The 72,089-nt window shown below is 41.2% G+C and overlaps 4 protein-coding genes across 7 annotated transcripts in view; 1 reads left to right on the forward strand and 3 right to left on the reverse strand.

The window, feature by feature from the left end:
* Positions 1–1,055: 1,055 nt before the first annotated feature.
* On the reverse strand, positions 1,056–14,640 carry LOC145448195 (uncharacterized). Of its 2 annotated transcripts, none has more exons than XM_080326544.1 (9): positions 14,447–14,640; positions 13,553–13,647; positions 6,483–6,609; positions 6,219–6,421; positions 4,909–5,087; positions 4,667–4,823; positions 3,687–3,829; positions 3,453–3,627; positions 1,056–3,392 (listed from the first exon to the last, which is right to left on the reverse strand). In XM_080326544.1, exons 2-9 carry the CDS (start codon positions 13,638–13,640, stop codon positions 2,236–2,238), a joined length of 2,229 nt encoding a protein of 742 aa, XP_080182670.1. In that variant the 5' UTR covers positions 13,641–13,647; positions 14,447–14,640; the 3' UTR covers positions 1,056–2,235. The 2 variants fall into 2 exon arrangements, with proteins under 2 accessions (XP_080182670.1, XP_080182669.1); XM_080326543.1 differs by lacking the exon at positions 14,447–14,640 and adding an exon at positions 13,712–14,431.
* Positions 14,641–23,316: 8,676 nt separating this feature from the next.
* On the forward strand, positions 23,317–35,917 carry LOC145448625 (uncharacterized). 2 transcript variants are annotated; one of them, XM_080327067.1, is made up of 7 exons: positions 23,633–23,909; positions 24,237–24,460; positions 24,529–24,668; positions 24,751–24,807; positions 27,054–27,213; positions 32,338–32,687; positions 35,271–35,917. In XM_080327067.1, exons 1-7 carry the CDS (start codon positions 23,651–23,653, stop codon positions 35,515–35,517), a joined length of 1,437 nt encoding a protein of 478 aa, XP_080183193.1. In that variant the 5' UTR covers positions 23,633–23,650; the 3' UTR covers positions 35,518–35,917. The 2 variants fall into 2 exon arrangements, with proteins under 2 accessions (XP_080183194.1, XP_080183193.1); XM_080327068.1 differs by lacking the exon at positions 24,751–24,807 and having other exon boundaries at positions 23,317–23,909.
* Positions 35,918–39,262: 3,345 nt separating this feature from the next.
* On the reverse strand, positions 39,263–50,763 carry LOC145448582 (guanine nucleotide-binding protein G(i) subunit alpha-like). Of its 2 annotated transcripts, none has more exons than XM_080326998.1 (10): positions 50,624–50,763; positions 50,437–50,555; positions 49,339–49,381; positions 48,647–48,788; positions 48,384–48,541; positions 46,923–47,051; positions 44,951–45,080; positions 44,734–44,887; positions 43,281–43,484; positions 39,263–40,875 (listed from the first exon to the last, which is right to left on the reverse strand). In XM_080326998.1, the coding sequence occupies exons 2-9, from the start codon at positions 50,552–50,554 to the stop codon at positions 43,294–43,296; spliced, it is 1,065 nt and encodes a 354-aa protein (XP_080183124.1). In that variant the 5' UTR covers position 50,555; positions 50,624–50,763; the 3' UTR covers positions 39,263–40,875; positions 43,281–43,293. The 2 variants fall into 2 exon arrangements, with proteins under 2 accessions (XP_080183124.1, XP_080183125.1); XM_080326999.1 differs by lacking the exon at positions 46,923–47,051 and adding an exon at positions 47,386–47,514.
* A 15,187-nt stretch (positions 50,764–65,950) lies between these two features.
* The window catches only part of LOC145448581 (inositol hexakisphosphate kinase 1-like), a 9,533-nt gene continuing 3,394 nt past the window's right edge, over positions 65,951–72,089 (reverse strand). The window contains exons 4-7 of the mRNA XM_080326997.1: positions 71,564–71,727; positions 68,889–69,064; positions 67,082–67,396; positions 65,951–66,266 (exon numbers count right to left, since the gene is read on the reverse strand). Coding sequence (XP_080183123.1) covers positions 66,030–66,266; positions 67,082–67,396; positions 68,889–69,064; positions 71,564–71,727 — 892 coding nt within the window. The 3' untranslated portion in view covers positions 65,951–66,029. The remainder of the gene's footprint in view (positions 66,267–67,081; positions 67,397–68,888; positions 69,065–71,563; positions 71,728–72,089) is intronic.

Consider the following 72,089-nt stretch of genomic DNA (forward strand, 5'->3'; position numbering starts at 1 on the left):
ATCTCTGACCAGTACCGAGACTTGTTGCAATAATAGAAAAAAATTCAAGTTTCCAACCAATGCTTCATCAAACTTGATCACGCATTTGTAGAGATGTTATCCCAATCTTACCTCCAATCTTGGCCAAATTTACTGGGCCAGAAACTTTCGCACCCTAATGTTCATCAAATGCAATCTTACAGCTTCCGAGCAAGTGAAAATGTAAATGCGAACCAAAATATTGTAATTGTAAGTTATCAGGAGGTTCTTTCCTTTTGCATTTATATTAATTTTACGCACCTTATCGGTATCATCCTTATCGCTGACGCCTTACCAATTACATTACATTATCCTGATTCAGCTCTGAGTAGCCTAATCGTTTGATTACATTTCATTGACTGTCCTCTAGCCTATTCGCTGTTAGTCGCTCAAACCTTTGGTTCTTAACAGTCGCTTGAAACATTTTTCTGTGCTTGTAGTTTTCAGTACTCATGATTAGGAATAGTTCGAATACGTTCGAGTTTTTTTAATTAAAGAGTATTCTTCATATCAGGAATGAAACATGAATAGCTTGAGATTGTTGCTGATTACGTCGCTACGGTTGTCAAAGAACACCTCTTTACTGAATCAATTAATTCTTTAAAAGTAATTGTAATTGAAATTATAATTGTAATTATTTACATGTTTAACAGTAATTGTAATTGGATATTTTTAGCATTGAGTAATTGTAATTGTAATGTAATTGAAACATGCAAGGAAGTAATTGTAATTGTAATTGGATATTTTTAGCATTGAGTAATTGTAATTGTAATGTAATTGAAACATGCAAGGAAGTAATTGTAATTGTAATTGGATTAAAATATTGTAATTGATCCAACTCTGATGTCTATAAACCTTAGAATACTTACAGACGTAGACAGAGAGAAGGTGCGCTTGCCTTCCTTAGTTACTTCATGCCACAGCCGTGACGTATATGCTGCATACATCAAATTCCGATTCTAATTTCCGAAAATTCACTTTGCTGATTGACTAACATCGCTACTGTTGGACTGTCACTCGAAATCATACAGGGTTCATGTTGTGAATTGATAGGATTTTATCATGCATTCTTCGATTAACAAATCGCAAATCAACACCACACATTCAAAAGTAATAAGAAGTATAAAAAGAGGAAAATGGTCGTGTCAGAGCTTTATTATGCCCCGAGCTGGAAACAACAGCTTCAACAACCAATTCAGTGATAATACACAAAATAGTCCAGTGTTAGAGCGCTATACGATGGCATGGTTCGAACAGCTGAATGTAATGATTGATGAAAAACACGCACAGCAATTCAAAGTTCAACCTATACTTCATCTTCTAGGCTAAACTGGGTTGGTTGGTCGTAATATTTTCTCATCGTTTTGGCAACTAGGCTATATAATCGAGCTGTATCGAGGTACGTCTGCTTGAGTGCGGAAGTTTTTGTTGTTGTTCAATCAATCAATGGACAGATTATATTTTCATCTGTCCAAGACACACACATAATGTACAATGCGATATACAAGACACACAATGCGATATAATGAACAGATAGGGGGATGCCGAACGACCAGCCAGTTGGGGTTTCTTGAACTGGCATCCACCTCGATCTAGTGCTGACACGCTGCGCAGTGCTGACACGGTCTCTGCGCACGGAAAATCCAAGTTGCTCACAAAAAGCCGAAGTGATAACCTTTTTTTTAGTTGTTACGGGCTGTTGTCCAATGGCGCAGTGAGTTGGTGAGTGTGCGCAGACTCGTCAAAAATTAGAGGGAACATTGGTCACAAGTCTTCTTTGGTGTTATATTCTTTCTTCGTCTGCCCTTTTTATGACCTATTATTTCATGCTCTTTAATTTCTTTATCGGGTATATTTTCTGGGCTTTTTGTCGTCGTAAGAACAGCGACAGGGGGGACGAGGAGCCCAGAATAACCTCCGACGGCGGGAATCGGACCCGTGCCGTCTGCTTGGATGCCGCCGACGCTCACCATTACGCAATATCTCCCCCCGTTTTAACATAAAATAACAGAAAACAAAAGGATCAGAAATATATACACTCAAATGAAACGTTAGAAGAAAAGTTACAAAAACATGACCTGAGAATCGCGCAGTATGACTTGTTGGAATGGTGCGTAAACAATTAATGGCTAATTGGCTATATAGCCTACTCAACATAGCTTTCATATCTCAGTCACTTGATGCAAACACGATACCCTAGACAAATTCGGATGGCATTCACATATTGTAATGCAAACTTCCCTCAGTCACATAAGACGATTCGCTCACTTGGAAGTACTCATCATCAAGCGAGTCTGTTGTAGAATACAGTTGTTGATTGACGTTAACGGTGAGTAATTTCCTCGGGCCTTCGTGATTGGCATGACTATGATTTGCGTTTACCGGATACGAATGTTCTCTTGCAAACACGTCAGGATATGACGTATAGTCGGGAGAAACGGGGGGTGAAATAGAGGAACCGTCCGATAAAGAAAGGTTTTCGACGTGATATCCTGAATCGTCTGAAACGTACCGTATTCTGCTTGGCAAGTTTAGAGGTCGCGATTCCTGCGTAGTGTCGTTGGTATGGGTAGTCTCTGGGATAAATCCGTCGGACTGAGGAGTTCTGTGGTCGCAGCAGGAACCGCGTCGCTTCACGTATGGGGCCACGTTTCTGTCCTTCTCGAATGAAGTAGCAATGTTGGAAGATTGGTTGTTACTGCTCGGTACGGCTTCGGTGCTAAGCAGCTTCTTGTTGACGCGATAAAACTTGTGGTCAAGAAAGTCGAAAATAGCGGGGTTTGGATTGTAAGTCGGATTTTCGATGCACACGACTTTCTCGCCTTCGGGGTTAATCGCGTCAATTTCAGCATGCGCATCGTTTGCCGAATCCTGAAGACTTTCCTGGTTATCCGTACTTTTGTTGACGGCAGTTTTGAAATTATATGTCTCATCTGCCTTTGACTTGATATGGTTGCACTTGGTTGTATTACAATATTCGTTAAACTCAGACTTTCGAATGTTGTCAGTTGAACAACTGCGTCGCAACCGATCCACGTTGGCAAACTCCGGACGAAAACCTGAGAGATCAGTCATGCTGTTGGATTGCAAGCGGGCCCTCGCCAGTTGCTCTATCGAAAGCGGAGGTGTATTCGAAACTTCCCTATTAGCCGCATAAGGGATTGTTTCGCCAGAAGGTAGGATGTATGCTACCTCCATCTCGGAACCACAATCGGAAATAACGCAGTTTGCAACAGCGTGCTTTGCCGCCTCCAATTCGTCATTCGGCCTGCAAAACGTGGGCCTATCTTCAACATTTATGATGTACGGTATAGATTCCGCGTGAGAAATATTGGAATGTTCGCCATATTTGTGATAGTTATCCATAGCGAAACCTGATGAAATATGCATATTAGTGATACATCATTGCTGTAAATATTCAGCAGTATATTTACTTGTCTGTGATTCCGATTTAGAGAGGCAAATATCTAGAGCACAATCTTGATGTTTTGCGGTCGGAGACTCGTTGATTTCCAAAATAGAATTGAAGCTGATCATAAACGCAGATTCCGAGACATCCAGTATTTGCGCGCCTGCATTCTCAAACGACCCGTCGTTCATTAATTCGTTCTGTGAACCGAGATTAATAGAAAAGCGTATTCAATCGTAATTATATTGATTGCTCTTACCAAATCTGTTGGAAATTTGATCTCCGAGCCCCAGAATTTTGCTTGAATCTGCCTAAATTTAAGCACGAGCGCAATCACCGTCAAGATCAAAATTAATGCGATTCCTGCCCCCAACGCCACGAACGTCGGTGAAAGTTTTCGACCTGCACATGATCGGGTTATTAGAACATCGTTCGAAATAAAAGTGAAATAAACATAATGTTGTATTCTAGATCAATTCCTATAGTTGACAGTTGCATCACAGTTAATAACTTCACTATACTATTACCACCTAGGTTAAGGATGGCGAGATACCGTAGTGGTATAATTATAGGGTTGCATTTAAAACAAATGGATGTTCAAAACACATAATTTAAAACATTTTCGCGTCGTCGAGAGGGGCCGTTCACACTTTCATTTGTGTGCCTTGGAGTCGACTTTTATCAAAATACACCAACCAAGGCTGTGTCAACAAAAGGAGTTCGTGCACAATCTATAAATAGTACATTCAACGTTCTCTTATTCCAAATTTCATGCTGGTGACGTCATATTTTGTGATACGATTGTTAATAGACAATGTTCTTTACGATTCTCTACTAGTTGCTGACCATTACGCCTGACAAGTGCCAGCCGAAAATATTAGGATTCATTTCAATATGAACATACTATTCAATAATATTAGAGAGGAAATTCATTCTTGAATCTGAACAAATTTTCGCGCTTCGCGCGACCATGACCAGTCCCAGTGACTATTCATAAAATCAACACTCGCTATCTCGGTGCGTATAGTTAAGCCGATATGACAAAGTCGATTAGTGCGGAGTTCGCCGGAAATGGGCATGGACACATTGGACAGTTAAACATGGGTATTTGGCGTCCAGTTAGTTCATTACGACTTGAATAGCAAAAAAAAGGCTGTCCACCTCTGCACTGGACCATAACTTCATCATTTCTAATGTATGGGCTACAATATTTCAGAAGGAACATGTATGTCAACGTACTTGGTGTGTACTCAAAACATCTTGTACCCCATACTTTATGGAGATGCTTATAGACCTTGTGAACGATGGCCATCCGCGCACACACGGAAGTAACATGTTGCGGCTCGTAAAGCAAGTGCAGCCAAATGGTTTCCATTTCAAAACCGACAAAGTTGTCCTGAAAACGATATCTCCCATGTTGACACGACATACACTAAAGTAAATAAATGCAAAAAACCGACAACCGCGTTCTTAATACAAACCATTTTCGTTACGTTCTGGTCGTCGCTCGTCCAATAGTGGATTTCGTACTGCAATTTCCCGTCGTAGAAGCAATCCAGAGACAAGTTGGTGTGTTTAACCATGAGCGGCTTGTTGCGGATTTTAATCTGTGTCTCGTGATACACACCGACAATCTCAAAGTCCGGCTCGGAAAATCGGTCTGAAATATTTCAGTCTTCATAAGAGCTTATTGGAGGTACCGCAATTCAATTTCAATTCAATTGTATATGTTCATTATAACTATACGGCATTTCAGAAGTAGTTTACGTCGTGCGCCGTTGCCCGTGTGAGACAGGCGACAATACTTCGTCTCAGTCTACATAAGATGGCCGATCAGGCCATTTTGGTGTTGTAGGCTACTTTTCGGCTAATCCGAAACGCCGCTAAGCATTAGTATTCATGATTTCACTAAAAATACATTGTTAAGAGATTTATACGGTGATGGTCAGTAACGAGGTACTTATACTTCTTCGGAGTACTCATATAGGTCATGCGTAATTGTACTATACTTACTCGAGGGAGTAGGTTTTTAGACTCTATACTTTCACTACTAATAGGCCTATACTTGTACCTTTTTTAGGTGGAGCTTACATTTTCCACGTCAACCTGAAGTAGTATTACGGCGTAACTTCTACTTCTACTTCAACGCTGACGATTTGGATCACCACGTACGCACATATGCAAACGAAGCTCGCCAACATATAATCACAAAAGAATCTTTTTTTTCTCTTCACCTCTTGTAGTTTTGTATTTTTATTTTCATTTTTTATGCGCCATTGATTTGAATGTGTATACTCCTACAGGCGGCGACTGTGGCCCCTCGTCGTCATCCTCGTCCGTACCGGATTTTCACAGGTGTGACAAATAAATGATTGATTGAGCTCGTTTTTATTGTAAAAATTTTGCGCAAGTTTGTGTTTGTTTTTGGGCCGGCGTTTGTCGACTACTATATGGTCATTTACACTAGGCCGTTATTCTTCTTATTATCCGTAACTGCCGACTTGTAGCACGGCCCACCTCTAGGCTTTTGTAAGACACCGCTGACGCGGATGAGGTGGCGAGGAGGAACCTAGGTAAACCTCCCACACGTAGACACCGGAATTCGGAAGTCGACCTCGGTCGGACTCGAACCCGCACCCATTGGTGTTGCAGCCGCGGATTTTACCACTGCGCTATCTCGCCACCCTTTGGCGCAAGTTAATGACGCATCAAAAATGTTTCAATCATACCAAATTTGCTCTTTAGTCTTAAAAACGAAGACACATATGCAGAATATACATAAATAACATACCGTCTCTAGGAAGCTCGAACTGGCTTTCGACCCATGGACTACAGTTGTTACTGTCTTTCTCGTGTGCAAGACAAGCTCTTACTCTCCCGTCGTACTCGTTGTTATAGCGATGGCACGTTCCGTCCAGTCTGATTATCGGTGATATTATATCACATCGTTTCTCCGTGGTGTGATTGCATACGTCTAGCCAATAGTCGTCCCAGCTGAAGAAATTTTGTACTGATATTATAACGGTGCAATGAAAACAAAGTTTACAATTTGTACTTTTCTTTCAGTTGAACGTCGAACACTACGGTGCGGTTCAGCGAACTTGGTAGGCTGGGATACGTCCAATTCATGAAATGATTGTAGTTGATACTGTACATATGGGCTGATGAAGGGGGTGGGATATCTGAAAAAAAACATTTGTATGCCTGATAAACATGTGACTAACACCAGGTATCTGCGGTTTTGAGCCAGGATTGAGCGCACAATTGTTACTTTACTATATATGTTCGTCCCAATCACGATGGCTTTTGGCAATGTTCCAGTAACAAAGTTAGCTCCAGCAAAGCAGTTTATAATTTCAGTACCTCCATGTATTGAATATGCATTTCAGATTACATGCTACATATTTTGGTCACCGGGCATGGTGATTATATGCATTTAAATCAAATCGTGTTTCATAACACACATGTTTAATACATTTTTTAATACAAGTTTTAAACAAAATCCTTTTTAAAAATACACATCGACTGTTTTTTTACAACACCGTCTGGTGATATCTTAATGCAGCAAGATTGCGACGTCGATCCTCGCATTATAAATAGCAGTAGTATCCGATATGAAACCCCGACGCAGTTGGTATATCAGCACTTTCCTCGCGCAGGCTCTATCAGTAGACATGCATGCAATCACTGCACGGGTAAAATTTTCTCTTAACGATCAAATGACGTCATGGAATGATGGCGATGTAGTGAACGCATATTTACAGACGAGCTAACGCTGGCCCATATGCGACTAGTCATACTTCAATTTCGACCGTTTATTCGTTCATTTCATTGATAATCTTATCAGTTTCAAACACCACAAGTTGCGATAACATGAAAACATAGGAAGGGATCGAAACGAATAAGTCTGTCAATCGGACTGGTATTCATGTCAGTATAACTCTTACTAACCAGATGTATCGAATAGTCATACTGGTACAGGGCTGGCCAACCGTTTCGGCCAAAGGACCACGCCACATGCAATTGACGAAACATAGCGCGGGCAACTAGCCGCGCGAAGCACTAAATTTTTTCAAAGTTTATAGGTCAATAATAATGTTACTTTAGTATATTGCGGGTCCGTTGTAAATCGCTGGGCTCAGTTTGCGAAGACAGGACTATATGGAGTATGGACATTGGACGTATCGATATCGAAAGCTTCGGCCATCGTGCGTCAATCATTTTGTGCCTAGCGTTGATCGTCGACGGTCTTCCTGCGAGCGCGAACGCAAGGTCTCATGTTGGACGACACTTTCTATCGTAATTGCGAATATAGTTAGACTCAATCTGGTATATTAGGCGTTTCAATCTGGGCAATCCATTTTGCTAATGTAATTCAATTCTAAAATATCCTCGCGGGCCACTCAAAACCTTCTCGCGGGCCACGGGTTAGGCGCCCCTGTACTGGTACATGAAATTAAACCCAGCGCTTCCTGATGCAGTGGAAACGTTATTGTTATGACTAGGGCAATATAAAACGAAAGATTTCGCATTAAAAATGAAAATTTTAACAAAAACATGAGTTTGACAAAATTTTGTCATTGAGTATTTAAATTAGGTATTGTTGCACATAATGTTAGAAATTTGGTACTTTTTTACATTTCTGGTTGAAACTGTCTGTCCTCACGAAGTAACATGGCGTGAGTAGAGAAAAAACGTTCAATAACAGCAGTTGTTTGTTGGCATCATTGAGGTTCAGTGTATACCGCTGGAGTGCCAGTAACACACCTGTTGTTTTATACCGACAATGTTGTCTACGTCGAACCTATGTCCACCACGCAGTAAAGTTTTAGATTCTGATTTGAGATATCGCCGTGAGCTTGTAGAAACATCGGACTTACTAAAAATTTCACTCGCCTTTGAGTGTGTTGAACATCACGCCATGTCGACCTATTTCTTTCATTTATGATTCACAATGAGTATACAATGTGCTATCTACAAAAGTAGGCTACAATGTGCAAAATGTCAAATGATAAGTACGCGGACAGCGCAACCTCTACGACAACAACGAAATTCAGTTTGCAATAAAAATTTGACTTTGTATACAATTTTGACAAATTTTTGACAAAATTATTCCGTTACGCAAGATAACTTGTTTATGGATAACATTGAAATTAAAACACGAAATTTAATCTATATCTTCCTAATGTACCTCAGTCTGTCGTGTATGGACGTCTCTTAGTGATTTTATCACCGGGAAACATTTCTTGAATACAAGTAGAGTATCACTTCCGACTTCCTATCATTATATGTCGTGCATATGTATACAAATGAACCATATATTGTCATTGTAGTTGTTATCATTCATATATGTGTATGTATAAGGGTCATGGCTAAAAAGTAACAATATAAAACACGTTTAGAATTAAGGGACTGTTTTAAACATGTGTGTTTCAGTTACATTTTCATTTTAAACGCAACCCGTATGGTGCGGTACATAATCTGAACAGGAAACACCCAAACAATGCAAACATTAATGCTTGGATCCAAGAGCTGCGTGTTGATTTTGACCTCGCATTAACTAACGTAATATGATGCATAAAATACACGGTCATGATATCAGAACCGGACGTACAAAATAGCACATGATCAATTCCATTGTGTTAATCGATGAGGACAAAATCCAACAATAGGTAAACTTGTTATATGTTGACATTTAAGCAAAGTTGTCCAGGAGATCCCGTGCCAGTGAGATTGATTACGACATGGTTGTAGGAAAGACTGACTTTACAATCGATGCATGCTATTATATTCACAAATCATATTCAGAGCTTTCGAAGTGACAGATCTCCGAAGGCCAATGGCCAATGGCCATGTGTCGCAGCGCGCATTTAGGGTTGAAGATGTGACTAAAATGAATAAGTAGCCTCATGTTGCTTAGCCTCATAGGTTATCTTATGTCCGTTTGCACACCGCGGTGCGCACTCCACAATCATATTGGGTATCCCACTACACGAAACTCAAAGCCGTGTGCAGGAAGTAACCATACTTGCGATGTGTGTCAGCGATATAATCATCGTATGAAGTGAATTCACGACAATGACTAAAGAAACTTTAATCACCACAATACCTCGTATACTATACTATATATCAGTGGTCGGGAACCTATGACTCGCGAGCATTATATGGCTCTTTTGGGTATAAAATATGGCTCTTTGCCGAACATTTATTTTTGTAATGAATTGATCAATATTGCAGCGACTTGTTGGTAAATTTTCATCACGGCCGGAATAATTATTCTCATGACAGTATAAACATGTCTTTGAGAGGTAAAGACAATGCCGTCTTCATGTTTAGGGGCTCAGCCCCCCTCTTTTCAAAATCATGAAATTCAAGTTGCTGTCGCGCCGGCGGTCAATATCACTCGTGAATTCTATGTACTCGACTCGAAATCTTGAATTGTGCGACACGTTGATTAATCAAAGAGCATGGCAGACATCATGACGCCGATTTCAAAACGCTGTTTTCAAATACACAACACATTGTCTTCCTGATCTACGGCGCGAAATAAACTGCCGTGGACGTGACATTCACAATTACAAAATCGAATTACAAACAACGCCATATATATCTAGTATCCACGTTCCTGATTAGTAAGTAGCTCTAAGTACCGGCGATAAAATGTATGCGTGCAGCGCAACGTTGTGTTACCGCCGGAAGCCTTGACAATCGAGAAGTCGAGAAGTATTTCAATTTTCTGAATCAGTGTGACAGTTACATTCGATTAATATCAGTTATAATAAATTCTAAGGTACTTACGATGAATTGCGTTATCAATGGTGAGGCTTGGCCCGTCTGTGCCTTACCTCTCGTTTCGAGCTTTATTTTCGTACAATACATACCCGTTTTACAGAGAAAATATGACGCACACGTGGAATCCCATGTAGTGAGTTCGAATTACTGCTACCGTGACGTGATGAATTTTCAATTGTGACGTAACAGTTGATTGACAGGTATGGCTCTTTGGGACTTGAGATGGAAAAATAATGGTCAATATGGCTCTTCGGACAAAAAAGGTTCCCGGCCACTGCTATTGCTATATATAGTCCAAGCCATGCATGAAAGAAAGGTCTATCAATTAGAATGGTCGTTTGACTACACGAATATACTACATCCATTATTTCTGATATTTCAATAGCTATTTTGTCGGTGTTAACTCGAGCCTTACATGAGGAACAATTTCCCTTTTATACTTAGCGGCCAATCCATAACACGAGCACTCCGATGAAAGCTGTATTTCTTTTGATTTGTTATGTAATACGCGCGATGAGAGATGGTAAATTGAACAATTGTGAAGGAAATATCTCAATAATTACCAACTGCAAATCATTCTTCGTGCCGAAGACACCATTTTCGGTGTCTCCGAAATTGAATATGGATACGCAAGCAAGCATTGTCTCCGGATGCGCACATTCTGTGAGGCGGCATCCGGGGCTGTCACTCTCGCGGGCAATTTTATTTGCGCCATTCGAAACCTGTTTGCAGTTTATAGCTCTGACGATATTGTATTCATCGGGACAATAGTCAGTCATCTTCAAGAGTTGAAAAGCTTTTCCCACTTCCTTCCCCAGCCTACATATATAGTCAGTCAAATATTCGCGCACAACACATCCAAGGCTATTCAATCAACTCCGACATGTAATAGAATTAAGTTTGAAGTGCAACAACTGTTATTCATAATTCCAGATCGTATACTACATATTGTCAGGTAACGTGTACCCTTGCCCAACTACCCGTTTCGCTACAATTCGAATTAGTGATTTGGAACGAAATCATGTCCATTGAATACCGGAATCATGTGGGCTGAAGTAAATCAGCAGTCCCAACCATATTACGGATAATTGGGTCTTCTGATTGTACCAAGCGATTTTGATTGATGGCTCCAAAACCGTTTTAAATATATTTTACACAAATACCCCTTGGGCGCATACAAGCATATACAAGTATACACAATACATTTATGTGGGTACTGCATACACTCATTCGTGACATTGGTACTTTCAGTTACTCCTGATAATAAGGTAGAAGAATGAGGTCCGATTCGATTTTGGTCATTCCTAATCACTACCACAATCTGTAGCAATACCAAGCAAACAACTGCAACCAAACCTTTGAATGATGTTCGGAATTTATGCAGGAAAATGCAACGAGTGAGCATGCAGGCGAATTTTGCAAACATTCGCCGATACTCAAGAAGGCCACACTACCGGGTACAAGATATATCAAGAACGGCCGCAGCTGGCCATCGCAGCATACGGTATCAATATCAAGCGATCTTTACCAAGCACCTGGTCACAATGAACGGAAGAAATCGGAAAACAATACATGTATTAACATCTTCCCGATACACAAGAAAATTAGACGAATTACAGCCGTGGTTTCAAGAAAACGTCCGTCTGCATGCAGCAATCTAATATGGTGTTCCGCTATCTCGTCTCGTCCTTTACATCGTATGCGGATGCCGGTATAAGGGATGTGACTCGGGAGCCTATTCCAGGGAATTCAAAGCGGGAATAAATACAACATATTGCCGCCATCCTAATTCACCACGATGGTCTTATTTCGAGAATTCCAAGTACAGACAACCATATCGCCGACCAAAGGCCATCCGGTGACAATAAAACGCTGCTTTGGTCTTCAGTCCAGGCCGAGGAGTTTGAAGAAAAATGGGGCGACACGGTTTTGATCGAATTTTGGCGTATGACGTATGAATATGCTCATTAACGCAGCGAATCATAGGCAAAATATTTTTACACATAGTTGCAACCGCGCGGTAACTTGCCAACACAAGGAAACGTCGCTAGCACCGACACAATATCAAAAATGAATCCCGGGTCAAGGACTATATAGCCTACTATATACTATATGCTACATACTCCATGTCTAGACTATTTACGTGTGCCAGTGCCGTGTATGTGCCGTATGCTCTGCGCTGCATGCTATAAGCTACATGTTGCAGAAATGGATTAAATAATTTCGGCTTCTATTTCACGTCCCACGTCATTAATCAGTCATCAATTTCAACCATTGTGGTCTGGCACTTCTACAGCATTTTCGGTTGCTCGCCGTAGCTATTATAGAATATTATATATACATTCGCTATTTTCGCATTTTACATAATGTGGCATTAAGCCTGACAATGTGGTCTTATGGTTCCTGATCGATATACCTACGCGAGAAGTTATGTAAGTCTGTACAAGCGAAATCTATCAATATTTCAACAAACTTTCAAGTATTTGCGGGCCAAACCTGAAATAGAAACAAATGATAAACATTTTTAATCGCCGGTATTGCCCACATAATTTCGAAGGGAATCTCGTAAAATACCATATGCGCGACAAGGACATGTTCCGACAACCTATAATAGACTGTACTCTTCCAGCGACTTGAGCATCCGCTTGATTACTATTTTATGAGGTCACCTCATCATCTGGGACACGCTAAGACCACCACGCATCTCAAGCAACACGCGATTTAGCGGATTTTATGCTTTGTTACGCGATAGAATTGTTGACGGCCTGTCGTCATCGTAGCCGTATTCGTCAGCTTTTATGGATCACGAAAAATGTATTGTTTTCGACTACGCAACTGCTGATGAGCAAGCATTTCGCAATACATCAAAAGTTGAATATAAAGTCGGTACGGTTCACTGTTGAGGAAGTCTAGAAGCAATGCGAATAACATCGGTACATGGTCTGTAACATGGCTGGGCGACGTGGGCGTAGTCGAATAATTGTGGCTAGCCCTAGCCTGCATATCCGTGGAGGATGCTGAAAGTTGTTGTTTCAGTATTCATGGTATTGCGACTACATTGGTCATTTCGAACCAGGTAGACTACTCTTTTTCATGGCTGCTGCCGACTTTTAGCCCGGCCTAGTGGAAGTCGTACGATGCATTGTTTTTATTGCTTCGTTGCTTAACGACGTCATTTGGTCAACCACACATTCGAAATACAATCGGTAAATGTCCGGATGCTGAGTGAAGGCCAAAAACTATAATGTCCACTGCGCGGAACAGTCGAATACAACTCTATAATAGTATCACATAAAATGCACTCATCAACATAGAAGCGAAATATAGTCTTACCCGGATCGGCGAGGTTTACGCTTGGAACAATCAGCGCTTGACCTTGACAAATGAGCAGCAAGCAGCATACAGTCAATTGCATCCTCATGTTGCCTCTGCAAGAACGGGACGTTCGGTTCAAACTGACTCAGTTACCTGTACAGTGTACAATATCTATACCCTGGCTGAATAGCAAGCATAGTAACTGGGTGAATGATGTGCGATTCTTCGTTACCCTGACATTATACTTCGCGCAATATACGGTAACTGATATGAGACCACTATAGTGTGTTATTCAAGCATAGTTTCCTGTTCGTAGTTCTTGTCGTCTCGTGGCAGGAAACTCTGTCAGTTCGCAAATAGCCAATCACCGATTTTAGCTGTAAGCGAAAAAAATGCACAAAATACGGTGCCTTGGAAGGTTTTTATCATAAGCGTCGGTAACACGATATCGCCGAATGCAGAAGAGTAATTACACAACTTGCCGCCGAAATGCGCACAATATGGCAACGTGCTTGTGAATAAAGGCGATATTCCCAATGCATTATAACTAATAAGGGCAATCTACTCTCTTGTTTGCCTAGCTAACTTGAGTTACTTGCCATAGCAATAAACTAGATTTCTTTTAATTCTGCTGCAAGTTTTATAATGGTGAATATTAATTCCAGGAATCAACGCCTTTTTCTTACCCCTCACTTTTCCAGCCCTATCGAAAGATTATTCATACGTGCGATGATTTCAGTAAATTGCAAGCGTCACTCTGGAAATTCGGTGATAAATCGGGATACAGGACGTAGGCGTTCGACGAAAAAAGAGACTATATAAAAATCGAATTGGCTGTTGCGAATAGAAATTTACCAGAAAACCGCCTTCCTCCAGTAGATAATCCTTTTCTTAGGAACGTGAAATTATCACCTGTAGGATGTGCCACAATCGGGGTGACGGCGCAGGATATCCTTTGACAAGTTCCGATGGTGTAAAACTATAGAGACGGATGCGATCCGCGAGCAATCCCTGTCACACACACAGTAAAGTAGAAGCGCCGTCCGCCCGCAAACGAATAGCCAAGCAATACGGTATCGCAGTCAGAACGGTCATACTTTGTTGTGTGCATGATGTAAATTGGTACGAATAAAGAGAGAGCATTTGGTCAATTATAATCTGCCATTGCCTGATCACACTGAATGCGTAAATTATATCCTGAACGAAATAGGCCTTCTTATTTAGCCTAATTAGACACAGATGATAGTTATTCTCCGAATTCAAGCTAACCTCGGATAGTATGGCGCACGCGGTCTATCGTGTTCTACGAAGTGCCCCTGCTTTAAGGGTTGCTGTATTTAAGACGGTCAGTAACGTATTCTGTACGCCCGTATACTGGATGAATGGCTTCCTCTCAAAATCTTATACATGTTCCGTGCTTGGCATTAACTTTCAGTGGCATCATGATATATTTTCATGCGATAGACAAATGAACGTCCGACTGGCAAGATAGTCGTGGGTTCGGTCGGTTGACTGACACATTCTTACCGCAAATATCCACGAAGCCCATATCATTTCCACATTTCTGTATTCCTCCTAACCTGTGACCTATGTTCGCCCCTGCAGATTTGTCTTGACGAGATCAATATTGCCTCATGACACTCCAATTATTATCACGTGTGTATCTAATGTTCCCAACAAAAGGCCAAAAATAGTTTCTACTGTTTATGGACAGTTTTAATCGCGTTCAAAGGTTCTCGATCGAATTGCAACGAGTATAGAAATCCATATACATTCGCGATATGAGACTTGAGAAGCGACGCTTTGCAGTGGTTCTCAACCTTTTTGCCTTCGCGGATCCCCCACCAAGGCCCCCCTTTGGACCCCCTCCACACACACACACACACACACACACACTAACACACAAACACACACACACACACACACACACATTTTTACTTCAAATTTAGCTCAATTTTCGTGCAAGCGTCATCTGTCGTGTGTAAATATTATCTTTAGGCTGTTGATAAACAGTGACAAAATGACTCATATTTATTAGATATATTATTTATGTAGAAATTAGGAAGAGTTTTATTATTTCAATGCGAATTATGTAGCTGCATTTCTTGATATACGCAGCCGTGTTTTGAAAATCCGTGCCGTCGATATGAAGGACTGCCGAAAATGCCTTTCCACAAAGATATAGGTGTTGGCGAATGTCATAATAACCCGTAACGCGTCTGAAGACACCTTTGAGTAAATGATCGCAATATACATGGCAACGAAATTGAGCAAAATATCTTTAATAATAATATAACATTCTGTCTAGTCAATTCTATCTAGCAGCTCATCTTGAAGATTTTATGGAATAGCGGTTTATCACAGGAGAAATGGATTTTTTGAAATATTTTTTTCCAAAATGCCAACAATACATCTTTAAACAGCACTATGTTAGCATCAGTAGGCAATTGGCAATTTGACAATGAAAATGAGTTTGCACAGTAGAATATTTCATATCAGCGCTTCTGAAGTTTTAACAGTTATGAAGCGAAACTGCGTCGTGATTTCTCCGATTAAAAAAATACAAATCAGGTTATCGACCATTTGCCAAATTTGGAGGCTAAGCGGGCCCCTGGAAATGCTTCGCGGACCCCTAGAGGTCCGTTGACCCTGTTGCAAACCACTGCTTTAGGGTAGGCCCTATAGATCTGTTAACAAATGACACTTGACACACCTATCCAGTCCGGTGTTGGGACGAATCGAGCCAACTTTTTCAATCACTTGACTTGACTCGAGCCACTTTGCAAATATGAATTGACTTGACTCAGACTCGTCGTTTCATAAACCTGAATTGACTCGTGACTCGAAACGTAATTTTCGACTCAATTACATTAGCCATATCCTGAAGCTTTATAAGTGTGGTATTCTAGAAGGGGGTTCTATAAAATGAACCGTACCAGGAGTGCAAATCTTTGTGCCTTAGATTTAAAAGGCTAATTATAAATTTCACACACATGACCTTTCAGGGAAACACCTAATTTACTCATAACCCCGCGCCTCTCTATACGCAATATATGCAGTCTGCATCAACAGCAAGAAACTATCAGAGAGATATTTCATGGTCTGTCCGATATCCGGTATCAGATATACGATCAAGCATCGGCGTCAACTAATGGTACGATGCAATAGTGAGGTTTAAAGTCAAAGTACAATCAGGATACTTGTCATTGCTGAAGACTGTGATGTTCAGGCACAAATCAAACTCATTCCGGGTTCAAGAATTCATCATTTCTCTCATGAGGCTTCGCGGCCCGTTAGATTTTTTCACGACCTCCAGTTTGAGAACCACTGTATTAAAGCTCATGCTGTCGTATACTAATCTAGCACTGTATGTCTGAGGGATGATTCAGTGATGCAGAGGATGCTTCATTACCAAGGTAATACACAATATATAATCTTACGGTTGATCACCAAGAGTACATACAGTTCATACCAAGAGTAATATATATTTAACGACAGATATAATTCCAATACTTTCTTCTTACCATTGGCGCCTCTTAACCTCGGTTTTCCGTATATATCAGCATCGAAAAACATATTTACCAATGGCTACGAATATTCATGGAACGACATTTCTGTCAAGTATAGTGATTAATCCTCATAATGGCAACAAAGCACTACGAAATAGTCATTGTTCAAATATACGAAACTATTTTAGATGACGTGTATCAGACATCATTTTCCTTGTGACCAAAATTGTTACATGGAGGCTGCTCGAATATTCGACTCCACATCGTACTCCGTTTATCTAAATCCAAAACAGCTTTCCTACGAATATAATAAAATGACAAAGTTCCAGATCATAGATACAACAAAATAGGAGTATAGAACCCAACTGAAGTCACGATAGTTGGAGAGATATAGGTTATGACGCGAAACAAGAGACGTAGGTTACAGCAACATAGAACGGAATGAGCGTACTTACGTAAGGGGTCGGCAACCCCCGGCAAGCGTGCCATAGCACGCGAGATGATTCTTCATGGCACGTCAAATGATCTGACGCACACAAGATATTATAAATAGGGCTGGGCAAAATCGAGTACCTGAGTGATTCGATTCTGAATCACATAAAATGCTTCGAGTCGAGTATCACCCATTATGACGTCACAACAGAATGTACTATGTCAAAGTTCAAATATGTACCTTTTATGCCACCGAGAAGAACATAATGCCTGTTACCCGTCACATTAATGATACTTCGGTATGTTTTCGACCATACCGACTTCATTGCACTTCTTGACATGTTGTGGAACGATCATGACTTCGGATATGTGTTATTTCCAGTAACGTGCGTAGCTTTGTACTATGTCTATCATGCTACGACACGGCCAATCAAGGTTTCAAGGCTTCCTCAGTGGAAAATATTATCAAAATTGTAACTCTCGCTGGTTCATTAACTTTCAGTTGCGAGGAGCGTGCAATTTCAGTACTCGAAAAAATCGTCTTTTACTACTCGACTCGAATCATTAAAATTAATACTCGATTCAGATTCGAGTACTCGAATCATTGTGCCCAGCCCTAATTACCATGTTTTTGCAAAAAGTGAAACAGAAGTTTTTTTAAGTGTACAAAGCACGTAGGCTCGATAGGTTATTTCGTAACTCAACACAAAATCGAGTCTTTTGAGGCAGATTTTATTTATCTTGGAAAATTTTCCGCGCTCGCACGATTTACTGAACTTGATTTCTTGGGGAACTCCCCAAGAGAAAATATTTATATATGGAAACAACTTTTCAATCATGCATAATGTGCAGAAATGGGTCCACCCGCATTAGCAATTATGAAGGAACGGCAACCTAATATGGTATGAAACCGCCGGACACTTTAGTGCAGGGGCGGGCAACATACGGCCCGCGGGCTGGATCTGGCCCGCGGACAGTGTTTCGTCTTACATGATAATGTGGCCCGCGTCCCGAGTCTGCCGACATTCCCCACTATTTGCTTACTTGGTCAAATTATAGTGACTGTATGTTATTATATACGTGTATGCAGGGCCGTAACAGCACTTCGTCAGGCCCCCCCCAAAACTTTGGTCTTGGGCCCCCCATAGGGTTATAGACCGAACGTCTGGGGGGCTTCGCCCCCCAGACCCCCCTCCGGCGATACGCTGTTTACCTCTATTAATCATATTCATTGGGAGTTTATTTGGTGAGTCGGCTTTGGTCGCCTAAGCGCGCCATGCGCGCAAAACTTCTAGAATTCATGATTTCATCGGTCAATATGATTGGGAATTGCATACATTGTTATCAATTTTTATCTTCTCTCTGGTCACGTAATCAGATTTGCCGGTAGAGCTGAGTGAGGTGTGTTTGAAAAGGTAGGACCTCTCAATAATAATTAAACATCTTCGGGCGTATACCCGTTGGCAGGAACAAAACAGCACCTCGTCAGGCCCCCAAAAACGTGGGTCTTGGGCTCCCATAGGGTGATAAAACGACCCCCCCCCATCACGTTGTTCGCGTTTGTCACGAAATTACCCGTACTGTACTGGGAGCTAGCGCGAAGCGCGAAAATTTTCGATAATTTATGGTAAAATCGGTCAATCAGATCGGCGACTGCATATATAATATGCTATCAATTTATTGTCCTCTCTACTCACGTAATCAGATTTGCCGGTAGTGCTGAGTGAGGTGTGTTTGAAAAGGTAGGACCACTCAATAATAATTAAACATCTTCGGGCGTCTAGTGCGGAGCGGATCGACAAATTCTCTGGTCCGGCTCCGATCCGGTTGTGCAATTCTCTGGTCCGGCTCCGATCCGGCTCCGGCCGCATCAGGAAAAGTACTGATCCGGCTCCAATCCGGTTCCAGCCAAAAATGAAATAGTTCGGCCAGAAATCCGGCCCTACTCGGTACGGAGGTTCCGTGAATTGATAAATATGCCTCGTTTATATTCACACTGGCTTGGTGGTTATTTACGTGTGATTGGTTGGTAGTTATATAGTTATAAAAGTTATGCTTATCCATAAAGATTCTGGCCGGATCAAAAAAGTAGTGATCCGGCTCCGATCCGGCTCCGGCCGTAACAGAAAAAGTACTGATCCGGCTCCGATCCGGTAAGGTTAAAATTGTAAAAATCCGGCCGGATATCCAATCCGGCTCCGGTCCATGCTCCACACTAGCGTAGCTTATACCCGTTGACAGGAACGAATCAGCACCCCGTCAGGTCCCCAAAATCGTGGGTCTTGGGCTCCCATAGGGTGATAAAACGACCCCCCCCATCACGTTGTTCGCGTTTGTCACGAAATTACCCGTACTGTATTGTGAGCCAGCGCGAAGCGCAAAAATTTTCGATAATGTATGATAAAATCGGTCAATCAGATCGGCGACTGCATATATAATATGCTATCAATTTATTGTCCTCTCTACTCACGTAATTAGATTTACCGGTAGAGCTGAGTGAAGTTTCTTGAAAACGGGAGGGCCCGTAAATAATGATTAAACATCTTCGGGCGGGCGGAACCGTTGATATGACTTCGTTACATGATGTTATTTCGTGACTTCCAGTCTGCTATATCAAAAAATGTAGAACCGCCCAAACGTAGGCTTCTAAACTAAGAGAAGCACACGATTTCAAATTGGTATTTCTTCACTGGCATAAAATTTTTCCCAGCGGGATGGTATTTGTCTTGTGAGGTTCAGATTGCAAAGACATGAACATTCGGCGCCAGTCATTTAGGTGCCTATGGACAATTAAACCTATATGTATTTTGTATATATAGCGAAGTCTTTGATCTGCTTAAGGGCATAGACCTTTTCGGCCAAGCTTTTCTCGCTGACAATCGTTCTGGCACACTTCTTGGAGTCGCATGTTATATGGCCTAAAACTTGATTGTATATCTTGGTGGGTCGTGGCGCGGTAATGGCCCAATACCCAATAATAAAGATAAATGGCTACTTGAATATGCGCGCAGCGCGGAAAAATTTTGAAAAAATAGCATAAATTTTCAAAAAATACTCTATGATTTATGCTAATTCACGAAATAATTTTGGGCCCCTCATCGAGCTCGGGCCCCCCCCAATTGGGGGGTTTGGGGTGCGGCAGTTACGGTGCTGCGTGTATGCGCAGCGTGCGAGAGTAGAGCTTATGTGTAACTTTGTCCGAAACGAGAAGACTTGCATTATCGGCATTTACGATGTACTCAACCCTAATGTCGTTTGTGGTAATCATGGTGTTTGTCGACTACAATGGTCATTTACACCAGACTGATATTTCTTATTTTTGATACCGTAACCGCCGACTTGTGGCACGGCACACTTCTATGCTTTTGCAAGACACCGCTCATGATATAGGGGTCGCCAACTCAAAACGGGTCGCGGGCCACTTTTCAAATTTCATAGAGGACGCCGGGCGCATGAATTCAATACCGGGATTAATTAGTCCGCACAGTTGAACAACGACACTATCTCGTCACCTACTCAACCCTAATGAATTGATATCTTGGTAAATCTGGGGTACCGGGCTTATGGAACGCCTTGAAATCTTAATTAGGGATTGCACCGCGTGTGATTGATCAGAGAGAAGCAGACATGGTGGTGCCTGTATGCTATCCTCATTATCGGCGAGAAATGGCTTTGAAGTAGGGTTACCATACGTCCTCCGAAGCACCGAAGTAAAGCTCCGGCGGGTATTTCGGGAGCTGAGCCGGAAAGATGACCTTTTTTCTAGTCAACCACCTGTAAACGTGAAGGAAAACACTGCATTTTGGGCGCTGAGCGAGAAATTTGACCTTTTCTTTTGAATTCTGGGTTTGAAAATTTCGAAAAAGTGTCCTTCTTTCCCGATTCCAAAATATGGTACCGTAATCCTATTTGAAGTAGGGTTACCATACGTCCTCTTTTTTGACTTTTTTGAAAGTGTCCTCGGACGACGCCCTTTGTCCTCTTTTTTGAGAATGTAGGTCATAATTATAGCAGAATGCGACTGATATGCCGTAAATCAGCGGGTATTTCGGGAGCTGGGCGGAAAGTTGATTCTTTAGTCAACCACCTGACAATATTTTGAGGAAAAAACGGTATTTTGGACGCTGAGCGGGAAAGATGACCATGTTTTTAGTCAACCGACTACAAAGTGGGAAAAATTTACCATTTTTTGAGAATTGCTCTCCGGTTTTGCAAGCCTGAAAATTCTGAAAAAAAGTCCTCTTTTCAGATTTCCAAAATATGGTAACCCTAATTTGAAGTGACATTGCTGCCGTTAAAATACATTCATTACACACGATTTATTCCTTGTATATGTGGATGAATGGGCGAATAATGTATCGATTCAGCAATCCGACCCGCCAAGTACTTAATTTTCCTATATCCGGCCCGCAGACTGGAGAAGTTGCCCGCCCCTGCTTTAGTGCAATCTACGGGAGCACAATTACAGTAGGCTATTATGAACCGGCATTTCGGCGCTGTGTATTTTCACGCAAGGACACACCACCAAGAGAGACATAACGTTTCTAGAAACATGCGACCATGCGACTCCGTGATGCGTGTGCGCTGCCGAAATGATTGGCGGGGACAGTGAATAAAATAACCGTCGCGTGTTGGCCAAAACGTTCGACATTGATATGTCCACTGTCCAGGCGCCGAATAGTAAATGCATCCCAGCTCGAGCCCCACGGATCAAATGAGACCCGCTGAGGAAAATAATGAGCGCCGTGTCGAAATGCGAATTTCAAATCGTGATCGTCTCACGAAAGGAGATATTTTTTTAGTTTCGTATGACACGTGTAAGCGATTCCAATATGTCTGAGCAACGACCTTTATCTCTTTAAAGCAGCCTAAAGAGCTTTGCAGACAAATCTAGTGTCAGACCAACCCTAGTGCGACATCAAACCAACTTGTATGATACAGGGGCCGGTGGGCACATTTTCCATCATCAGGCTATATATCATCGTAACAACATTGATTTGCCTGTCACTTATTGGCTACGGTACTACGGTTTGGCACGCGACTTGGTAATATTATGACATTTTGGCACGCTGCATTGAAAAGGTTGCCGAGCAACAATAATTGTGGTCGTCGTCAATTACTAGCCTACTCATGATTCGCCAACGCTTTATGGTGCAGCCTGTCCAAGGCGGGTTAATACCTGAGTGATTCGATTCTGAATCACGTATTATGGTTCGAGTCGAGACGAGTAATCGATTATTCCATATTATGACGTCATAACGAAATGTAATATGTCATAGTTCAAATATGTATACCTTTTATGCCACCACAAAGAATATAATGCCTGGTGTCCATCACATTGAAGATACTTTGGTATTTTTTCGACCATACTGATTTCATTGCACTTGGTGACAATGTTGTGGGATGATCATGACTTCGGAAATGTGCTATATCCAGCTACGTTCGTAGCTTTGTACCATATGTTTCGTATGCTACGATACGGCCAATCAAGGTTTCAAGGCTTCAACAGTGAAATTTAGTATCGAAACCATAATTATCGTTGATAAATTAAGTTTCACTGGCGAGGAGCACATAATTTCAGTACTCGAAGACATCGTCTTTTACTACTCGACTCGAATCATTAAAATTAATACTCAATTCAGATTCGAGTACTCGAATCATTGTGTCCAGCCCTAGTTAATACAAATGATTGTTAGATTACGAAGGCAAAGAATTGAGTGAACAAAACACACGTCAATAAACGCGAACAGCGCTGCTTTACCAGTCGGATCCGTTCGCGGGCCGCGAGTATGTTTGACATCCGCGTGTGATAGTACATTTGATACTGGCTTATCTGAAAATAAATTGTCCAACATTTATGCACCATATCGCTCGTCACATTAGATCTGTATGATCCGTATTAAACTCGGAGGTTTCTGGCGTATTCGTTGAAGCTTACCGACGAGGTGATTCAGTGCAAATCAATTGTCAAGCGCTACCAAGTGATTCAAAACAAGGGACAAATAGCATTGAGTTTTGATGACGCGAACGAAGCTTTCCAGATCCATCCTTCTGTGGCATAATACCATTGCCGGTATACGTGTGAATGGGTACGTTAGTTCTCACTCTCACTAATGAGAGACATTGCATTGTCTGAGAAACTGATGCTATTTATACAATCACCGGTGCGACGCGAATGTATCTTATGTTCAAATCAAAAACATCAACGACGCTGCATATTTTCTCGAAAAACGATTCGCATACCTTCGTTGATCAGGTGCGCGAGGAAGCCTCCATGGAGTTTCTTAACTTCGTCTCGAAAAAATTTGAGGTTGCCTTCCAGAAGCACGAGAAGGAAGTGGTTATAGAGCTTGCCATCGATAGGATATTGACCTTTCTCGGCGTGCATGTGCTGCTGGGATTGGGTGGACTGTTCAAAGTTTCGGAAGTCGTCGGTAAGTTTCAATCATTCTGAACATCGCAGGCAATAAACTGCAGCCTCATATATGTCTCATATGTGGGGGCTTTTGACAGCCCGGTAAAAGAATGTGAAACAATTGCAGGAACTGATATAAATTCCCACCCACAGTGATACAAATCCAAGATCATAGCAATGGGCGTACCAGCCATTTTGGTGGGCTGAATAAGACCAGGTTGCTACAACTACAATATTCGTTGTTTATTCAATTATATCGCAACAACCCGGACTCAACAATTAAGCTGATGTGTCGGCAACTATAATGCTGACATATTCCATCCCCAGCCGACACTATATTTTCTAGGTGACACATTCGATTTGCTGAAAGACAACGTAGCCTGCTATCCGACGAGTACAAACTCCACGCCGGGCCGTTCATTCGTGTTACACGCACAGTCGTTCTGTTGGGAATCGACAAGAACCTATCCGGGTGAACCTGAAGCCATACAAAATGGAAAGAATCTATTGGAAAACACAGTGTTGATAAAGACCTTATTCAAAAGTTTGCCTTACATATTCATGGCAGAGGTGAGCATAGATATAGATGTTGATAACGCGACACTAAAATATTTTACCGTATTTCTTGTTGTTGTTAGGCGGCACTACTAGCAGTCCCCGGTGCCTACTGGAATATAGCAGTCGGACCTAGACTAACTGGTCTTCTAACGTTTATGTTACATTTTTTGGAAGACGTATACAAATCATTGAAAAATATCAATGCTGGATTATATCGAAGGTGCGTCAATAGGTTATAGCCTGCAATTTTAGTCGTGTTTAGCATAGTTCATTTCTTCTTCACAACCTAAATTGTTTGATAGGCGACCTTACGACAAAGAAGGAAACTATCTGGACGGATGGCGTCAATTCAGACCGAGGTATATTGCAATCGACGTAGCTCATACAATAAAATGGCTACAGAATCGGCTATTGCAAGGCCGAGACGGCTCATTCTGTAGTGATAGGCCGTCAGATCATTAAATAGCGAGGGCGATGGTATACCAGGGTTGTAACCAAGTCACAAGTCAATCTCACTTTTACAGTTTTGATTCGAGTCGAGATATTTTCAATTCACCACCGAGTCAAGTACGAATCCAAGTCAGCGAGCAGAGGATCGAGTCCAAGTCCTGGCTCCTGGTATTATGACTCGACTCCCAGTCCAAGTCATTGAGTTGACTGCTCCGTTTCCAGTTAATGCCTTGTTAAACCCACTTTTTAAAACTCTGTTTGGTTATATCGAATGGTTCGCATTTATAATATACTAATTTTCCTCCCTTTTAGCAGTTTCTGGTCGCTTTTCAAGCACCAGTGCGTGCGTGTTGTCTTTGATAAGTCTACTCTACACACAAGAGTGAACATTGCGGGCCAAATCATAATTTGTGTATGACAGACTAATATACATGCATGTGGAGATTATTGTAGAGGATGATGGATAAAGTACTCATTTCCTTGGTGCTACTCCAGTAGAAGTAATATCGTAAATTTCCTTAATATAGAAGTAGATATTTCTAAGTTATCCCAAAACCATTTCAAGAAGAACTGCGCAAAACAAAACGAGCGGGGGTACTCCTAGTGTATGGTTGCTATACGTCCGGATTCCCTCGGCACATCCGGGATTTAGGTTTAAAAGTCTAGAATTAGCAAAATATAACGTACTCAGTTGCAAGCTTATGAGAGGTCGCCAACATCTTCAGACAATTCTAAAAATTTGACGGTAACTCATTACCTATGACGTGCTACTACACTGACACCATGCACGAAGATGAACAATATCTTTAGGCTGATCGTGTGACTGGTGGGGGTTGCATTTAAAACAAACATGTTTAGAACAAGGCCCTTGTTTAACACATTTTTATAAAGCCATGACGTCACGAATATTCAATTGTGACGCCATAGTGGATTGACATTGACAATTGTAAATACATCTCCTTGACGAAATACCTACGGACTATAGCTGTTGAACCGACTATTTTGAGGGTTCCAACCATCCTATATCGTATAGGTCGGGTTTATCGGATGAAAATGGTTCGTAGGCTCATACCACATGTTTTTTGGAAAGTATTTACACAATTATGACATGATTTCACAACTTAAAAAACACAAAAGTGCTTTTGTTTAAAAACACTGTTTAAAACATGTTTTGAACAAAGTGTTTTAAACAACCATTCGTTTTAAATGCAACCCTAGACGGCGATGTCAATCGTAGTCATTGCAATGAAATGGACTAGCCACTAGTGGTTTATGGCTGAATTGACTTAGTGGCGGCTTGTCACTCATTATAGCATTAATTGACACCTAAACCTACGTGCCAGACATTTATTGACCTGCTTGGGCACTGTCGATATCGGTTGCATAAGATCGAAAGAGCTCTCTGCGTCACACCAATTTACCTCGATATATACAATTCCTACGTTGTGTCTGACATTCACATTTCAAGCCAATAATTCGATAATGAATCATATTCACCCGGCAATTGGGTTACATGTTTTTTGCTCCGATTCCTTCATATTGCGATTATTTGGCGCAACGGCGGTATCAATCACATAGCCAAAAATCTGCAAAACAGTCCGTGTGGTGATTTAGCTGAAAATGCTAACATTAAAAGAGGCCTAGAATTAAACTATCATAATCTTGATCATCATATTAGGACCTATAGTTGGCACCGTTCACAAAGCGACACTTCGATTTTAGTAGAAATCTACTTTAGTTAAGTCAGTATAATAATTTGTCCCGGATTTCGCATCCTAAAATATGGTAATCCTATGCAGTTCGAAAAGGTAGTTGGCGAGTATTGCATGGCGTAATTAATATTAGTAGCTATAGGTGGATGTATACTTGTAAAATTGCAAAAAGGTGACTTACATGAGAATGAACACTATGAGCAGCCGGCAAAATTCGTCTATCTATAATGCTAATCAATCTAACGCCCAGGTATAAGGTAGGATACTGTTGGTAAATGGGTGAGTTGAGTCTGTATAGCGCAAGTGTACAAACCCAACTTGTACACTCGCGATAAGTAGCCTATAGAAGAGAATATTTACTGACCACCTCTGATAGTAGAAGACCCTAGAATTATCAAGAAACTTGATTGCGCAATATATATTAATAACTACACACGACTCAGGTACAAGGCCGAACATCAAGGTATCACCGCAGGAAAATCGAAATCTGAGAAGAAGAAAAAAGCTGTCTTGTCAAAACTCACAAGTCCGATGGAAATAGTGGAGGCTTTGGTGCAAGGGGAATTCTCAGAAGACGAAGATAGCGATGACGAACAAGACCAGGTTAATTCGAATTAGAGCACGGCCTAATATCGGTTCGCCAATAATACGGAGACGATATCATAATTTGAAAGAAATATCGGTATTGACCATTCGAGGCAAAAATATGGGTAGTTTTCGTAACGTCGCAGCAGCTTTTGAGCATGACACATAATTATTATAATCGACAAGAAATTATATTACTAGTGGGCTTATATATCATTGCTTTATCTTTGCAGCCACCTTCATCGTTGGTGATTCCTCCCTTAGAGTCACTTGACAAAGTGTCGCCACGCTCAAGAGCATGTCCTGTCCAGTGTCGATACCATAGGGCAGACCTGAGCAAACTGCGGCCCGCGGAGCGATTCTGAGTGGTTCGCAAAAAGTTGCTTCGAATTCAAAACATAAAACTAGGGATGGGCAAATCGAGTAACTGAGATATTCGATTTTGAATCACGTAATATGCTTCGTGTCTAGTATCACTCATTATGACGTAAGAGCAGAATGTACTATGTCAAAGTTCAAATATGTACCTTTTATGCCACCACAAAGGACATAATGCCTGTTATCCATCACATTAAAGATACTGCGGTATTTTTTCGACCATACCGATTATTATTGTCCACTTCTTGAAAATGTTGTGGGATGAACATGCCTTCGGAAAAGCGTTATTTCCAGTAACGTTCGTAGCTTGGTACTATGTCTCGTATGCTGCGACACGGCCAATCAAGGTTTCAACGCTTACTCAGTGGAAAATAGTATCGAAACTATAATTCTCGTTACTAAATTAACTTTCATTTGCTAGGAGCGTATAATTTCAATACTCGAAAAAATCATCTTCTACTACTCGACTCGAATCATTAAAATTAGTATTCGATTCATATTCGAGTACTCGAATCATTGTGCCCAGCCCTACATAAAACCTATACTTTCGAATGTTGCTGCGTGGACCATAACCATAGCCAGCTGAATCGGAAATTTGTTTACTTTGAAGTCTGTTCATTAACATACCACCATTACGCACCCTACGTTCTTCGCATACGCAATTCAGATTAAAAATAAAGTTAATGCAACAAAGCATGCCGTAAGTCATACGAAGTAGGGTTACCATACGTCCTCTTTTTTGAATGTGTCCTCGGAGGACGCCCAAATTTCCTCTTTTTTGAGAATTGGTCTTCTTTTTTAAGAATTTTGGTTAATTGTATGTGAAAATTGGACAGAGATATATCAAATCAGCACTCAAGTAACTCTCCGTCGGCATTCGAAAGACGAGCCAGAACGACGACCTTTTTTTAGTCAACCAGCTACAAACTCGGAATAAATTTAACAACTTTCCGGATTTTACTCTGATATTGTAAGTCTGAAAATTTTGAAAAAGTGTCCTCTTTTCAGATTCCCAAAATATGGTAACCCTACACCAAGTCACTCTTTCCATATAGTTCTTACATATTGTCCTATATGGTGTGGACACAAGCAAATTTCACGGCTCAGTGAAATCGTTCTTCGTCAAACTTTCCATTTGGTCAAAGGCAAGTTGACGGTAATTTTTGACAGGCTTGCCGAGCATTTAATTTGATAAAACGGATATCAATCGTAAGCTACCGCGGTACTGATTGCGAAAATATAAATTTTATTAACCTTGTGGTCCTGGAACCCCCCAAAATCAGCCTCGAATGTTTCATTGTAAAGGAGTTTGGTATTGTGACGCGACCATGAGGTCTGCGCATCTCGGGAGCATGCGCGCACGAGAGTGGGAGAGTGAATGCTCTATAGCAGGGGTTCTCAACCTGGGGGGGGCGCCCCCCTTGGGGGGCCGTGAAACATCTGAAGGGGGCGCGAAGAAGCGGTCACCTGAAAAAAATTTTACCTACGATTTACCTACAGTGCACGGGTGTTTCTTTCTAGACCCAATTTCATATATTTTTATTCTCTCATCAACATTCATAACCGTCCATACCACCAAACAATCTGTTGGGGTTGCTAGCACCCCAGTCGGATTTTATGATATGACAATAAGGGGGGGGGGCGAAATTTTTAACTATCAACAAGGGGGGCGTGTCTAAAAAAGGTTGAGAACAACTGCTCTATCGGTTCCGACACAATGACCAATGCGCTCGCGTTTGGCGCTTCCGCTCACCTGCTCCCAGACCTCCGAGGTTGCGTCACAATATCAAACTCCGTTACAATTCAACATTTGAGGCTGATTTGGGGGGTCTATATAACTCTGAATGTCGAAGTTGAGAAATTTAGCAACGGACGGGTAACCGGCCGGAGCAATGGGTAGCTAACTAACTATTCTCATTAACATATACCCAAGGAACCGCTCTTGGTTTCAAATAGGTTGTGGGAATTGACATATAGTCTTCAGGGGTAATGATGATTTATAAGTTGAGCTTAACAAGGTGTGTTGAGTCAAAAAAGTATGGGAACCATCGGTCTACCATGTTCCAAACTTAAGCATATCCATGTACAAATGCAGTGTACTCTTGAGACTGCAATTTCACCACCTTACAGTCAAAAAACCAAAATGAAAATGCTATGTAAAATTGTCTTTGTAACCAGCTTTCATATGATACACTACTAGCCTGAATATTTTTAAAAGGTCTTGCTCAAGTCGCATTGTAAATTGTGGAACGCTTGACCGATTTCAGACAATCGACCAAGTTTCGCCTTAATTTAACCTTTAACACTACACCGCATCAATGTTCCCTCTAAGCTGCGCACGTGCGCAAATGCGCAGTGCTCAAACGGTCTCTGCGCACAGAAAATCTAAGCTGCGCACAAAAATACGAAGTGACGTTTTTTAAAGTCGTTGCGCACTATGTTGTCCGGTGAACCACGAATTTTTCAAGAATTTTTTTAGCGCTATGCGCGATTTAATATTGTCAGATATCTTGGTTATTGGGTACCCTTTCGCAACAAAAAATACGCATGATTTATAGAAATAGGCACTTGGGCGTCGGCCATTACCGCACCACGACGCGCCAAGACATATGAAGTTATAGGATATGTAACATGCGACTCCGAGAAGTGCGCCAGAACGATCAGCAGCGAGAAAACCCTGGCCGAAAAGGACTGCCTTGTGCTGACCGAAAACTTCGATATATATACATATATGTTTAATTGTGCATAGGCACCTAAATGGCTGGCGCCAAATCTTCCTGTCCTGGCGATCCAAGTCCCACAGCAAGACAAATGCCATATCGAGGGAACATTATTTTCCAGTAAAGAAATACCAATTTGAAATCGTCTACGTCTTTTAGTTTTGTACGATTAGTTTGGGGCGATTTCAATATCGTTTGACATAGCAGATAAGAGGTCACGAAATAGCATCATGTAACGAAGTCATTATACCAACGGGTACGCCCGAAGATGTTTTATTATTATTTAGAGGGCCTATCTATTCCGACACACCTCGCTCTATCAGCTGTACCGGTAAATCTGATTATGCGAGCAGAGAGAGGATAAAAATTGATAGCAATATATATGCGATTCCCGATCATATTGACTGATTTAATCTTGAATTATATAATTTTTCGCGCTTCGCGCGTATAGGCTTCACAATCACTCAGCGGGTACCTGAGGTAGATGATAGGTACCTGAAAAAAGCGCATAGCACGCGGGGGGATCTGGGGGGCGAAGCCCCCCAGAAGTTCGTTTTATCACCGTATGGGGGGCTGGTTCCGCACTTTCGTCCAAGGGCCTGCGCAGTGAGTTGACGTGTTTGCGCAGACTCGTGAAAAATTAGAGGGAACATTGCACCGCATGGTATTTAATACCGCATGGGAATATAGACCAATAGACTAGCTACTCAGAAAACCCAGTTCCAAATCTCAACTGTAATCAAACATCTCTTTACACCATTTCGAATTTGACATTGATAAACCTGATTGATGCAGAGCTGGAATGAGCAGAAAATCGTCAATTTTTCAAAATGACGTAATTTTGACCACGGGGATCAATTTTCCTCAAATAAACTTTATTGTCTTCGAAATTAACTCATCTAAGCATGTACCAAATTTCAGAAGATTTGAGAATGTGGTGCATGGTTCCAACTTTTGTTGTCCAGGTTGGGAATCAGTCAGTACCGCGGTGGATTTCGATTGATATCCGTTTTATCAAATTTAATGCTCGGCAAGCCGGTCAAAAATTACCGTCAAATTGTCTTTGGTCAAATGGAAAGTGTGGACGAATTTCAGACGAACTGCTATGTCACCAAGTTGCACACTGCTCGGAAGGCAGCGACCAAGACTTTGTAGTACTGTATCCCAAATACATTTCAATGTCTTTAATAGAAAAATGTGGATAGGGGTTTAAGAATAGTTTCAAATGTATCATGAGTAACATTGTTTCGAATTATGACGGCAAATAAATACTTTATATGATAAATAATTCATGCTGGTAACGTCATATTTTGCGATAAGAATAATGTTATTTTCCAATTCTCCACTAGTTGCTGACGATTACCCCTGACGAGTGTCAGCCGAAAATATTCGGGCTCATTTCAATATGAATATACTATTCAATTGTATATTGAAGTTCTGTACCTCTAAGAAGCTCTTGATAATTAACGTTCGCTTTCTCAGTTCCTAATATCAAAATAACCACTGAGCAGCATTTATTAACAATGTAACTCATTTCTTCCAATTTAGAAATAAAATTAATACGCCGCAGAATATAGTTAGAATTTTTGACTCGGCCCGCTAACATATGTTCTGCTTCTCATTTAGTCCGCGTAGAAAAATAATTGCCCACCCTTGCCATAGGGTATGGTCAGTTTGATCACTCGTCAGATCATGCTTCAATGCCGTTTGGCCGAATGGCGAGATAGCGCAGTGGTATAATCCGCGGCAGCAACACCAATGGGTGCGGGTTCGAGTCCGACCGAGGTCGACTTCCGAATTCCGATACCTACGTGTTGGAGGTTTACCTAGGCTCCTCCTCGCCTCATCCGCGTCAGCGGTGTCTTACAAAAAGCCTAGAGGTGGACCGTGCTATAAGTCGGCAGTTACGGAAAATAAGAAGAATCTGGGCCTGGTGTAAATGACCATAGTAGTCGACAAACACCATGAATACCCCAAAAACAAATAAATGCCGCTTGGTACTCAGCATGCTGATATGTGTGAGCATTCCTGTTATGTATTTTAGGCCACTGCAGAAGACACCTCGAAAAATCTATACGGAGTCACTGATCGACAAATATTTTCGATGCTTTGTTACGAAAATTTTGCCTCGTTAAGCTACCAACCTTACATAATGTCAGTGGAAGCTTTAACCTCGACCAAATCGGCAGAAGGTCACAGGCGTGGGATTGTGCCTCTTAAGAAAGGGATACTTGCTCAGCTGTGCCATAAGGAGAACTTTTCTGGAACATATTTGACAAAATGCTATATGATTCGATATACACTCAACATTACATTAGGATCAATATTAACTGTGTCGAGCTGGATTATATTCCTGGGAATGTTCTTGCCGGCGCTTCGCACCAAAGCATTTTCGTAAGTACCTTACTATGTTGACAGTTGCCATAGTTGTCCTCTTTTTTGAGATTTTGTCCTATTTTTTAGAGCGATAGTCCTATGTTTAAAGCTTTGAATTGAGCTCGACTGCTCCAAATTGTCCGAGAAGAAGGTATTATAAACACATCACCATAATGCAGTGAATATCGACTTCACGACACTGATTTCAGCTAGTGTAGCTTTTTGGTACACTATAACCAGTACAGTCACTTCTCACCCGTCAGTAGGACTACTAAAGAAGAAGTAGCTATTTCCAAGGACAACCAAATCGATTCCAAGTGTAAGTGCGGTTGTGTTATTGTAAGCAGGGCCGTAACTGCCGCACCCGAAACCCCCCAATGGGGGGAGGCTGAGCTCGATGGAGGCCAAAATTATTTCGTGAATTAGCATAAATTATAGAGTATTTTTGAAAATTTATGCAATTTTTTAAAAAATTTTCGCGCCGGGCGCGATTTCAAATTGCCAAATATCTTTATTATTCGGTACTCTTCCCCCAAGAAAAAAAAGCAAGATTTGAAGAAACGGGCATATCGCCGTTGGCCATTACCGCTCCACGACGCACTAAGACGTATAAAGTTTTAGGCCATGTAACATGCGACTCCAAGAAGTGTGCCAAAACTATCGGTAGCGAGAAAACCTTGGCCGGAAAGGAATGCCCTTATGCTGGCCGAAAACTTCGTTATATATACAAAATACATACAGGTTTAATTGTCCATAGGCGCCTAAATGACTGACGCCTAATGTTGCTGTCTTGGCAATCTGAACCTCACAAGACAAATCCCATCCCGCAGGGAAAAATTATATGCCGGTGAAGAAATACCAATCTGAAATCGTGTGATCTTTTAGTTTGTACGTTTGGGCGATTCTATATTTTTTTGATATAGCAGACAGGAGATCACGAAATAACATCATGTAACGAAGTCATACCGACAGGTCCGCCCGCCCGAAGATGTTCAATTATTATTTACTGGCTCTACAGTTTCAAAGACACCTCACTCAGCTCTACCGGTAAATTTTATTACGTGAGCAGAGAGGACAAGAAATTGATAGCAATAGATGCAATTCCCGATCTGACTGACTGATTTTATCATATCGCTCATAGCGCTTAAGTGACTTCTCGCATTAGAAGTTTTAAATATAAGGCCGACGGTCCTGAACTTGAGTATTGCTTTCAGAACTACATTCATTGCAGTAAAATTAATTAACTCGAAGACAATTCGTGCGCCCCTTATTAAGAGTTAACGGCACAATAGCAAGCATATAAAAAGAGATTCAAGCACACAAAATGTCTACTGCAATGAATGTAGTTCTGAAAGCAATTTTGTACGCCCTTGAGAATGTTTGTACAACCATCAAAAAATTTACTTTTGGGGGCGTCCACGCCGGCACATTTTCTAGCGCAGTGGTTCTCAACCGGGGGTGCGCGAAGCATTTTCAGGGGGTCCGCGAAACCTCCAAATTTGCAAAATGGTTGACAACTTAATTTGTATCCTTTTAATTAGAAAATCACGAGGCAGTTTCGTTTCATAACTGCTCAAACTTCAGGACTCACATAAACTCATCTTAATTGATAATAGGCTACTGATACAAACACTGTTGTTTAGAGACGTTTTCTCGGGGTTTCCGAAAAAATTGGTAGCAAAAAATCCATTTTCTTCTGTGATATGAATAACCGCTAGCCTATTCCGAAGATGAGCTGCTACATAGAAACGACTAGGGTGGACGATATATATATGTTCTGTTGGAATGGATTTCGGCACCCGTTCATATTAAATCAACGGGTTGGATTTTCAGGACACGGCCCTGTGGGCTATGTCAAGGAAATGCAGCTTGGATTTCGCTACAGTAAATATTTGCACAAATCAGATGACGTTTGCACGATAATCGAGATATATTTGAACTAAAACTTTCATATCCGCGTGCAGCCCCAAATTTTGATGGCGGCGACTAGAAAAAAAGGCCATCACTTTCGGCCAGACGTCAATACCACTGCCTCATTGCCGGTGATTACCATTTTAGTCGAATGATGCTCATAGTTTGGATGTCCTTCAGTCTTGTTAGCCTATATGTCGGCGGCAATCCTCCTTGTCGGATTTCCCAGAGGCACTCCTGAGCAGTCTAACCGGCGTCGAGGTCGAGAACCACCGCCCCGCACCCACAGTTGATGTCACAATAATAGCCAATAACAAAATGTGGTGAAAGTATAGTCATCACTGGTATTCGATTAGAAGTATAAAGTCGCAAAGTTCTACTCGTGAAAACGTAGAGATTTTCAAGTGAAAAAGAACTATTCTAGGCCTAGTTTCGTCTTAAAACTGTAAAGCGGTAGTCTGAAAGCTTAACCAGTTTAGTAAGCCGTACAAGTAGACAAACCTACGGAGTAGCCTTCTCCGAAAGCAGCAGTTCGTTACTAACAACGATCACCTCTGCCAACAACGGAGTACTCAGTAGGCCTAGAACATGCTTCTGGGTTGGGCTTTTCATAATGATTTGCAGTAATCATCATAATAGTATTCGTTGACCGAGCTGAGAATTCACGGATTCATATTCCCGAACTTCCAGATGTCTCTTGCCGACGAGTGGAGCGACCGTCGTGTGCGTGCTGAACAAGCACTGGGACATCACAGTCCTGTACCTAATCAACGCTATCCTACTGACGACGCACCTGCTCCTCTCCGTCTACCAGGCGCACTTCGTCCGCTATGGCTCAAATCGCGGAATGTGCTACTTTTTCGAAGACGTCGTAGACTCCTCCAGCGTAGCACTGCAGTCGGCCGCGACCGCTGAACAGAACTTGAAGAAAAAATGAAGGTGTAATCCCTCGGGCATGAATGGATTTATTATATTTGTTTTCTTCGGTCCATCTGCATCAGGGATTTTACGCAAAAGCCAGTATTGGCCTAGGTGTTGATTTTGAAGGTGTTCAATACCAAAGATGAATGACAAGATTTCATATGCTATATCATATAACATTGAGCCAGGTTTTAATGTTCGCATAGTACAGTGGTGCGCTGATCCAGTCTCATGAGTTCAGCTAAGGTCACGACGGACCCACCGGACTCACACTGATTAGCTGCAAATATTCAGTATAATCCTATCTTGTTTTGTTTCAAAATCGTGTTTTCATGGTTTTTGTCTTTTGACACTGTTGATGCACAGTTCGTTTTGTACACCAGTATGATATAGTAATGTATGAGATCTGTATGTGGCAGATTTGCTTTTTGTGGCCCAGCGAAAATTCTGAGTTCGCCGAAGGCTAGGACATTATCATAAGGATTCGCCAAGTCAGTGTTAAGAATCACGGTCGTGTGCGTGATAGGCTGGATCAGTGCTCGCTCTTCAACACCTTATTTGGACTGGTGCACCCTCAACACTTGTATCACCGACTCGCGCACCTCACCATCGAAGTCAGCAGATGTGACAACTAAATAAATAGTCACTACTACCATCTGACTAGCCTACATCAGTGGTTCTCAAACTTTTTTTAGACACGCCCCTTTGATGGCAATGAAAGTTGGCGCCTCCCTTATCGTCATATCAACAATAAAAATTAAGAAGAGGTACCAGAATGTTTGCAGTCACAACGCATAGTTTAATGGCATGGAAGGACGGTTGAGAGACTTCTGGAAAATGAAAGTAGGACTATACATAGAGCAATAATTCTGAGCTGGATGTTCACTACATGGCCTTATATAGGGGAGATGTGGTACCGATGGATCACTGGGACCGAAAATACTTTGAAAATTCTATATGATAATTCCATGATTACACTCCGTGAACTTGTCTACAATTGCATGCTGGCTAAAGCTTTCCTCACATACAAAAAATTCGACGTGCGCGAGCTATGGGGTCTCTCACAGATGATTTTTGTTTTGGGGGGTGTAAACTAAATTTAGATCGACATATACATTTTTCTTTGTAACCTTCAACACGAACAAACCAGCAATCATTTTTATTGTGAAGTGTAGGGCTTGTATCAGGCTGTATAATGGCACCTATAATTTTTTTCAGTACTTTCCTTGAGTGGACTTTCTTTCGATTCATGTATAAAATTCGTAGGGTGGGACCGATGATACAATAGCCAAATGAAGCAAAATAATCAAGCATACTAATCACGAAACAAATGAAACTTGCCTAGGCCTACGTACAGAAAATCTTTATGTAATAATTGCATATGATGTTTCATCGCTATACCGAGGTATTTGGAAGTCACACTGTCGATTTTTGGGCAATATGTATGTACTCTCAAATTCATAAGTCCGAGCCTAAATCGAAACGTGATTTTATGACAACATTTGAGTTAATATTTATTCTATTTTTTGACCGTTCCGACCAAACATTCTCCTTTGGCTTGCTGTAGCTTAGATTAAAATACTGAGCAAGAAAAGTAGTCACATCTGAGTTTTTTAGGGTATATGGGTCATAGGTCCCCGGGTCGTGTGCCATTGGACCCACCGGGTGGGGACCGATGACACGTTCGAGCAACATATTTTGAACGTCCATAAATATTTTTTGAAAAGACGGATATTCATGTATATGTGCGCGATAGGTAGAGCTTGTATCAAAGTGCTGAGCCAGCAAAAGATCTGCTGTTTTCGGCAGAACATTTCGGGGCCAGCGATCAGTTTCCAATTTTTGATCCATCGGTACCACATCTCCCCTATATGTAAGGAAATATCTTATTTATCCATCATCACTTTGTGTCTTCCTGCATCACTTAACAGTAGGCTACACCTACAGTCAGGACCGAAACAGCACTTCGTCAGCCGCCCCTCAAAAAAAAAAAAACGTTAGTCTTGGGTAGGGTTACCATGCGTCCTCCTTTCGAGTGTTTTTGAATATGTCCCCCTTTTTGACATTTTGGCCTCTTTTTTGAGAATTTCGGTCACACTTACGGCCAAATTCAACTGAGACACCGAAAATCAGCACCGAAGTGACGCTCCGGCGGGTATTTCGGGATCTGAGCCGGAAGGTTGACCTTTTTTTAGTCAACCAACCGATAATGAGAAAGAAAATACTGTATTTTGGGAGCTGAGCGAGAGAGTTGACCTTTTTTTATTCAACCGACCGCAAAGTAGGAAGAATTTACCATTTTTTCATGATTTTTCTCCGGTATTCTAAGTTTGAAAAAGTGTCTTCCTTTCCCGATTCCAAAATATGGTGACCCTATAGTCTTGGGTCCCCCTTGGGTAGTAAACGAGAGTTCTTGCCTACAGTCATGCATCCACCAGAGTTGCTCCTATTTCAGAAACATATCTTCTGATCGGGACCATGTTCCTCATCAGTCACAATAGCATCGCTGTATGGATGGTACGACGCAACTATGACGTTTGAAATCGTAATACAATTTAGCATTATTGCCGTTGTTAAAACTTTGAAGTTTCTGCAAAAATTGAACTCATTCGAGTTCAAGAAACTTTATTTTTCCAAGGCGACTTCGCGCCCCCCAGTTTGAGAACCACTACCACTATACTTATGCCGACTAAAAAAGGTCACCACACCAGATATCGGTTTGCTTAGATTCAAATTGTCACATCTAGACCATAACACCCAACAGCCCTGCGCATGGCTACTCATCACGGCCCAATACATATAACCAATGTTCCCTCTAAGCCGCGCACGTGCGCAAATGCGCAGTGCTGACACTGTCTCTGCGCACAGAAAATCTAAGTTGCGCACAAAAAATCCGAAGTGGTGACCTTTTTTTAGTCGTTACGCATTGTTGTCCACGGGTCTGCGCAGTGAGTTGGTGACTGTGCGCAGATTGGTCAAAAATTAGAGGGAACATTGCATATAACCCGCTGCTCTAGAGCATGGGTCTCCAACACGCGGTCCTCGAGTTCCCATTTTGGTGCCCGCGACCTGATTTTTCGGAAGAACGCTTAGTGAAGCATTTTGAAATTGAGTTCAGGTCAAAAAATTGTTGTTGTTCAATATAAGCAATTCACTTGTGTCCAACATCATTATTCTTCTTCCCTAACTGATACGGGTTCGGCGATGGTTGTTGCGCGGTCCCTTGGACAACAGTGCGTAACGACTAAAAAAGGTCACCACTCCGGATTTTTTATGCGCAACTTAGATTTTATGTGCGCATAGACCGTGTCAGCACTGCGCAGGTTAGAAGGAACGTTGTTTGCTAATCCCAATACCTATTCTTTATAGTCGCTGAAAAAGTGTTGTCATACTATTTTTCATTTCTTCAATAATAAATATCTTCTTTTGTGGTAATCCGTCACCCATGGTAGAGAGCACAGCGTAATACGTGTCTAGTGAACTGCGTGGCTTATTTTACCCAGGTATTAAATTCATGAGGCCCGCTCTACGAAATTTGAAAAGTGGCCCGCGACCTCTCGAGTTGACGACACCTCACGCACCCCATGTAGACTTCATACGCCCAGGGGTTGAAAAGCACAGCGGCATGCCACATCAGGCGCACACCTCTACTCGCCTACGATAACGTGTCACTCCGCACCGCCTTTAACCAGACGTTGATCTACCTCCTCTCAGCCACGGAAACCCTGAACCGACAACTCATCTCGCAACAACGCAACAGATTTTAGTCATCACTTGGGGTATTTATACAATCACAACGAATAAATAAAAACGCGATTTCGCGGATAGGTTACATTCCGGTCAACGCGGGCCGTCAGTTACCGTCGCGGCAACACCGCGCGAGGTACAGCCTGAAAAACCGAGGCAAGTCGAAATGACATGATTTCGCACACGGCAAGTAGGATTTCATTTCTACAAGATAGTAAACAAGCAACACTAGAATCGAGTCGATCCCACGGTTTCGTCAATAGTATTTCAGAGTCCCTACATCGTAGCGTACTGCGAACTGTCATTATTGTGAGAGAAAAGCGTGATTTATCAACAAGTTAGCTATTCACAGACTGAAACCTCACGGCATTTCATCGGCGAGGCATCAATCTACATTCTACAACCATTCCCCGCAAGTATGTCGCGCGTTGGGCCAATTGCTGTACATGGGCTAAAAATAATGCAGCAGACGAGACGACACGTACCGGCGGGGCTCCCGCGTAAAACAGAAATTCAATTGCCTCGCGCCAAAGTCCGCCACGACGCGACGCGACTTGAAACGAACGAAAAAATACCACTGGCCACAAGGCCGAGGCGTAAAAGCGCGTTTCGTAACGTGATGAAGGACGAAGCAAATCTCACTGTCGTCACAATCGATGTACTAATTCCGTCGTCAGATCGCGGACAGTTCCGAGTTCCAGAGGCGTTGCTATCAATTTAGCAAGCAGTGTTCAAAAACTCCACTGTAAATCCATCGTTGAGAAATAGGTGCATTTATCAGATTGCCACCATAGGGTAGGGTGTAAATCAGGTCATCTGCAATTCCAGGTAGCAAATAGTTCTTTCACGCCCTTCCGATGGGTGAAAATCGACCAAATACGCCGGCCCTCACGCAGATAGCAGTAGCGGGTTCAGGTTCTGTGAAACACCTCTTTGGGTAGTACAAGAACACCCTTGAACCTTGGGATATATCTCCATAAGAATTGGTGTATTTCACTCGTTTTCACCGATCGGACTAGTGTGAAATTACAATTTGGTAACTGAACAATGAACACGCATTTTACCTTATTACACCCCACGTTACGGCGGAAATCGTCGGCATACACGACTTTCGATTACAGTTCACTAGCCGCGGAGACGGGCTACAATAGGCAGAGGTCACAAGCAGGAATAAAATTGACTACACGAAAAACGAAAAAAAAGGATGAGACAGGGCGAAAACTGCAAACAAAAAGTACACAAAAGACACATCGACAGTCCACTAAAACCGTTCCATCCCCCACCAACTCACGGGATTGACGCAGGCGTTAGTATACAAACGGAAAGCATCGACATTTCATAATAAGACCGGTGCAAAATACGCAGTATAGACACGCATAATAGGTGTGTAACAAAGAATAACCAGACAGCGATATCGTCGTAGGATAAATTATGTACAGCGCGGTGACCATGATGATTATACGATGTCGCGTCGCGCGTTAGTGTCTTTGCTTCCTTTCCCGTAAAAGATGATCAAGTACTGCAGTCGACGCTTTGCGCGTTGGCCAGCGATTCCGGGACACATCTAGGTGAGTATACTTGGTCGGTATTGTCGCATGTGACATTGTCAACAACGGGTAACATTGATCTGGAACGCAAAGGAGATACACGGTCACGCTACCGCTTTAAATAGTGCGCCAAGAGCAATATTGTAATCGTACTGCCTACTATCGATATTAGGTTAAATTGCTACCATTTTGCACGGTTACATGAACAAAAACGACATCACAGATCCGACGGAATAGGAAGTAATAAAAAATTTAGCAGGACAAATTTTCATTTCTCATCCCCGTCAATGTGGTAGTCATCGTCACAGATGTCCTAAAACAGTACTGATTGTAACACCCATTTTTCGAGCCCGGCATAAGGTACTTGAGAAAAACCGCAAATACACAGCTTCTCATAAGTCGCAGTTTTTAGTGCATATCATAGAAAGTTAGACCTAGGATATAGAATAATTATATGCGTTGCAAAACTAAAAAATTTGAAAACGATGATAAACGGATATTCAACTATGTCAGTACGTCACACACACTCTTCCAAACGAGTATAATCAAATTTTTAAGTTGATAAAAACGAAAAGTTTGTTGCTTTTAAATTCTCGGACACAGATTAATCAAAGCTTCCTAAAACGTGCACGCCGATCCAAACGGAATTACTGGGCATCTAACAGAAGAAAGCTGTTACGTAAAGTCAGATTGATATTGTTTACGAGCGACATGAATATTCAGAACAAGGACTGCTGCCGATTCCCCGCGGAGTTATTAAATATCCATCATCAACAATGACATGTCCGCAGGCCAGCCAATAATCACAACAACTGAGTGCGAATCTCCGCGACAGTCGAAGAAGGCACTCCGCTACATCGTCGTTAATTCCCAAACTCACGACTAACACGGCACATGTTCATCCCAACTTAATTCATATAATCGCTCACGAATGCTAAAGACGCCGCGCGCGGTATTTGAAATAATTAAAGCACTATTACGAATCGTCAAACAAGCAAAGAGTAATTAAAATTTATTTTCGAATAACCTCGACAAAAATTCTATGACAATCGACATGAGGAAAATGACAAGGTGCTTCAACACCAAACATGTCTAATTATACCAGTAGGTTTTCGAGAATGCAATTGGAAACTAAATCTGGCAAAGGTAACAGCCCTTACGTCATCAAAACATATGTACAACACTCATACCCACCGTTATATAATCACCCCGGCTTAAGCATACCATCTACTTGACAACAGTGGCTAGGAATGTGTCGTGAACAATGTTTGTTTAGCGCCATTTACAGCTAGTGCGCAAACTGACATTGAAATCACCAAGGCGGGAGTGGTAAAATTTATTGGAGACGGGGCCCTTCACACTTGGCACATGAAATTTAGTAGTTAGCTGTACTGCTATGTCAATATCACATCCGATAACAATTTAGTGGACTGCCAGATACGTAAAGACACTGCCGGCGAGTTATTCCCTACGCATTTTCAATGGACTCCTTTACCAAAGACCATATTCCTAGGTCAAAACCAGACACGGGGTACCGTGAGCCAAACATGAATACCAGATCACCTTTCATGTACCAGACTGTTGTGAAAGAGAGGGATTGCTAGGTTGCTTTGTGACGGAGCAAGCAACAATAGCCGCGGGAGAGAATACCGAACACTCGCAAGAAAACAAAGACGAGCATTGAGGTGTTGCTATATGGTTCATTCAGGCAAATTTCCAACACACCAAGTGTCACGTTATTAACCAAACGAAGCGACGAACCAAACAGATTGTCCAAACGTAAGCGAGGTTATACAGCATGGCATCGCATTCACCTGGTAATCCAGGGCAGTATACATGTCTCAAAGATTATAATTCCAAGAGACACTGTCTTTGTTATGCAACACACCCGCAAATCACACACTACAACAAGCACACAAAGGTCGTAATGTAATAACCAAATTATATCTCATAAATCACATCAGACCAACATTCGATATATCAAATTGATAATTGGATTTTAAAGTCAAGTCTCAAATTCAGCACAGCACTTGTATCCGAATCATTGTTAAATCCACCCATCATCTCAATCATCAGTCTCATCGGGTTATACCTACTCTTTTTATATCAGCACAGAAAGTGAATTATATCTACAACCCTGCAGAGCAATATACAGAGTTGCAATTTAAGGCAGAATGCTCGATCGGTAAAAAAATAGCTAGCGAGGCGGCTATCTTGAGCATTGTTTTATCTGACGCGAGAGAGGCAAGAATTGTTATGCAATCTCTATCAAAAGCACAAGGACAACGACGGTATCTGGAGAAAAAAATCAATAACTCATTCCAAAACACACCAACTCCCGATCAATACACGAGCATTACCCTGCGAGGAAAATTCGACAGTTATCAGCGCCATATGTCAGCATCGGGACGCGACAAACGAGAAAGTACGCACAAAGTAGTCAGAATTATTTGACGTAAACAAAATATCGAAATGAAATGCTCACAAGCCAAAGCGCTTCAGAAAAGTCCACAATCCTTGAGGTTATTCTTGATGATGACGTCGGTGACGGCGTCGAAGACAAACTGGATGTTGTTGGTGTCGGTGGCGCAAGTGAAATGGGTGTAGATCTCCTTCGTGTCCTTGCGCTTGTTCATCTCCTCAAACTGCATCTGTATGTAGGCGGCCGCTTCTTCGTAGGTGTTTGCACCTGCGGGGAAAACACGATGTAAGGGTACGGAACGCGGGACACGAGAAACGCATTAGCGTCGTCTGCTGAGGCGTCGTTCTCAGCGACATCGACAAAGATTGCGCGACATTGCTTCTTTGAATTACATTTTTCCATAGATTTTTGGAGGTGCAATATACTTCAATATACAATTGAAATAAACCCAAATATTTTCAACTGACACTCGCAGGGCCAATCGTCAGCAACTAGTAGAGAATTAAGAGGACCATCATATATCCACACACACCGTATCACAAAATATGACGTCACCGACATCAAAATTCCCAACCAGTTGTTGAAGATTACCCTGGACTAGTGTCAGCCGAAAATATTCTGGTTTGCTTCAATATGAATTTATTATTAATTCAATATTGTTCCGCAATCCGACCCTAAAGCGAGGGCTGGGCAAAATCAGTACAGACGATGAGGGAAGTCAAACTATGTGCCTTTTATGCAACCATAAAACCACACAACTATGTCATTGCACTTTGTGACAGTGTTGTGGGTTGGTCACTATTTCGTAGAAATGCCATTTCCTCTAACGTGGTAGTTTGTAGTACATCTTTTGGGTGCTGCGATACAACATACGACCAACACCCAATCAAGGTTTCAACAGGCAGCCAGTGGAGGAAGAACTATCAAAACTATAACTTTCGGTGATAATGTGAGGTGAGCACTCGAAAAAATTGTCTCCCACTACGCGACTCGATTCATTACAATTAATACTTGAGTACTCTAATCGTTGTGCCCAGCATTAATTACGAGTCAACACTTGTAAAAGATTATCACGGCTCAAGTAAGGCCAGGCAAAACCGAGCAGATCAATTTGCAGTCGAGTAATCGAGTGTCACTCATTACTAAGTCATGACAGCGTCAATGACTGAGAAAGTCAAAATATCCATCCAACCCTCTCTACCGCCACGGCAAACGAAATACCATTGTAGTTTACGACATCGTTAATTGGCGGGTATGTGGGATTTCCCTCCTGTGAACTCTTCGCAGAAGAATCCTCCCCCCAAAGAGGAGTAGTCAAGCGAGACAGGTTTCGAACGCTGTGCGACACCACCAACAAGCTTTCGAGGCTCCCACTAGCAAGCATTGAAAGAATGTCTCTCTTTGTTAAAATATTACAGTTCTTAATTGCGGTGCCGTACTCAAAAACCTGTGTTACTATATCGGTATCTGGTACGGTAACCACTCCAAATCGAAACAAAGCCGGCAACCTCCATACCTGTATAGTCCTCGAAGCATATCGAGAGAGGAGATTTCTTGATTTTGTCTTCGAACAAGTCCTTCTTGTTGAGGAAAAGAATGATCGAAGTCTCCGTGAACCACTTGTTGTTACAGATCGAGTCGAACAGCTTCATCGACTCGTGCATGCGATTCTTAAATAGAACACACACGCGCGTTACCGCACGTCTCGAGATAAATAGAACCGTACACATTACCATCTCCTCGTCTTCCGCCAGCACGAGATCGTAAGCGGACAGGGCGACACAGAAGATGATCGAGGTCACGCCCTCGAAGCAATGAATCCACTTTTTCCTCTCTGAACGCTGACCGCCGACATCAAACATTCTGCCGGAACACGGACCATGTTAAATCAATGGTAAACAAAAAGGCTCGGCCGCACATCGGTTGTATGCTCTCACATCAACTCGGTGCAAACAGCTGTTACAGTTATCAGTGTATGCCTTTAGTAAACTTTCTCTACTTCACTACTCCTTACTCAAACAGTTTAGCAGTATAAGTGCCAGCTTTTCTCAAATCAAGGACACTCGGGCGATGAAAAGCGGGCCAATGATGAATTTATAAGCGTTGACACTTTTCCTACAGTTTATCTACCCCACCACTCCATGATTCAACAATCATCAACAGTTTTTGCAGTAAAAGTGCCGAGTTCAGGTAAATAATGGATGCTTAGTCAAGGAAAATTTTCCGATGGCGGTGCGTAGCCTCGACCAATGCGTTCGACTATGAACTTGACAGTTGGAGAGTGTTAAGGAATGTTGTACAGCTGTGCAAGAGAATGCAAAACAGACTCTGGTAACAAACCATTTCTTTAAACCGACCGGGCTTATTGATTTTTACATGGTTAACGCGCACGTCTTGATCGAGGTCTACGGAGTGCGGATACGCACTATCCGAATATATAATAGATTTGTACATTAAATCAATGCGGAACTGATTCTCTTCATAATGAAGATTAAAGAGATACAACCCAGTTCCAACTCTACGAAAACGCTGGAGTAACCTAGCCCACCCATCCCGCACTAGCAATGCTACTTAAAGGATGTTAGACAACGAAAATATTCTACCAAACATGCACAAAGCATTCGATTAGTAAAACAGAAAAATACCAAACGCGACAACGTACTACGGAAAACAATGAAGTAACAAATATAAGCCAGCCGCATGCAACTGGAAGGTATCGTAAAATAATAGGCAATCTTGAAAATGAGTGTATGTGATACAGCAGATTCAATGCCAATGTCAAGCCAGTTGAATGGGCCGCATATGAAACTGATATAAGCAAGAAAGCTAGACGCGTATTTCCGAGTAGCTTTGCCTACATCAACGATATCCTATTATTGTTTGAAGAGATTACGAGCGCTGTCATACGTTCAACCATGATAGATGTTTATGTTTAGTCACACTAGCACTACCGAAGGCTACAATAGAACGGACAAGTACCATCACGGAGTATGATATTTTCTACGAAGCACCAGAGCAATACGATTGCTTCCTTCACGCCTACACTTCAAGCCTGCAGCACTCAATTTGTTTAGCCGGACATGGTTGGAAATAACGTGCTCGCAGTTAGTGTTCGCTTACAGTGCAATGGGATAACAAGACAGCTCGATTCGAGCAATGCACAGGTATTAAAGATTTCGCTCTGCCGAATATACCATTTTCCAACAATCAAAAGAGGACAATGTCAACAGATATTGCAAAGTGTAGTTCGTGATTCAATCCACGATTTCACTGAACACACACACAGTCTATATCTTTTTTGAAAATTAAAAATGGATGCTATCATTGATTATTACTAGATATTCGGACTATCATTTCCTTGTGCGGTAACTGCACAGTTATGGTGTTAGTGAGTACGTCCGTGGGTTATAACTGGGGCTTGGCACTACGATTTGAGCAGCCTATTCAAATCAGACTCGAGAAACACTATTAAAGATTTTAGTCAAGTTAAGAGAGGTGACATTCGAGTACGGATACTACACTATGCCATACGATATGCATTTTGTCCCTGAAATGATATTGTCAATAAGAATCCAGTGATGCCATCAAGTCTATTGCATTAGCCGGACATACGGCCTAAAACTAGTAGCAAGAACTAGGGAACGTCAGAAAAATGAAAGCGTGTAGGCTTCCGTAACCTACTCGTGTCTTTCCGCAGCGACTTACTTGAAGTTCAGGCTCTTAAAATTGAAGTGTACCTCAACGATACCGGTGGTTTTGACCCTCGTCCTCAGCACGTCCTGCTGGGTCGGCACATAATTTCGGGCAGTGAGCCGCTCGAGAGAATCAAGGTAGCTAGTTCACGGCGGAGAAAAAAGAAAAAACACGACATGCATGAAACGTCACGACTAAAACAGAGACGGCTACGGAAAAAGCGACTCTGAAAAGCAGAAGGGTTGAGCGTTTGGACTTCTAATCCCGCGCGGTACGAGTTTACTGCGCAAAATATCCCTTAAATATAGCGACGGGATAAACGAACAGCCTACAGGCACAGAAGTACAGGTATCCCGGCAAATGAGTTACTGACAATCCCATGCAGAACGATGACACAAACCGATACATTACTAGAACGGAACCCAAACACATATCCATGCGCGGCACGACGGCCTCCGCCGAGACGTCAGCTCACTTAAATTGCAAGTCTTTGAACTCGAAATGAGTCTCGACGATACCAGTGGTCTTTACACGAGATCGTAATACGTCTTGCTCGGTCGGTACATAATCGGGTTGCACAAGGCGGTCAAGAGCGTCTAGGTAGCTACACAAGAGAATGTTCTATCAGTAACTAAAAGGATCCCTATACTAGTCGGAATCCACGAACACTGTTCTTGCTTTCACATCATACTTGCGCTTGTCCTCTTATGAAGAAAGGTAGATAGCGGCGTTTGTTAGGGACGGACTAACTATTCATAATTATTTGGTAAATAAAACACATGTGCAATAGCGTCAACTTGTTTTAGCAATCTGAGACTTGTATTAACCAGGTAGAGACATTGAATCGTGATCAGATGATCACAGCAAGTCATCAGGTTCAGAATATGCTACTTCCTTCATTACGGCTTGCGTAGGTATCAATTGTTAGTAAGCCAATTATTCTGAAAGTATCACTGGCACTGGTTATCCAGTATGCCATTCCAATAGCACCTCAATCACATTTCAAGATGATTTTTGAGAACCCGTGGCTGCTACGAGTCATATGGTGTGTATTACGTAACTTCTTTTGTTTCAGCCAATTGGAAAATGTTACTAGGCCATACTAGGGGTCAACAGACCGTTGAGAGCTTATGACGCCGATGCCTTCTAACGCAAGACTCATTCTAGCACCATTCCTAACGTAGATTCTGAGCACTGTTGCTAATGCACAAGCACCGGATGGAACTAACCAATCAAACGGTTTCCGGGCAATATAGCCTATTACGAGCGAAAATAGTCAGGAACATTAGTTACGTCCAACGTAAGAGATAGCGTCTCTAGACAACGCCAGTACACACACACCTGATCACCTGCCGCTATCTCACGAAGAGCGAGTTCATACATATCAAACACAGTACTTAGAAAGTCAATTATATCAATGAGATTTATCACAGGTGAGTGAGAGAGGCCATAAACAAATACTCAATGACTCACTATTGCGCCGAGTCATTCAGCTGGTATTCTCTCGCGCGGTTGAAGCAAATCTGGACCCCCTTGTCGGCCCATAACCGTTTCATGCACTCGGCTAGCTCCGAGGTCATTTCACCGTCATCCATTTTCTGAGCTAATTCGTACAGCTTTCTTCCGTCATTCTGAAAGCGGAAGGAAGGGATATAAAATCAAGCATGTCGGCCGGTGCCAGGCCGAGTTTCGCGCAGATCATGTTGGCAGAGTAACGCCGTGAAATCAATACTAACGGCTCTCTCTGACTGTCCAAAATCAATCTTCAAATTCCCCATGGCTTTTACTATGGTCACGAGCGATTGCATCGTGTTGCTGTACACGACCGCCCGGTACTGTTTACATTCCTCCTCGGTATAGCCGTCCTCATGGATGATTCTTGAAAAATAAGAATTCATGGCGTCAAATTTGCTGATAAGGTGTTCTTTTCACTTCACTAATGGTTGCCTGACGAGTGTTAGCCGAAGGTAGTGTTATTTCAATTCTAACTGCATGTTTTACATTGAAAACATGGAATCTGGGCAGGATCCAGCATATCGCGAACCTCAAAAAGATATTCTAAAAATTACAAGAATATAACTGATCACAAATCCCAATTTGACCCAAATTATCCAGACACCCAATTACCTGATTGCGCAAAAACCGAAACAGGATGAGCCAATATCAGACAAATTCTGGACCGAAAGCATGATGCAAAAACAACACCCTGTGCACCTCGAAAAATAACCGTGAATTGAAACGAGCACATTCCCGATTTTGCCAAATTAACCACGACACTGTGCCCTATTACCTCACCGCACAAAAACCAAAATAGGATGAGCTGATATCCAAGAAATACTGGACTGAAAGTGTGGCGCGAAAACTACACAGCGCGCACGTAGAACCAAGTTGCACCAGCCCGTATATAATAAATATTGATGTATCTTACTTCATCTGCTTCACGATGGTGCTCTTCCCTGATTCTCCAGCGCCTGAAAACAAGCATTCCAGAATAATCGCTCAGACTTTTATTTTTAGAATTCATACTCAGAAAATTGACCGTGAAAATCTGATTGGGGCGGGTGATCAAAATCAGATTAGGGATCGCAAATCAGACAACTCTCATAGGTTTTGATAAAGATAATCGTTGATCAAATTCACAGCACCAATATCGTAGTTTAGCCCGAGCCTATTAATTTTGATCAAAATTTACTCAAAAAATTTCGAATTGTATGATTCTTTATACAGACCTCCTAATGACCCTGAATTACAAAAAGCATGTTCACGCTGAAAAGAGGAATGGTTAGGCCATATCACATAAATGTAGGCCTACCACAATGAATAGCACAGAAATAGTACAGATCACTGATTTCACAGCTCTCTTAGTGAAGATTTGGAGCAGATTGGATTTCCGGGATCGAAAAACTGCTGCAGTCAGCAATGACATGACTTTCAGCGCAGAGGACATTCCTACAGCGAGATAATTAGAATGCAACCTCCCGTTGAACGGAAATATTTCCAACACACTAAATGTCTAGTATAATCGTCACTAGTATCCGGGTAGCTAAACACATCAACAACAATGTATAGCAATAGGCCAATAGTTATTATATTTTGAGGTCGACACCAAATCTGTCATGAATATTATGGCCACAATAGAGCACATTTCTAATCTTCAAATTACGGGTCTGTCAATGAACTGAAATCAATATGTTATTTCAAAAGCCCGCAATTAAAAATATTGAAGAAGACTTACCCGTCAACAAGTGCAGAAATGATGTGAAAATCAATTTTAATGCAATAGCGAAGCTGAGGAATACAATACCTTCATTTCAATATGCAAATATCAGTTTAGAGCGCGATGACAGCACCATAATACTTTTATTGGACAGTATTTTATAAGATTTGAATATTATTGTTACAATGGCAACAAACCACCCGGATGTATTATTAGTCCCAAGATTCAATAATCCCAGATGGAAATAGTGTACAATGGAAGATGATCAATATAGTTTCGACGGTAGCAAATGATCACGCTTCTACATACCCAAAAGTAACAGCTTCACTTCTCTTGAGGCCTTTTCGCCATCCATCCGCAACCCGCGATCGATTGCCCTAGATCGTTCATTGGCAGCTTTGTCTTCTGACGAAACAGCGCAGCCCATTCTAAATGCCATCGCCATTCACAATTAACAATCAACAAAGGCCACTGCAAAGCATCAATACGCCAGTACCTTCAACTTCAGTCCTTCAAAGCAGGATAGAAAACAGCTCCCAAGGGATGCGATAGTATCTCCAGTGTTTGCTTGCCTCTACTATACGGCGAAACCTCCAAAATGTTCAATTACAAAACATAGTAAATGAAAGCTGCAAAACAACAGTAGCCGAAAATTAGCACGAAACAGACACAAAAACGCCGCAATTTCAAATCATCCTCGCTACGGCGCAACATAATTTCATCAATTATACATCGGCAAGTTTGTATAATATTGCCACCACACATACAGCGGCCATCAATTATTCATGTCCATGACAGCCCATTTACAGAGCTGGTCGATGGTACGCCCCTCCTGAATCACGGATCTATTCTGTGTACCAGATAAAATCTTCAGAGTTAGACCGCAAAATACTCCAATACGAAATTGCCCGCATTTTAAACTAACCTCCCTAATTATGTCTTTCATAATTATCATGTAATGCCCAATTCAACAGGATAAGTTAGAAAAGATGACTACACCAACTGCCAACTCGATTTCATCCCTAAGGGCAGACGTTGATCATGATGCAACAGCATGCGATTCCGACATTCAATACCTCAGATGGGATTCCATTTAACATGAATGCACAACTGAACACTGAACAGTCCGACTTATACCTCATCAAACTGTAATGAAACGATATCTTACATAAATCTGTTAGACTACTAAAACCCTCATTCTAATGACCAGTAGAGCTCTAGCTTGACAAAATCTGAAATAAATCAATAGTATATAGCATGGCGTTGGCAGCTACAGTGAATATCAGGTCGCGTTCATTGAGAGCCAGTTCGTCTACGAACTAAGTAACAATACCCGATCTAATATAAAATCACTGATCCAGCCACAGAAGGTTTCGCAGATTGTATTTCCACAAGAGTTTTCCTGTATCACAGTACGACACTACACTATAACAGTATACCGATCGTGTGGCAATCTGGGGTAATGTTACTTCACGAAACATTAGCCTCCCAAAGGAAACCACAAATTTCTGAGTCACGACTGTTACAAGACTAAAGCAGAAAATGTAATTCCTAATTAACAATGCATCCCAGATCATTACGTGAATTGGTCAGAAATTTCCACGAGAAGGATAAGACTCCACTGGTTGTACTAAATGCAATCAATGCACCTAGACAAATACGGTAAGCGCAAGTGCACTCGCAGCATTGCTTATGTGTAATCTAGTGCTCTTCTCGTGTATACCATCAAGTGTTTCAATATTATTGAAATAGGACATAATGTACACTACCAACCTTCTTGTTTTCAGTTGTAATAAGTTCAAATAAATCCTAAAATTAGCCGGTCACAATTTCATAAATATATAATATTATATGTATACATTTTGCGCAGAACTGGTTTATAATTCTTGCTGTCTTTTGGAATTTATACTTAAGTGTGGCGTTTTACACGGAACAAAATTACACACACTTATCAGCAGAGTGCGTGTGCAGTAGACCTATGCCGTTAAATACCACGTCACCACCCTAAAAATAGAAACCAATGACGCTACTGGCACTCAGGGTGTGTCTTGTAAGATGGCTTAAAAATCCATATACTATGCTTTATGCAACAAGACAGGTAAATCCCCTTTTTATGCAATTAAGATGCATCCAAGACCTAAAATTAAATCACACTAAATGAATAACTAGGTTAAGGTTTCCTAACCGATAGCTTCACTAATAACCTTTTAGTTGCAAGCTCATGTGCAACCAGGCAACTGGAATGGCCAACGATATGTAGACTGTAGTAGGAAGCCTGGAGAGACATTGCATGAAGGAGATATCATAGTGCTCCGCTAGATACAAAGTTCACTCTACCTGGCACAGTATGCATCTTTCACAGATCATTGATATCAAACCAGTATTTTTTCATGAGATCATGTGCTGTCATCTTTGAAGAACAGCATCCTACCCAAGACTGCAATAATGTTCATGTTCAAGCAAACAGGAGTGATGTTATTCAATGTGAAAAAGAGAAGGGAGTCAAGTGAAAGTCTGCTGATGGATTGTTAAACTGATGAATCGTAGCATTTTTACATAGCACATTACTTATGGAGCAGCTTTGGTCAGTGAAATAGAAACCACCAGGTATATTAAAAGTAGCATCAGATGACTTATTCAAATTCCTACATACACAGGCCTACATTCTAGAGCATTATTCAGTTAGTCTAAGTCTAAGGAATTCGTTGTGTTCTTTAAAGTTATTAGCATAGCAATATGCATGATCTATTGAAATAAAACCAGCTATTGTGACAAGTCAGACAGTTTGAGCAATTTTTCATATGGGCCACATGTTTTCAGAAATGTTCTAATGTACGCTGTGGTACATGGAATTATCCACAATGACCACTGAGTAAACACAGTTACTGGAATGGTAGGCATATATTTCCGAGAGCAGAGAGCACGAGCACAGCACGATCATCAGCAACACAAAAAGTAACAATACTACGTAAGCCTCATGGTAATGATAACCAGTGCACTACTACGGTTCCCCAGATGGTACAAATATTGTGGAAAATCAGTCTTTCATTGAACATGTCAGAAAATTATATAACGTAGACAGTAGGGCAAGTATTATGCTGTTCTACCAGTCGGGACCCGTAGAGGCTGTAGTTGCTTTCTCGATATATTGAAAACGAGTACAACCATTCACAATCCACGGTTCACAGACAAAACATGACCTCAAGGATCAATATATCAATCAAATTAACGATCATAATTCATAATGGCAGTGGGTATTGTGAAGATTAATGATATTTGACCTTACTCAACATTGCGTTTTAGATCAACTGTCACGGAAAGAGCTCCATGCCTGAAAAGGCATCAATCTATGAATTTCCATTTCCGCAGTAGGCCTAATAAAATCTTCATTCTATTGCCAAGTTCAGTTTATGTCAAATTAATGACAGGAGATACATATTTGCAAATCCAATTCGTCGACAGAGTTTGTGGCAGGCAGTTTCAATCATTGACCATTTTACTGAGCACCAGTACCCTAATCTTTGTACAATAGCAGTAAAAACGCAATCTCACCAACGACAAGGAATATTACCATGATAATGTTGCAAAGCCGTGATTCCCAATAATAAGACACAGATTGAATGTGATAGCAATATTTTTAAACCTGTACCTTTGCGTGAGTCTAGGCCTATGAATATGCCGACTTGCGCATCATTCATAAAATCAGCACAACTGCATGAAGCACATCTTCAATTCATAATAGCACACAAGCAGCCAAGTATGTTTGCACAAATTCAACAAGGATATTCAACAACAACTCAATCGTTATTGCTTACCAATTCAGGAAATCAATATACTATGTATGTATGTGATTCAGTTAATGACCAAATACAACACAAAGTTTAATCAACCATATTAGTTACAGTTAGGTTTATTAAAGGAATTCCACGAGTCCACAAAACCAGTAGCTTAGACAGAAAAATTAGAATTCGCAATACGTTTAGGTCAGACGGCCCTGTCATACAAATGATGATCTAAGAACTATGGTCAAGCGTCTGCTTCCATAGGATGCTACGACCGACTTGATTAAATCAAGACATGAAAGAAATTATTGTCCAACTATTCAACGGATACCACAAAGTTCTACAATTTAAAACCTCGACAGATAAGCATTATAGAATCAATCCACATTTATACAAGCGGTTGGCTAACAAAGAAAATCAAAGACTGCTTCGCTAGATTATAGAAACAAAACAATAAAATTATGGCATAAACTACGGTGCAAGACTAGTACATGTACATTGGCCTGAAGTCAAGAATGGTAGGTAGGATGAAAATAGTAATGTGAGCAACAAAACAAAAATTGAATATAACTCCATTTTGTTCCCAGTATAGATATTTAATTTTTGAAACGCTTGCTTCAACAAGGTGCCAATACATATAGCTAACAACCTTTCAAGCATTAACATTTCAAATATTATGTAGTGCGTAGGTCAGCTCTTATTCTTAGTGAGTGTTTGAGTCTGTCCATCACACTCATTAGCTACAGCAAGTTCATAATAATATGAATTTGAATGCTTGGCTGGGTAGTCATCTGTCATGGGATGTGTCTATAAGGGGCAAAGGTCATGGCTCTTAACACTGTACACAGAGAGCCTGATGCCTCTATACTCTTAGTAAACGATAGTACATACACCAACATTATAATTTACGATAAAGTAATACATCACCATCGATTTGCATGTTCTTCAGTGTGGGTATAACAACAAAATACCTGTAAAATCTAAATTTTTACAATGAGTTTGGGCATATCTGACAATAGCAATTCACTGGACAAACACCAGTATACATTGCATCCACATGCAAGAATAGGCTTTGAAAAATATTTCATTATTTGCATTACTGTACTGTCTGCCTACAAAAGACAAGATTAAATCGATATTAATCCTGAAATAGTTGTGCATGGCGGATAAGGGGTAGTATGCGGGCCTAGAAGACAAAATAAATACACCTGGTACAAAAAGGTTGCTTCCTGTGAACACGGTGAACCAGCCGGGATTATTTTGCAGTTCTACCAACCAATTTAAAATTCATAAGGCGCACAATACTTAAATTAAATTAAAAATTCAAATTGAATTCACGAACAGCGCGAATTGAATAAATCAGACTTATCAGGCAACAGCTTGTTCAAAGTATGATCTAGATAAGAAATTACGCAAACATGATAAATAATAAATGGAACCCGAATTGAAACAAGAGCAACAACAATCTAAATGCATGCTAAATGCTAAATGCCCCCAAAGCCATGGTTCCTGCAGCTGCATCTACTATAGCTGATTGAAAACATTAAGAACTGACCTCTGTTTGATCAAAACAGCACCGTCTAATATCTAATTATCTATGCTTCATATTTACAGTATTGTGATACAGACGTACGAAAATTATATTTTCATGCAGTGCTCAAACTCATACCTCCACCAAGTGAAGCATACTCTCCTAAATCTTGTTTTGACAGTTAATCAATGCTTCGAGAAACAGGCAATAGCTTCAACATTAAAATGACTAGATGTAACCAGTGGTTAACTATTACGTTATCGATAACAGAAAATATTGATCTTGACACGGTTTTTCAATTATTTGGAAGATACGGATCCCCAACACACACAAGTCGCAAATTTTAAACAATTCCAGGTAATTTTGACTTGCGATCTTACTCTGCTATTAGCAAATTTGATACCAGATTCTGTATCTCCGTTACATGAAACCTTTTATTTGTGGGGATTGTTGCAAGAAGCTAGCTGCATCAAAGTGACTGCCTTCAACTACTCAATAATCCTTTGATAATACTATTAGGACTTTTTAAAGATGCATCTTGAATAAATGCTACATTGCTAGGGTAGAACACCAACCTGCAGTTCTTACTATGCAACAACCGTACAGTTGTTCTAAAGCATTGGCATTTCCTGTCGTAAATACACCGAATTAATCGATATTCTCACTAAAAATATAAGAAATGCAACACTGCATAGAAATGCTCTACACATAAATGAAAATACTTTCAAGCGTGGTCTGGCTATTTCAGGAAACCCTATGTAAAGAGAGCAAGAAACATGACACAAAAACCCGACAAAGAAACTAACCTGTCTTCAAGTATGACATCCCAAATCTCGTACAGTAATAGCATTAATCTCTAATAATAGTATTTGAGATCTGAACAGTCAACGCAGGAGCGAGACAACAAGTCATGATTTGTGTCAAAATTGAATTAGCCGTCCTCGCTATAATATAAAGCTTTCTAGCTTAAAATAAATGCTGTAGCGGCGCGCCTAGTATTTCAAGGTCGGCCTGAAACCAACAATGTAACATGTACTGATATGAATGCATCGTCTGTCACAAAACTTCATTGATTGTACTCTTAAATTGAAAAGGTTATGCCATGTGACAAACTCGAGTTAAGTTGGCCTACTAGGCAATCAAATACTGTGCAGAGCGACTGATATATTGGGAAGGCAGCAGCAAATTGAGTTTGATAGGTCTGCCGGGATTAATCGCACAGGAGAAGCAGTTTTTATAAGACATTCGTCAATTCTATTCCGACAATTATTGGGTTTGAAGTTATGTTACATAACATAAACTCGGTATTGCAATAATTGTGGTGAATGAATCGGCATAAAAAGAGATGTCTAGTAAAAATACCATTAAAAACTTTAGCCTATTTTGTAGTCGAAACATTGTAGAATCCCGAGTTAAACCACTTTGGCATCTTATCGATATAATACAGTTGTGAAAATATACCGGTCAAAACATTACATTAAGACTAGTATTCAGGTACCGGGTAACATACAATTTAGCCCCCAGGACAGTGATTATCCTCCAACAGAAAGCATTTGAAAGTCTATCAGTTTAGTCTGAACACAACGCAAATTCAAATACATTTTTGTATTCAATCATGATTTGATAATACTAGTATTATCGAACTTGTGAAGCTGTTGGGACGGCAGTACGTCATGAAATGTTGCGGTAAAGAATAATATTATTCTAAGAAAAGTAAAGTCACAGCAGCCTATTAAAAGAAAATGATAAGATAACAGTATCTATTGACTTCAGCTTCTGTCATTCAAGCAATAGTATTCAAGAAACACAACACACCGGACAATTCAATGCTGTCATAGAAATTGGCTTCGTACTAATGGACACTGGTACCTCACTTCATGAGCTACACCAATCACACCATAGTGGACAAACGGACAACGATTGAATATTTTACTATCTAATGAAATGCTATCCAGCAGAATATATATTAGCAAATACTCTAGATCAGCAGTACCCAACCTGTTTCAACTCATCGCCCCGTTCTATCATGCTCGGTACAAATTTTCATGTCATATGCAGAACAAGCCGTCTTAACTAACATTTTTAAGCAGTCAAATAAATATATCTCACTGGTCCCCCATTGTTTCTCAAAATCCCCCACTGGGGAGGCGGTATCGCCCACATTGGGAACCACTGCCCTAGATAAAATCAGCAGTGCTGCAATCTGCAATTAATAGAAAAGAAACGCGCTTCCATCTTACCGTCCATTTATCTGCTTATTATGGATTCAGATTTACATATTCAGCAAAGAATATACAAAATGCTAAATCGATGTAGGAAAAAAGTCTTTACCGTGGTGTGCCAGTCTAGTGTAGCAGTCGAGACTTTTACTGTCATTGGAAACGAATATCAACTCGGACTGACATCGATATAACTGGTAAACTGGAATACGGGTCGGTACCTTATCGTGACTGGATCTTTATCACCTGAGCATTTCTGGATCATAACTTGTCTAAGCTACATGCTCTAATTCAAGAACACAATCCTTCAATTGACCTCACAAAGCACATGGCACTGGAAGAATATGAGTTACCATCACTAGCAATCCTGCATTGAATTTATCTAGATAACAATGAGGTAATGGATTAAATTATACACAAGCTGTAGGATACTTCATACCATACTAAAATTTGACTTCTATACTTTTCCCTTTTTTATTGGATATGTGATGTCTTAACCCCATTCCCAAAAATTCATCAAAATTCTAAGATAGGCCTACTGGCCTACTTTATCACTAGCAAACCACTGTTATCAGTACCACCATAGATTTCACATGTTTACATAGTAGAGCGCAAGCCTGCAGTCATGTGGATGACAAACTACCATCACATCTCACATCACTATTCTGTTCAAAATGTCCTCTTGGTAGTCAAACAAAGAAAGTGCATCCAATCACAAGAAATACAATAACATGAGATGCATCCCTTGAGAATACCTAGATATCCGAGACAGAGATGGACATGGATAACAATCAATGCATAATAACGGGTGTCAAGTGCTATAATATGTACAATAAATTCCAATGTAACAGCAACCTCTTGCTTATCACTTCATTAATATGAATTGAAAACAAATGATTCACACAGACTGCCCATTGCCCTATGGCAGTGGTTCTTAACCTTTTTGGCCCGCGGACTATTCTCAAGCTCGCCTACATATCCGCGGACTCAAGCTATATATTAACGAAAATTCGGTTTTTTGATTTCTATCCAAGAGAGTTTAATACAGTATCAACGAAAAAATCGAGCACTGTTTTTCACTCAACACACACTCAATTAGAGCCTTGTCCTTGAACTTACTTGACAAGTTTATCGAATTCCGGAATTATGGTTGTCAATGTAGGCCTACATCTGATGTCATCTACCGGTTGAAGTCTATTGCGATACTTCTTTTGATCATCGTCAGGGTTGAAAAGTCAGATTTACACAGGTATGTGGTTGGAAATGGCAAAAGAGCTGTTGCAGCTTGCTTGCAAAGATCTCAAAGACTATGCTCCATCGACTGCACATTTGTCCAAAATTGAGTCAAAGAAGCCTTTTTAAAGTTGTCTTTCCATATCTGACGGCTTTGCAATGCAAACAACTGTTCATGCTCAGTAATGTAGTCCATTTTTCAAGTTCTACTGATAATAGACAACTATAGATTGTTTCTGTGATGAGCACATGTCCCTACGATTTATCAATATCCAAATAACGTCTACAAGTGGACCATAAGTCGCATAAATACAATAACACTCAGCGTATATCGCGCCGAAAACGCGTGCATACGTGTGTATGAAGAGCTGTCATAGGGGTTTATACCTGGCATTTTCGGTATGTGAATACTCAGCGTCAAATTCCGCATCCAAGCGTACCAAATTCAAGTCAATCCGACCAAAATTGTACATTTATAACCAGGATAGAATTGGTTATGACAATTTTACCAATGGGCTACCTCGGGCATAAATCTAGGGCATTTTGAAAAATTCCAGTTGGCGATAATAAGGGTTTATAGGCATACCTGACATATTTGGTATCAAGCCAGGAAGATGCTACAGATGTGCAAAGCATACCCGTCTTGCCTGTGACACTTGCAACCAACTGGATTGCCCAAGACGCAGAACATTTCAGGAGAACGAATATTGCTTGGAATTGTGAACTATTTGTTGTAGAGCTTTATGTTTCGTTGTTCTTGCGTTTGAAATATACGTGGCGAAACATCGCTTATTGAGGTATCTCTGATATTGCTTTCCAACTACATTCATTGTATTACAATTTATTAACTTGAAGGCATTTCGCATGACCCTCATCAAGAGTTAACGGCACAATAAGAAGTATACAGAAATAGGTTCTAACGAATACCAAATTGGCAAAATATGACGTAACAATATAATAATACAAAGGAACGCTAGCTGGCCCAAGTCAGCTGTACCGGTAGTCTAATAAAGGGACGAGATAAAATAAAATTATACAATACACGGAAGACGTTACACAGACAATTAGCGGTATATATTTATGGCATACTTAACGATTGTAGACAAACTCTTTCTCCTTCTTATTGTATATCTCTTGATAAGGGGAACGCGAAAAGTCCTCGAGGTAATAAATTCTACTACAATGAATGTAGTTCTGAAAGCATTATTCAAGCTCAGTACCGCTAGTCACGTATTTGGGTATCTTTGCATTTTATATGACAGCTATTAAGGTGACTAACAGTTCAAGAGTTGTATTTTGCGAATCACCCATCAAGGTTGAAGCCCAAGTCTCAAATCTGAATTTGACGAACCCGGACCGGTACGGGGCTCATGCACTTTCGGACCAAAAAGCTATTTTCTCCGTAAGGCTGTGATGACTTTGGTGCGAAAGTGAACGAGCCCCGTAGGTCCGTCAATTACATGTTCCGAAATCATATCGGAAATTGAAGAAAAAACTGTAAATTTCGATAGTTTTTGTGGATTTTCGACATGGTCAAGCTAAAACTATGTCCGTGGACCTTCAAATTAAGATCTATGATCGTTTGGTAAGGTTTTATCAATACAAAATCATCTAATATAACACATTCAAAATGAGACTTCCGCTGAAAAACATGAGGAAATTCCAGGTTGACAATTTGTCAATGTGTGTGTCGATTAAGTTACCGAAAATCCCTGTGCTCGCGGACTCATCCATGTCCTTCCACGGACTCATTTGAGTCCGCGGACTCGGGGTTGAGAAACACTGCCCTGTGGGATGGCAGTAAATCTTCTCGGTGTATGGGATACATTACTGTGTGGTGTCACATGCAGTGCATTGCTTGAGACAGTCAACATTGACATTTACCAGAATTGGACAGGGATTATCCGATTTCGGGGCTAATATCATTTTAAAACATTTGAATGTGCCTCACAGTAAGACCACAATGACAGACAATGGCCATCAACTTCATACTGCTCTGACCTCTGTTGATGAGCAATAAGTGACTCACAAGTGTCTATTATTATTGTGAAGGTGGTCATGAAAATGCTCCTTACAAAAAAATTACTGATGTGTAACTATCTAACAAACTAATCATCAAATGCACCAGTTAAATTACCACCCATAGGCCTATATCGTAAAAATATTTGATCAAAATGCTCTGTGGGGTGCTACCACTGCTATTAAAAGCGATGCTATGTGACCAAAATCCTAAAGCAAGTACGGTTGCAATGATGTCGCACAAATGCCTCATCGCCTACACGACAGAGTGTTCATTATGGCAAACTGTCTGGAGCAGTGTCTAGCAATAACATCCACATGAAATTACATGTGAATGCTCGTCAGGTACATCACACGAGCTGATGATTGCTGTGACTAATATTGCAAAGATACAATAGATACATTGATCAACGCTTTGTGACACATACACAAAACGTCATGAGATAGATGAAAGACACACGGGGAAACGGAGAAATATGGTAACAGGTATGTGGATGTAATGCTTACCATTAATAGTAGGCCTACTTAGAATCAAGCTGACCGACTTGATATTAAATAGATCGATATCACTTGCCAGGCAACCACACATTATGTTCGATTTCAAGTAATTTCCGCACCCCGATTTCTTATCATATTTCTTCATAATATAGGCCAGGGCTTCCCCAAACTGGAGGTCCAATGACATGTTTCAGGGGTCACAGAGATTGAGACAATATCCCACAAGGTACTGCATGTTCTGATATGGAGCTAGTAAATGTTAAAATCCCAATAATGAACATCATAAATATAGGCAACAGGCATATGCGGCGTCCAAAATAATTTTCTGGCTGGTGGTTGTACTATCGTAGGTGACTAGGCTACTGAAAAAGTGAAACCGATGGTATCAATGACAAGCTGAACTACAACAAAATCTAGCAACAACGCGTCAAGATACCTGCAGAGTTGAAGCGCGAGCTGGCGAGCGCATTCAGACAAGCGATGCTAGCCATATCAAAGAGCAAACTACCAGAGAACATATTTTACGTTGGATATCGTAAGACACGGAACAGTGAACTGAACACCCTACATTTCATTTGATTTGCAGTATAGAAATAGGAATGGCATCTTCAGAGTAAGCATTATTCTCATGGGAACAAGCCTGCAAAGTACCTTATCTATTCTGTGATATTGATCATATGAACGTAGATTTCTCGCGAGAAGTTTGAGGTAAGTAAAAGGGGCGGCAAACAAAAATATTCGGGAAGCCCTGATATAGACTATGCCCACAATCGATTCCTTCCCCCATAAAGGCGTGATTATCGCTGAGGTGTGAAACATGAATCCCGAGAGGCAAGGTTTTCCTCCCCTTTGAGGCCAAAAAAATATTGAAGCGTTCGACTTTAACTAAGTATTGATTGAATCTATTACGATTCGAGCAGCGCCCGCAAATTTTTAGATTGATAATAATAAGATTAAAGTGTTCTGTGACCAGACATGAAGGTATTAAGTAATACAGGTCTTTTTGCTAACTATAAGAATAATGAAACCTCAACATGCCCAAGAACTTACAGCATTTTTCTATTTCACAAACATCACTATCTGCTAAGTGCCGGAAGTGACCATACTGTATTGCATGATAGTTCTCCGTGTCCGTCAAATGCACAAGCACTTGATTGATGATCGTTCAGTGGTTTTGGTGTTTCAAATTACATGAGAGTAGTACCGTCGAATCAATTGAGGCTACATGATCAATCAATCTCCACCCTTATATGCTGTGTATCTATCAGCTAGCCTATACAAGTGCTGCGAGGATGTGACCTCAATGTCTAAATCATGATGGCTTCACGGATTTAACACGAACTCCACCTGTGATAGCCATATACTCGCTCATGTACTCAACAGGGCTGTGTTAGTGGTGCATAGAAATGATTCCGGGTGCAACATTATACCCAGTTAATAAGAAAGCACATCGATACCACAAGAGAGTGACCTGCAGATCATACATTTTCCCCTTAATACGGGATACTGCAAATATAGCAATTATGAATGGCGCACGAATCCATTAGCCTTTTTTTCTGTCAGCAAGCCAGCACACTTAGAACTGTGCTGCTGTGACCCCATACAGTGCAGTGATATCACGTGATTGACCATGAAATTGTAACATCGATTCCATAGATCTGCTGGGCTATCACTCAGGGGGTCCCGTCCACTTTGCGCATGTCGGCTATGTGGGTTATATCGCAGCCAAGTCGACGACAATCACTAATAACTGTAATAAGTAATCCCCAAGACCTTGATTTCGAATCCCGCCAAAAACACTCTCAGTATGACGAACAAAGTTCTGTTCAGTTTATTAGCGGTGTTAGAATGAATAAGCCACAAACTGCACGCTCTCTTTTTAGTTGCCCCAGTTAGTATTAACCAAACTGTAATTCCATAAAGGCTGACCGACAAAACAAGATTTCATGCTACAACCTGCAAAATCCTCTCTTTGCATAAATCTTCAGATCATGTTTGATCACATTTGATTTAGCGAATTTGACGAAAGTTTCATGGCATATTTGTTATATCTGTCATCTCGGTTTCCATAAAGTCTTTTTGTGGACATATAGGAACAGTACAAGTGCTCAGAAGTGGTGTTTTTTAGGGTTGTAATGACTCGACTCGAGTGACGATTTTCTGACGACTCGACTTGACTCGAGTCATTTTCTCAAAATACCGGAATAACTCGACTCGAGTCAATCTGTGTATTGACTCGACTTGGACTCGAGTCATTGCGCGGGACTCGAACCAAGTCATATGACCCAAGACTCAGACGGCCATGACCGACATTTCATTGAAATTTCGAAGAATAGTAAAGTAACCACAATATTGGGGAAAATGCGACCAGAAACTGCTAAAAGCGAGCAAAATTAGAATGTTATGAATTCGAACCATTCGATATCACCTAAAATAGTTACAAAAAGTGGGTTTAACAACACTTCAATTGGAAACTGAGCAGTCAACACAATGACTCGGACTCGAGTCATTATACCATGGCTCGGACTCGACCCTCTGCCTGCTGAGTTGGACTTGACTCGGTGGTGAACTGAAAATTACTCGAGTCAAAACTATAAACGTGAGATTGACTTCTGACTCAGAGCCTTGTGACTTCATTACAACCCTGATGGTATTTTCTCACCGACATAGCTGCGGCACAGCCTTCACTCAGGTGGAATCGTGATGGCTTTTCAGCAATTACTTGCATACCGCAGCCAATTTAGCACCGTAATAATGAAGACTGTGTCTTATATATTTTATGATATCACCATACAAATCATTTATGTCTTCTCATCATGCCAGCAAGCCGAACAAGGGAGTTGGGGCTTCTTATAGGCGTTTTTGCCCCTTCCGAAATTTCAAATGCTTTCATTTGTGTTCACCACGACAAAATGATTCTGTTCAATTCTTTCACCCCAATCCTAAACATTTTCATCCTGGCTATTCAGTATGCGTACACCTATAGATTTGTTATCGAGGTTTAGAGGAAAAGATGTCAATAAATCAGCTATATATAATGTGCGGCAGGAACCGTCCAGCATTTCACCTATGTTAAAGAAGTTTGCCTGATGTATTAGGAAACGTTTACACGCAGTAATTTGAATATTCTCTTGGTTCAAGCAAGTGACGCTTATAGGCGTTACCGCACCACCAGCAGCGTACCTGTTCTCAAGGCTATATGCGAATACGGCTCACTGCTACGCCCGTCTGCCTAGCGCAAGAGAAGAAAACACCCTCAACCTATCTATCGTAACATCCACGATAGTCAACGTTCCTTTCGAAATGAAGACACACAACTTCTGTCAGTCCAATCAGCTATTTATTCAATATTATTACACAGGAAGCGACCCCGCCATATCGCGGCCTGTGACGCAAAGCGACCACCGAAAGGCGAAAGCTAGCTTTCCAATCGATCAATACCTGAAACGCAATGAAGCGAGATGAATCGCTTGAGCGATAATATACCGTTGTTCGAATTACCCGATGATGTACAATGTAAGAATGTATATCATTGGAATCATGTGCGGCATTCGTTACTATTATATATAAAGGGAGCATGTGTATAGAACCAAAATAGTTTTACATTCACTGCACCGAATCGACGCAGGAAGTGTGGAAAAATGATTATGGTGGTCAGCTTTGGCACACGTGACGTCATCTTCTTTCTAGGATTCATTTCGAGGCAATCTCTTTTCTGCTTTGCCAAACGCAGGCTATGAATCGATCGAGTTCAAGTTCAAGTTAATTCATAAAATTTCATCACTTCAAAACATCACAAGACGATAATGAGAAATACTAGATTTTCGTTTTATGCTCTGTAATTGGATCGGTAGCGAGATGTGTATATTTATGATTTATCGTGCGATACATATGCCCTATTTGCACCTTGCTGTTGCCCGTCAATTAATTGTTCACGATCCATTTTATGCTTTCTATCGTCGTGAATACAAAGCCAATAGTAGAGTCTTGTAATACATGTATTTTCGCGTATTCATTCCAAGTAATCGATTTTTCCTTCCCCGCATCAAATTGCGGCCTTGTAGACGACTTGTTATCAAGCTGAATATCATCGAGTAACTTGAAATTCTACACCTTTTCACTCGCTTAACCAACAGACCAAGTCTAAAAACCTACTTCGATCACACCGTTGTGAATCACGTTTCCCATTACAAGTCCTTCAAGTTGGCAAAACCAACGTAGATGCATCTCCTATTTGGTACCATCGATCAATCACGAACCGCCACAACTGCTCTTCCTGGCAAGATATTTTTTGTCATCTGTCATTTTACATCAGCCTATCTTCTTTTTTATCATCATCAACAGGCCATACCACGCCTTCAAGCTTTGTAAGGGCCCTGTGCCTTAAACGTGTTTGTAAGAAGCTTCGGATTCTGGCATGCAAGTCCACACGCGCAACAGGTATGGCTGAACCGCAGTCAAGCTACAAAAGCAGAAAATGTAGAGTAGGCAACACACCGCTTTCATCAGTGAAAAATGTGCTGCTTTCTCAACGAGCGACAAAAAGTTGGTCAAGATTGTATTGCACAGATGACGATACATGCAATATTGAACGAGAAACTTGGTTACACTGATGTAAGGTCACTGCACCTCCTCGTCGACAATGTCAGACAGTAATTGAATAAGGCTCTCGATCCCGAAAATATACCCCTTGTCGGGTCCCTTATGAATAACCGATTCGTCCATGAACTGATGAGTCGACTTTGCAAAGTCTATCATACGGATATCAACCACGGTATTGCGCTTATCTCTATCGGACGGCTGTAGAAAATTGGACAGATGTTTCTTTGCGTGCGGTTCGCTTTCCTTGGGTAGGCTCTGCAAAATCCAAACAATATGAAATGACAAACATTAAGCATCTTCAGCAAAGAGTGGACAGTGAGATATTCCCGTAACCCAGTTCCATAGTCAACATCAAGCGCAATAATCGAGACATATGAATCACGTAGGACTCAGTCACTAATCATAGGATTTGTTAACTGCATATGTACACATTGTAATGTACAGACACGTACAGTAGGGAACAGCACAAGAGACTTCTGTGTGGCAATGCCACTCTCGGGCCTTCTCGTAAGTTACGGGGAGAGGGGATGCTTTGTGTAAGTAGAAAGAGAACTGAGACAATAAGCATCCGCAAGAAGTGATCGTAATCGAGTACATTTTAACAACCCCTCTCCAAGGCCATGTCAAAATCGCTGATAGAAAACCGGGCTCAGGAAAAGCTTGATTCTAAATTTGTACTCGCACTCCGAACTGCAGCATCCGTCATTGCAATGTACATGCACTATTGGGAGTGTTCAAGTAAGTTTTGCCTAATTGCAATAGATAATCCAGCGGCTATAACCTCTCTCACTGTAGCAGTTTGTTAGGATAAATTAAAAACGATTAGATTGTGCGGGGGTTGACTTTTCAAGTCTTCGATGTCCGATCGCCTAAGAGTCTTGTTTAAAGAAAAAAAGAAGACGGCATGTGAAAATGGGACATTCGGGCGTCCTCCGAGGACAAATAATCCTGAAAGAGGACATATGGTACTTAACTCAGTCATAGCACAGTGATACTATACCATGCCTCCCCTCCGAATCTTCAAGGCGATTCGGTCAGGTCTACCGCAACATCCACATCGCAGAACCTACCTGAACCCGACTGTTGTCGGCAGGTTTCGGAGTTAATCCGAGGTTATCTCCGCCGTTTGCCGAGTCCCCAGCAATCTCGACAGCGCCGTCGTACATGATAAGCAGCGAGCTGGAATAGAATCGGTACGATGGCAACATGTTGAGCCGGTTCATGAGCGATCGTAAGTTTTCAATGATCGGCTTGATGACGTCGGTACGCGTTCCGCAACCGTTGCAGAAGAACTCTCGCAGCGCGGCACGGAATCCATCGACCGACAGGGCGCGGCCGAAGTATTTGTTGCGGCACAGGAACGTGCCCGACTCGTGCTGGTAGACCTGGAAATGTACGACCTCAAGTTAGGTCGGTGATCCTTCAAGTTTTATGAGACAATGGGGGCAAAACAATCAAATGCGGCGATTTGCCGGGGTCTAAACAAGTCACAAGGTCCCGACTCACAAGTCAAATATATTTTTACAGTTTTGACTCGAGTCATTTTCAATTCACCACCAAGTCATTGTGTTACAACTCTGTTTGTGAGATAGTGAATGCCTCACATTCATAATATAGAAATTTTCCTCATTAGACACAGTTTCTGGCCTTATTTTGCAAACGCCAATACTGATAGACAAAATACCAATAGTGCGGTAGCTTACTATTCTTCAAAGTTGCCTGTGTGTTTCTGTAGATAACGGTAGATGTAGTAGTAGAACACATACGAAACTACTCGTGTACTATAGAAAGTATATTGACATCGTTACTAATGATCTCTGGCTTTTGGGGGGAAGTAAAAAAAGTTGAGAACTACCGAGCTAGATCGTCCGTTGATGATAGGCGAATCACAGAGCAATTTCGGTGCGCTATTGCTGACTGAATGCGCGGCGTAGTATAGTATGAGGAATGATCCATTATGAAGATTTAGGTCATGAACACAGCGTACAACAAGAAGAAACAATATGTGAATGCATTAGGAATAATGGAAGAGAGAGAGATGATATTCCTTTTCGCCGGCATCATTGAGACACTTTGACGACGGAGATGAGATGCGACCTTTAGTAGGTCATCTAGTCTGCACCCCCCTTTTCTCTCCTCCATGCTATCTGTGGATGATGAGCGCCTAGCAGGATAGTAGCGATTTTCAAGACAAAACTACTCCAGTAGAAGTAAAAAATGAATTATCTGAAAAGTAATCGAGTAGTTTCATAAAGTAGGCTAGCTTTGGAGGAGTGGTCACAGACTATAATCAGTTGATCTTAAGTAGCTACATTCGAAATTGCAAAATGCATTCTCGGGGCTGACAATACATGACTAACTACACTGCATATGGGTGGAATCTCCAAACATAAATAATTTTGCTGCTGTGATACAGGAGCTATTTCAAGCAGCTCTTCAAACAAGTTCACTCGTAGAAGTAGCAGTACTTCATTACTGACCAGTGACCACCTCTGGTTTCTAGCAATCACGCCATTCTTGAAAATATAATTAGCAGCTCGACCTGAAAATCAACCGTGCGATCCAATTTCTAGTATTGTATTCTGTATTAGATTTAATAATTAAAAGGTTCAGCACCGATATCAGCCAGATTACACGTTGTCAGGAATACGTTTGGATGTAGATTTCAAGATAATCGCTCATATATGGCGCACGCTGTCGGACAACAACAATGAGGCGCTGGAATTTCAAATCGCAGCAAGATTAACACCCTCAAGCGCTTGGCTATAAATAGAACGAGACAAGAAAAACACCAAAGCAGAAACTGCAAACTCTCTAGCCAGACTCTAGACAAAAGAGAAGGTAATACATTGCTGAAGTCGACACTAATAATATCACCTGCATGCCGGCTAGTCGGACTCCAAGCGATTGAGTGGTTGATTTCGCGCATTTTGCGAGATGCCTCTCCCGTTTTGCGGGGTCGTCGAAATCTCCGTGGACCCGCGTGCCCATTTTCAAATCCAAAATGCACGGATACTTGAACCGGCTAGTTACATTTTCCAACAGTATGCATTCTGAACACGGAAAGTCTTATTAGGCCTACTTTATTTGATCATATACCGTGAAACGGCAAAAAAAGCAGGTCGGCTACTTGAACCCATTGCGCGTTACAATTTTCAATTCCTGGAATCACAAAATATCCTTTCATCAAGTTACGCCACCACTGCATGCCTTTTACCTTCATAAGTATGGCATCGATAGACAGTGAATGATATACTTAAACAAGACCTACTAAAAATTGGCAACAGCTATTCAGCATAACGTACATATCATTGCATCTATTACAGTACCTTGCTCATTTGGCTTGGAATTACCCGATAGGCCTACCACATCAAGCCGGGACACGTTGATGTTTATCATTTCAAGGCACGGTGCTCAGTACAAACGCAAGACTTGCAATACGGTGAATAGTCGAATTAACTTCGTGAAGTTCGTCAATCTAACTCTCACCTTGGGCTACAAATTTATAGCGAGGGTGGAATGTTTTCAGAGACATTGAAAGCAATAATTACTATTGTATCAGCATATGAAACACTCTCAATGAAACAGTAAGTAAATTGAAGAGCACAATACAATCTATTCCGTTTCCCCTTCTTGATACTAGCATTTTGTGTGATAAAACCGCATCTTCCACAAAATTTATCTCATGTGTGCCGGTCTGCCTTTCTGTTTTCATTTTTGCCAAATCCTACCCCCTATCCCAAAATAGAAAAGCAGAATCAGAATACCAGCAGGGTACACGAGTTTAGTAAGTACTTGATGCGGGGCTTCAGTTAGGTTGCAGTCTATAGAGCAGGGGTCACCGATGCGGCCCGCGATCTGATTTGAGATTTCGGAGGAACGCTTGGTAGAGCATTTTGAAATGCTGAAATTGAATTTCCCGTTTAAAAATATTGTTTTCGTTGTTCAAAACAAGCTATTCTCCAGTTTCCAACATTACTATTCCTCACTACAGCTGATACGACTTCGGCAATGGTATTAGCATTCCATGGAGGAAGGATTAGCTGATATTAATATGCATGGGCGACTTAGGGCTGTTCAAAAATAACTTTTTTTTCCCGATTCAAGCCGGTCACCTCTTAAATCGTCAGGTTGCAGTAGAAAACCTTGCTCACCAAATTTCACTCGATTCCAATCAGTAAAGGCCTCCGCAGATCCAATTAAAATTTTTAATTTATTATGAAAAATTAAAAAAAAAAATTTCAAAATTTTTCTGCCAACCTCATGAAATTGTTGAGCTGTCTTCAAAGACGTTGCAAAACAAATTTGAGTCAATTCCGACCAGTAGAAGCGGAGTTATTGGAGTTTTTCGTTGAAATTTCTCGGATTATCCTTGATTGGGGGATACTCCGCGATTTATCAACGAAAAACTCACATAACTCCGCTTCTACTGGTCGGAATTGACTCAAATTTGTTTTGCAACGTCTTTGAAGACAGCTCAACAATTTCATGGGATTGGCAGGAAAATTGAGAAATTTTTTTTTTTAATTTTCCATAATAAATTAAAAATTTTAATTGGATCTGCGGAGTCCTATACTTGATAGAATCAAACCAAATTTGGTGTGCAGCGTTTCTTAGGGTAACCTGACAATTTAATCAGTGAATGGCTGGAATCCGAAGAAAAAAGTTATTTTTGAACAGCCCTAATGGGCGTGTTTTCTGGACGTGTCTGGACCTTATCTGTTTTACTATTCATAAGTAGAGATACTCGGACTCGGATAGTCAACCTTTTTTATTTTTAGACACCTCCACAAGTGCAAGGTAACACAATGGTAAAAGATCAGGGAAACCCCATTACCCACGAGAGCATTGCCGTGATTTGGCAGACAGGAGGGAGGAGGGGTCGGGTTATCACCATAAATATAGCCAATCAAAAAACGTTGGCGAGATTCCTAGCGGATCCAAGTGAATTTCAGACCGCAGAACAAGGACCTTTGCTAAAGTAGTTGAGTATCCGTGCTGTAGAGTACAAAAACTCTCTCCTATACCCTGAAGACCAAGGAGCTTCAAAATAAATACAATCATCTGACTAATTCCCGATGGTCACAAGCAACCAAGTTATAAATAGGTGAGATTCACATTACTGCTAGTATATTTCTCATAGTCATCAGTAATGTGTCAGTGGTTCAGTGCTCACAACCATTTTATCCTATGGTAAGGCAAACACAACACCTACCAGTAACTCTAACTGAAAATTATTCTATTAACAACAAGACCGTGGAGATAGAAGCAATAGCAGCATCTATGACTGAAGTGAAGGCGACAGAGTAATATTTTAGTAACGTTGATGTACTGTACTTCATAACAGACCACATCAGTTACGGAATACAACACACCTAATGAGCCGTATGCAAGGAAAGATGACATGAGACATGAAATATTCGAGCAGACAGCAATAAAAGTAACTGAGCATTGGAAGCATCGATTTGTGATCGATAGCTTACGATATATTCCACAATTTATATTCTTATAATCATATTATTTGAAAGCATACAACAAGGAGACATTCGTACTTTGCACGACTTTACTTTTACTGTGCAAGTGTCTCTTCAAGCCGTCTTTATACACCTTGAGCATCCAGGGGTTGAAGCGAGTGTCTAACGATGAATTCCCAAATTCCGAGTTATCGCCGTCCTCATGTTGTATACAGACGCTGCCCGTACGCTTGAGGCATATTCTGAAAAATATTTCATCATGTACCACTCACACGGACATCGATTTATAGGGAGGAAGAGATTTGCAAATGAAATGTATGCGGTGATTCGTGACAGATTGCATTCTGATAAGCATCCACTATGCATGACTTCATACATTGTTGTGAAAATCAGTGCTTCGTTGAAGCAAAACAAAATTAGCCTATCGTCAGTAAAGGATACACCTTTTCTGTATATTTCATTCTATTGGAGAGGTGTATCTTATAGATCGGAACAATGACTTTGCGCAGAACACGCCGTAATTTGAATGGAATTTATTTGCCTTTTCCTGTACGACGCACAATATGTGTTATATAAGCTATTGATAATGTCTTCTGTTTTCATA

Source organism: Botryllus schlosseri, chromosome 10 (genome assembly GCF_051294905.1).
Source record: "Botryllus schlosseri isolate E-star chromosome 10, Bs_hap1, whole genome shotgun sequence".
Lineage (NCBI taxonomy): Eukaryota > Metazoa > Chordata > Ascidiacea > Stolidobranchia > Styelidae > Botryllus > Botryllus schlosseri.

Coding starts and splice junctions, on each gene's coding strand:
- LOC145448625 (XM_080327067.1), top strand. CDS start 23,651: ATGTATCTTATGTTCAAATCAAAAACATCAACGACGCTGCATATTTTC. Junction 24,669..24,750: donor AATGCTGGATTATATCGAAG/GTGCGTCAATAG, acceptor ATTGTTTGATAG/GCGACCTTACGACAAAGAAG. Junction 24,808..27,053: donor TGGCGTCAATTCAGACCGAG/GTATATTGCAAT, acceptor CACACGACTCAG/GTACAAGGCCGAACATCAAG.
- LOC145448582 (XM_080326998.1), bottom strand. CDS start 50,554: ATGGGCTGCGCTGTTTCGTCAGAAGACAAAGCTGCCAATGAACGATCT. Junction 48,542..48,646: donor TTGGACAGTCAGAGAGAGCC/GTTAGTATTGAT, acceptor TTCCGCTTTCAG/AATGACGGAAGAAAGCTGTA. Junction 47,052..48,383: donor CTGAATGACTCGGCGCAATA/GTGAGTCATTGA, acceptor GCCGTGAACTAG/CTACCTTGATTCTCTCGAGC.
- LOC145448195 (XM_080326543.1), bottom strand. CDS start 13,731: ATGCTTGCTATTCAGCCAGG. Junction 6,610..13,552: donor CGTAAACCTCGCCGATCCGG/GTAAGACTATAT, acceptor GTTTTTTTTCAG/ATATCCCACCCCCTTCATCA. Junction 5,088..6,218: donor GTTCGAGCTTCCTAGAGACG/GTATGTTATTTA, acceptor GAAATATTTCAG/ACCGATTTTCCGAGCCGGAC.